Source organism: Ovis canadensis, chromosome 9 (assembly GCF_042477335.2).
Source record: "Ovis canadensis isolate MfBH-ARS-UI-01 breed Bighorn chromosome 9, ARS-UI_OviCan_v2, whole genome shotgun sequence".
Classification (NCBI taxonomy): Eukaryota; Metazoa; Chordata; class Mammalia; order Artiodactyla; family Bovidae; genus Ovis; species Ovis canadensis.
Window position 1 is genome coordinate 91,073,330 of NC_091253.1, and position 72,089 is coordinate 91,145,418.

Genomic DNA, 72,089 nt, shown 5'->3' on the forward strand with positions numbered 1-72,089 from the left:
TCCTCCAGGAAACCTTTCCTGAAGCTCTGTCTCCTCTCCACCCCGTGAACTTCCCCTTTGCTCCTGTAGTACCTTGCTTATGACTCTGTCTTTTGGCTTCCTGCAATATATTATAATTATCTGTTTCTGTGTTCATAAGTCCTATTAGATTTTGAACACCTTGAGAGTGGTGACATTTCATCTCTGCTTCCCTAGGGCCTAAGTACTCAACACATATTTGTGGGCTGACTTAATGAAAACTATTTGGTTTTCGGGCCTCAGTTTCCTCCTAAGCAAAGTGGGGTCAACAGTATTTTCCTTGCAGAATGTCTGTGGGGATTGCAAGCATGTGGATAAGGTGCTTTATCTGCAACTACAGGAAGAAGCTTATCAATTAAAATCCAATGGACCCATCATGGGAAGGCCATGTGGTGACTGAGTACTGAGAATCATAGTCAAAGTGGGGAGGATGGGGCTGACTGGGTGATGTATGGTCCTCCTCCCTCTCAAGCCAGACGGGTGGGATCTCAGAGGCTGGGCCCAGCTCATATACTCAGTGACCCTCAAAGACCACTGGTTGCCAGTGATAGGTAATCAAGGTTGGCAGATTCTTGAGGAAACCATCTTCCCTTTGTTCAGCAGACACGTCGGGTGACCCACGAAAGCCATCAAAGCATGGGGTTAGGGTGAGTGGCTTGCTTTTCTGCCTCCTGCAAGACCTGTGCTCCTCCTGAAGGTGCAGCCAAGATCCTGGCAATACTGGTCTCAGGGGTCAGCCTGCCTCACGCTTCATGTGCAAGCTTTTGCTGTTGTTTGCAGCGGTGTTCTGAATCTGTTCAGTTAAACCTCAGTTAAACCAGAACTCCAGCCCCTTTGAACCCTTGAATACTTTCCAAAGTAAAAGGTAAACCTTAAAGGGCACAAACTGCAATGAAACTTTCAGGAAAATAAATAAGCAAGCAAACTGAACAATAAAACCACAATGAGGAAACAAACAAACTCAAAGGGTGCCACTCAGAAATGACCTGCCGAGCTAGGTTACATGTAGCCCAGAGTTCAGCTCATACTTCTCCACCTCTCATATGTAGAGGGTGAGAAACTTGGGGTTTGGAGTTAAGGAGACTTGGGTGTAAGCTCTGGTGCTTCCATTTATTATTTTTGAGATATTGGACAAATTATTTTGCCTGTCTAAGCCTTGGTGTTCTCAGCTGTGAACTGGAGGTAGCAATGATAACTACCTATTTTGAGAACTAAGATAACACAGGGAAGGGCTTAACATCATGTCCCGCCCATGGTAAATTCTGCATTAACTTTAATTGTTATCAAAAATCTCTTGACTGTGAAAAGAAATATTTCAGACAAGCAGATATAAGTATCAAAAGCTAAATTATGTCCAGCATTCTTTATTTATAAAAGCAGACAAATGGATATTTTGGAAAGACTATCAATAATAATTCTTCATACAAAAGTTGACTAAAATATCTCAGGTTGGATTATGTAGTAGAACCAGAGAACTTATAGAAAAATAATGTACTGGTAACAGATCTCTATAGAAATAACCCAGGATCATCAGACATTTTGTATTATGCCTACGCTAGGTAGAACATTTAGAAAATCTTACACAAAAGCACAGTAGTGGTCTGCATTAGTCTGCTGCAACAAATTACCAAAGCTTAGTGGTTTAAAACCATGAAAATGTATGACCTTACAGTTTTCGGTGTCAAAAATCTGAAATGGATCTCACTGGGTAACTCAGGTTATCAGCAGGTCTGGATTTCTTCTGGAAACTCTAGGAGAGAATCTGTCTCCCTGGCTTTTGCAGCTTCTAGAGGAAGCCCATTGTCCTTGATTTGAGGCCCTATCTCTGGTTGCTCAGTGGTAAAGAATCTGCCTACAATGCAGGAGGCCTGGGTTTGATCCCTGGATCAGGAAGATCCCCTGGAGAAGGGAATGGCTACCCACTCCAGTATTCTTGCCTGGAGAATTCCATGGACAGAGAAGCCTGGAGGGCTTCCATGGGTTGCAAAGTCAGATAACGACTGAAAGACTAACACTTCCCTCCATCTTCAAAGCCGGCAATCTTGGGTTAAGTTTTAATCCTGAAGTCCTTTCTCTATTTCTCACTCTTCTGCCTCTTTCTTCCGCTTTTGAAGACTCTTTTGACTAATTGGACCTACCTGGATAATCAAGGGTCATCTTCACACACTAGGCTCAGTTATTTAGGCAGCTTAATTCCACCCATAGCCTTAATTCTCCTCTACAATGTACCTTAACGTATTCACAGGTTCCAGGGGTTAGAATGTGAGCGTCATGGGGCCACGGAGGGGCATTATTCTGCCGACTCCACGGTTCTAGAAGTTTTGTTGTATAGGGGCTAGCAAAGTTGGCATCTAATAAAGTTGTTATTTCCTGCCTTCCTTTGAGACTCTTGGTTGGTATGGGAAAGGTATTTAAATATTTAACATTTTTTTTTTTAAGAACATCCATGAAGTAGAGGGTCGTGTTGAAAGAGGAAAAGATATACATTCCTGCATGCAAGAAGCCTGCCACTATGAACAGAAGCGAGCAGCACGTAGCAAGTCATCTAGAAATCAAGTTTATTTTCCTGACTCACTCTACAATCTTGAGTAATTTTTCAACCTCTCCATGTCTTTCTCTGAACTTCAATGTGCCTTTCTGCACTTTTGCCACACAAACAAAATCAGTTTAATTAGAGAGGTGCCTCCCCAAGTGTAGCTCCAAGGGGACTGTTACATACATCCAGACACTTTTTTGTTGTTGTATGTGACAGAAAACCTAACCCAAACTGGCTTAAGCAACAAAGGGGAACTCTTATCTCAGAAAATGTTCAGAATAGGTCAGGTGTCAAAATTGGATGAATAATCTATGATTTTCATATGAAAAAAATCTATGATTTATCTGTTTCTGCTTTATCATTTATCAGCATAGTTCTCCGGCCGACATACCTCACAGCGGCACAAATGATTGCGGCACTTCCATACTTTGATATCCGCTCTGATTGGTTCAGCCAATATCACTTATGCCACAAGCCCAGCCTTGGATCAATAATAATGTCCAGAGGAATGGAATATACAGATTGTTAAGCCAATCAAAGCTGAAGTTGGTGGGGGCTGGGAAAGAAAGTCAGCTTCTAGGGTGGATACCTGGGTAGGAGAGAGGAGATGATACAGATGAAAATCTTAGGGGTGAATGGATGTAGGATCCACAAATAACCAATATCCACTATGGCCCTGAGAGATGTCATTATGTGAAAGAAGGTGTACACTTTCTTTTTTTTTTAGAAAGTGTGCTTTCTGAAGGCTGGTTGAATTAGATCAATTCAGTATCTTCAATCATATCTCAAAAACTGGAAAATGTCACAAAAAGTTTCAAAAATTCCAAAATAATTGTGAAACATAATTATAAGTTTAATGAAATTATGTCACCTAAATAAAAGTTATTGCTATCTCCCTTTATTGAGGGACTGTATACAATGAAATTGGCTTTCTATACAGGTGTTTTAAAACAACACCTCGTGGTTTTAGAGACGGAAAACTTTTGCATCAAATTCCAGCAGAAGACTAGTGGTTAATGGTCGAGTTATAAAAAAAAAAAAAAAACTTACAAACCCAGGGCTGGTTCATAACGTGCATGGATCTCTAAACCCTGAAGTGTGTGATCTTCTGCCCAGCTCCACCTCAGTCCTCCCTTTCTGTTTTAAAAATAAAGCTACCAGTTTATAAACAACTTTCATACCAAAGGCTTGACCCCCTGGGTGATAAGTGACAAGAACAGTGTACTAATGGACATTTTAAGAGTTCCACATAAGCAGACTTACCCTGCCTCAAACTCGCTTGGGGTTATCAGTGTAATCTTTTAAAAATTACTTTCTAAACAAACTTAACAACTAAGATGATTGGTATAAGGCAAAGAAAGTTAAAGCCAAAAATATTTCAAATGTGGCTTGAAAAAGAATGATGGCACATACATTACCGATCAGTGACTGAGCTCTGGACATTTTCCTGTTTTCTTTGTAGAACAGAAGAATTTTCATCTACTCTTGTGCCTTTGACCTCCTGCCACAAATCACAGTCTTAAAGAAAATGTGAATGGTGTAACAGAATTCAGAATTATTCCTGCACTTCACACTGTGTTAGGTGTGATGGTAAACAAGATAAATAGACGGAGTCTTTTCCATGCGATGCTTTTATTTCAAATCAGAAGCTTTACTAGTCTTTAGTTTAAATGGATGCATTGACTTCAAGTTCTTTCCTCCTCTCCCTCCTAAGACCCACAAAAGGAAGGTAAAAATAAAAAATTTAAGGTAAAAATATAAGATAAAAATAAAAAATTTAAACCAATTCTAGGAAGCCTGAAAAGCAACCAAGGAACAGAACCTGACACAGTAGGATAGAGGCAGTTACAACCTAAATTACCTGGTAAGAGGGAAGCTGATGAGAGACCAAGGAGGATATTAACAGCAGGTAAATCATCTCTCCCTGTAATCCTCCTTCTGAAATACTAAAAAAGATTTAGAGGAGCCAGGAAACCCTGAAGGTGAGCATGAGGTGTGGAACCAAAACCAGAAGACTTATTGTGCTGAAAGTCTATAAAGAGAGCAACTGAACCCAAGAGCCCCTGTTGCTAATAAGGAGTCTATCCCCAAGAATCATATTGAAAGCTTATTCTCTGGACTCATTCAGGGTTACCAGACACTGAAGGGCAGGGAGGGTGTTGAGCTGAAACAGTGGATTAAGTAAAAAGCTCCATCATCAATGTGGGACCCTTCAGGATGCTTTCTCTTCTGGAAACATAAATAATTCTATCAGCCTTTTGTTTATTAGCTGGAATGCTTTTATAAAGAGAAACTTCCCTTCATTTGATACTTACACGTATGGTAAAAAATGATGAACTAGGTTTTGTTTTCCTTCACTGGTTTGTATGAACCCATGGGTTTAAACATATTTAATGTGTTCCAGTTTATTGATCTTATCCTATTGAAGCTTAAATTGTCCCATTTTTTTGGCCAGTGAGTTTAGCTACTGAGTCTTTCTGACATAACATTAGTAATCATCAATAGCATCTTTGCTATCAATAGAATGAAGTGATAGAATGATCCAGGCTCACTTTGACCCTTTTTCCTTTAAATCACAATCATTGGAGAAAAGTGTCTAACAGGAAAAAGTGAGCTGTCAAAAGAGAAGCTCAAGGGAAACAAAGATAATACAGAAAGTCATAGAAACCTTCAAAAATACCTTAGTGACATTGCCAGGATGGAAGGTAAAGCAAAAGAAATTTCCTGGGGTAAAAAGAAGAATACAAAGGAAAACAAATGAAAAAAAAAAAGATCACACATTGGTCCAACATTCAGCTAACTGTAGGACCAGTAGAGAAGAATAGAGGGGGAAAAAAAAGGAAGCAAATTACTTTAAAAGAACTCCTCCCCTCTCCTCACAATTTTCCCCAAGATTAAAACTATGAATCTTAGGACTGAGAGGACCCACTAGGAACCAAGTAGAGTGAATGAACCTAGACCCATGTGAAAGCACAACATCCTGAAACTTCCTGAAGTTCCAACACATAAACAAAGGGAAAGACTCTTTAAAATTAATTACATACAAAGAAACAAAAATGAGGAAGGCTTTGGACTTTTCAACATTAAAATACAATGGAGGGACTTCTGCTCCCAGGTAAAATGGTGTGATAGGAGCTGGGTTTGTCTTCTTGCCCCAAACAACTGAAAAGTCAGGTACCATATACAAAACAAGGTTTTCAAGATGTGAGACACCAGGTAACAAAGTACAGTGAGTCCTGAGTGATGGGAAGCAAACAAGGTTGCCTCAGCTTCCCACCTTGAGAGAGTTTTCAGGCGATGGGAGGGAATTTAAGGAGATTAAGGGAAGGGTTAAGGAGATTAAGCTAAGAGTGCGGTGAGATTAAGACAACCGGAGTTCACAGGACAGAGTCCTGGAGAGACAGCAGAGCTTTACAGAATGAGAACTCCCAGAGACCTGCAGAAGAGTTTCCAAATATTCAGGAAAGTGCTGATCAGTGTCCTCACTGAGGCTGGCGAAGAGCCACCACGTGTGAAAGAATCAGAGGGAACAGTTCCTTGAGCTCACATAGGTCTGCCAATAGTTCCTGTCTCCACCTTCCAGACTGGAAAATCTCATTAGTTAGAATATTCAGAAGGATGTCCTCATTAGTGGAAAATAATTAGTTCTAAATGAAATGCTGCTCTGGCATTGACTGTCAAATATTTAAAGCAACACCCAAAGGGATCAAAGTATTTCTGAGTAACTTCTAGAAAGAAAGAAAGTGAAGTCGCTCAGTCATGTCCGACTCTTTGTGACCTCATGGACTGTAGCCCGCCAGGCTCCTCCAACCATGGGATTTTCCAGGCAAGAGTACTGGAGTGGGTGGCCATTTCCTTCTCCAGGGGATCTTCCTGACCCAGGGATCAAAGCTGGATCTCCCACATTGCAGGCAGACGCTTTACTGTCTGAGCCACAAGGAAAGCCACATGGGACTTCCCTGGTGATCCACTGGCTTAGTCTCTGTGCTCATAATACAGGGAGTGGGGGCTCAATCCCTGGACAGGGAATTAGGTCCAGCATGCCACAATGAAGACTGAAGCTCCCACTTGCTGCAACTAAGACCGAGCATAACAAAGCTCAATAATATCTACAAGCATGCAAAAATATCTAGTTCCCTGCAAGAAGAAGAGTAATATTTTTTAAGAACTGAAGGAAAAAGTTCCAACCTAGACTTCAATACCCAAAGTGCTATGAATTGAATGTGTGTGTCCTCCCAAAATTCATATGCTGAAATTCTAACACAGTGTGATGTGGGGCCTTGGGAAGATGATTAGGTCTTGAGGGCTGAGCCTTCATGGAGGGATTAGTGCCCTTACAAAAAGAAACCCCAGAGAGCTTCCTTGTCCCTTCTGCCATGCGAGGACACAGCAGGAAGACTGCCCAAAAAGACTGCTGGCTATGAACAAGGAAGGGGATTCTCATCAGCCACCAAATCTGCTGATGTCTTCCCAGCCTCCAGAGCTGTTGAGAAATAAGTTTCTGTTGTTTATAAGCCATCCTGTCTGTTGTAGCCTGTTATACCAGCCCAAACAGACTAAGACACAAAAAATATCCAAGACATTACGTATCAAAAAATACCTGAGTGGAAAATGAAGTTGAATTAAAGGACTTTCCAGACATGTAGAAACTGAAAGAAACAATCACGCACAGACTCACATTACAAGAAATATTAAAAGAAGCCCTATAGACAGAAGGAAAATAATGCCATGTGGAAATACAGATTTAAATGAAAAGAAAACTACATTATGAAAGTTTTTGTGGGAAAGATAGGGAGTTTGGGATTGGAATGTATACATTGCCATATTTAAACTGGATAACCAACAAGGACATACTGTATATCTCACGGAAATCTGCTCAATAATCTACAGCGACTTAATTGGGAAAAGAATTTGCAAAAGAATAGATACACGTATTTGTAAAACTGAATCACTTTGTCGTACACCTGAAGCTAACACAATATTGTTAATCAGTTGTTCAGTTCAGTTCAGTTGCTCAGTCGTGTTTGACCCTTTGTGACCCCACGGACTGCAGCACGCCAGGCTCCCCTGTCCATCACCAGCTCCCATGTCCATTGAGTTGGTGAGGCCATCCAACCATCTCATCCTCTGTCATCCCCTTCTCCTCCTGCCTTCAATCTTTCCCAGCATCAGGGTCTTTTCAAATGAGTCAGTTCGTTGCATCAGGTGGCCGCAGGTATTGGAGTTTCAGCTTCAGCATCAGTCCTTCCAATGAATATTCAGGACCAGCTCCCTTTAGGATGAACTGGTTGGATCTCCTTGCAGTCCAAGGGACTCTCAAGAGTCTTCTCTAACACCACAGCTCAAAAGCATCAATTGCACTCCAGTATAAGATAAAAAGTTAAAAACAAAAAGAAAAAAATGATAACCAGAAATGGTAATTGCTTGAATGACTTAAAAATTATTTACATCTCTTTAGAAGAGAATTTACTACTTAAAAATGATAACAATGTAGTGAGGGGTCTATAAGTTATGAGGCAGTAACATGTATGATAACAGTATTATAAAGACTGGGAAGGGAGAAATATAAGTATACTATTGTAAGATTCTTAAACCATATATGAAATGACAAATATTGCTAGAAGGTATACATATTTATAATGTAAATATGTATACTATAAATCATAGAGTAACCACTGAAAAAACAGTTACAGCAATGTCAACAAGCGATAAAATAGAATCATAAAAAACATTCAGTCCAAAAAAAAGGCAGTAAAAAAGTGAAAAAGTAAACAAAGAACAGTTGGTACAAATAGAAAATAATCACATGATAAGTTTAAATTCAGCCATATTAAAAAAATATATAAATATGAATGGTTAAACATCGTAATTAAAAGGCAAGTATAAATAGCTTGAATAAAAAAGCAAGACACCCAGTTATATGTTGCTCACCAGAAACTAGATTAAAGACATAACTAGGTTAAAAGTCAAAGGATGAAAGAAGATATACTATCCTAAAACTAACTCAAGAAATCTGCTCTTACTACATTAATATCAGAAAAAGTAAACTTCACAGCAAAGCCTATGTCCAAAAGAAGGTCATTTCTTAATGATAAAGGAATCCATAAATCAAAGAATCATAGCAATCCTAAGTATTTCTTCACCTAATAATACAGCTTCAAAATACATGAATCAAAAGCTCATACAATTCCAAGAAGATATAGAGAGATTCATAATTTAGTCATAGATTTCAATATTCTCTTTTTTAAAAGATTTTTTTAATGTGGGCCATTTTAAAAGTCTTTCTTGAATTTGTTACAATATTGTTTTTATTTTATGTTTTTGCTGTTTTGGCCCTGAATGAGTCATGTGGGATTTTGGCTCGCTGACCAGGGATTGAATCTGCACTCCTTGCATTGGAAGGTGAAGTCTTAACCAATGGCTTGCCAGGGAAGTCCACTGTTTCTATATATATATATTTTAGGCATAAATTTTATAAATATAAATAAAACTATATGCCTAAAATTACAGATTTAAAATTCAAAATAGTAACATTAGAGGGAGATCAATGAAGTAAAAATATTCTAGAGTCTTTGCATTGATCATGCATGTGAACTCAGTCACTTCAGTCAGGTCCAACTCTTTGTGACCCCATGGACTGTAGCCCACCAGGCTCCCCTGTCCACAGGGTTTTCCTGGCAAGAATACTGGAGTGGGTTGCCATTTCCTCCTCCATTCCTCTTTTAATTTCTAGAACAAAGACATTTTGTTTGATTCAGGAAGAATGAAGACACCTTGAACAATCAACCTACTTGACCTAACTGACACGTATAGAACACCGAACAACAAGAGAACACTGTTTTTTTTTTTTTTTCCAAGTATACAGAAAACAAGTCTGCAAAGTTCCAAGGATGCACTGGACAAGTCAACACATAGCCTACCTAGACAGGCCATGTAGACCATAAAATATTCCTCAATACATTTGAAACAATTTCAAGTCAAACAAACTATGTTTTCTAACCATAATGGAACTAAATTGGAAATCTAGAAAACTCACAACTAAGTAGGAATTAAACAACACATTAAATATTTTACTTTTCATTCATCTTTTCTAAGGAGACAAATGGACCCTAGAAAAATTAAGAAATCAAACAAAGAAGAGAAAAATCTTGAGCTTCAGGATACACAAGATCTTATCAAAAAGGAAGTTCAAGAGGACGGTTGTCAGTGGACTAAGAGCAACCAGAGTGGAATTGGGCAAAAGGTGGGGGAGCTTCATGACGGAGGCCCCCGAGAACAAAATAAAAGTGATTCATCATTTGGTGTATTTAAACATAGGCACATGATTGATGGAGAGGTTTGAAATATCTAAGGATATGTTTACAGATAATTATGAGATAAAAGGGAGGTAATTAGGTAACACAGTAAAAATTAAAAGTTGTATAAGAAGCATAATTACATTATACTAGTTGGCTGTGTTGAGAACAATATTTTAGGGTTTATAGTAATGGAGGCTACAGTTATTGATTTTACAAAAAAATACATGACAGCTGTATTGGGAGGGTAGAAGTATGTTTGTGTAAGACAGTTTAATAGTTATCATAACGTCAGTAAATAATGCATCTATTTCATAAATCAAGAGGTAGAGCAATAGTCCTGAGAAGGGCTGGCCCTGCCTAACCCCTGGGGGATGCTAGAGGTACTGCTGAAATTTAACATGAGTTAGTGTTTCATCATGCATTGGAGAAGGAAATGGCAGCCCACTCCAGTGTTCTTGCCTGGAGAATCCCAGGGACCAGGGAGCCTGGTCGGCTGCCGTCTATGGGTTTGCACAGAGTCAGTCACCACTGAAGCGACTTAGCAGCAGCAGCAGCAGCAGCAGTGTTTCACTGAGGCACTCAGACACCTCATCTTATGGTCTCTGAATCTCTGTTATGGGACCAAAAGCATCTGAAAAAAAAAAAAAAGAAAAAGAGGTAGGGTTACTCCATCTTTTTTTCTTTCTGCTGAGGCGCGCAGACTCTCTAGTTGCGGAACGTGGACTATAGAAACCCTGGGCTCAGTAGTTGTGTCCACGGGCTTAGTTGCTGCTGGGCCTGTGGGATCTTACTCCCCCATCGAACCTGCATCCTTGGTATTACAAAGAGAATTCTTAACCACTGGATCACTAGGGAAGCCCCCTACTTTGCCTTATTTAAAATAAAGGAAATAAATATTAGAAGAAACCATTTTCAAAAGTTTAAAGTGTTGCTGTTGAAAGTTACACTAGGAAAAGGGAACAGGAAAGAGGGGATCAGAGGACTGTTGTCTTCCAGTATAAGCTCTTCTTAGTCTAACTCTACAGAGGAATTTAAAGTGAAGTTTTTCAGAGCATATGCTAAGTTGCTTAGCATGTCCAACTCTTTGTGACCCCATGGACTGTAGCCCACCAGGCTCATCTGTCCATGGGGATTCTCCAGGCAAGAATACTGGAGTGAGTTGCCATTTCCTTCTCCAGGGGATCTTCCCAACCCAGAGATTGAATCTACTGCATTGCAGGTGGACTCTTTACCATCTGAGCCACCAAGGAAGCTCTTTTTGGAGTATAGTTGATTTATAATGTGTTAGCTTCTGCTGTGCAGCAAAGTGGATCAGGTATATTGATGTATATACATATATCCACTCTTTTTTAGATTCTTTTCCTATATAGGTCGTTACAGAGCATTGAGTAGAGTTCCCTATGCTGTTCAGCAGATCCTTGCTGGTTATCTATTTTATATATAGCTGTGTGTATATGTCAGTCCTGATCTCCCAGTTTATCTTTCCCCTCTCTTTCACCCCGGTAAGCATAAGTTTGTTTTCTGCATCTGTGACTCTCTCTCTGTTTTGTAAATAATGAACTTATTTATAAAACAGAAATAGAGGTATTTTTAAAATAAGAAATTAAAGTAACTAAATTGGAAACAGCCATGTCTCCTATCGAGCTCTGTTTTTACTGAGGGCAGAATGAGAGGAAAATTTCTTAAAGTTGCTCACTGGCATCTGAGTTGTAGAAGATAAAGTAGAGTGTGCCCTATGTATAAAATTTAGATATATTTCTAACTGAGTGTTTAATTGAGTTGAATAAGTAGTAATGTTGGTTTGTAAGGGTAATGCCATTTAAAAGAGCAATGGCATTGTGACAGACAATTTATTGACTAGGAGGGTATACCAGAAAGCCTTGGTAATGCAATACTTAATCAAAGTTAATATAAATACCTATGATGAGCAAAACGTAAGAAACTTTAATTAAAAAAATAGGACTGTATCACATGGTTTTTCTTTTGTGTCAGGCTCCAGTATTGCTTGTCTTGGCACAGTTTAACAAATAATAAATGTCTTAGGTACTGGGAGAAAAGTAATCATGTCTGCTTTCTTAATTCTGTGTGAAGATTAACCTTAGTCCCAAGGGAAAACTTTTGGAAAACTTAAACATATTAGAGCCAGACATCCTGGAATGTGAAGTCAAGTGGGCCTTAGAAAGCATCCTACGAACAAAGCTAGTGGAGGTGATGGAATTCCAGTTAAGCTGTTTCAAATCCTGAAAGATGATGCTGTGAAAGTACTGCACTCAATATGCCAGCAAATTTGGAAAACTCAGCAGTGGCCACAAGACTGGACAAGGTCAGTTTTCATTCCAATTCCAAAGAAAGGCAATGCCAAAGAATGCTCAAACTACCGCACAATTGCACTCAACTCACACACAGTAAAGTAATGCTCAAAATTCTCCAAGCCAGTCTTCAGCAATATGTGAACCGTGAACTTCCAGATGTTCAAGCTGGTTTTCAAAAAGGCAGAGGAACCAGAGACCAAATTGCCAACATCCGCTGGATCATGGAAAAAGCAAGAGAGTTCCAGAAAAACATCTATTTCTGCTTTATTGACTATGCCAAAGCCTTTGACTGTGTGGATCACAATAAACTGTGGAAAATTCTGAAAGAGATGGGAATACCAGACCACCTGACCTGCCTCTTGAGAAATCTATATGCAGGTCAGGAAGCAACAGTTAGACCTGGACATGGAACAACAGACTGGTTCCAAATACGAAAAGGAGTACGTCAAGGGTATATATTGTCACCCTGCTTATTTAACTTATGTGCAGAGTACATCATGAGAAATGCTGGGCTGGAAGAAACACAAGCTGGAATCAAGATTGCCGGAAGAAATATCAATAACTTCAGATATGCAGATGACACCACCATTATGGCAGAAAGTGAAGAGGAACTACAAAGCCTCTTGATGAAAGTGAAAGAGGAGAGTGAAAAAGTTGGCTTAAAGCTCAACATTCAGAAAATGAAGATCATGGCATCTGGTCCCATCACTTCATGGGAAATAGATGGGGAAACAGTGGAAACAGTGTCAGACTTTATTTTTGGGGGGCTCCAAAATCATGGCAGATGGTGACTGCAGTAAGAAAAGATTCTTACTCCTTGAAAGAGAAGTTATGACCAACCTAGATAGTATGTTGAAAAGCAGAGACATTACTTTGCCAACAAAGGTCCATCTATGGTTTTTCCATATGGTTTTTATGGATGTGAGAGTTGGATTGTGAAGAAAGCTGAGCACCAAAGAATTGATGCTTTTGAATTGTGATGTTGGAGAAGACTCTTGAGAGTCCCTTGGACTGCAAGGAGATCCAACCAGTCCATTCTGAAGGAGATCAGCCCTGGGATTTCTTTGGAAGGAATGATGCTGAAGCTGAAACTTCAGTACTTTGGCCACCTCATGAGAAGAGTTGACTCATTGGAAAAGACTATGATGCTGAGTGGGATTGGGGGCAGGAGGAGAAGGGGACAACTGAGGATGAGATGGCTGGATGACATCACTGACTTGATGGCCGTGAGTCTGAGTGAACTCTGGGAGTTGGTGATGGACAAGAAGGCCTGGTGTGCTGTGATTCATGAGGTCGCAAAGAGTCGGACATGACTGAGCGACTGAAATGAACTGAACTGAACTGAAGTTACTTCAAATAATATCCATAGTGTTTCATTACCTGTTAAATCATTAATTCTGATTATATTTGTGTCCAGTACCTTCTGTAATACTTTGGCCACCTGATGCAAATAGCTGACTCATTGGAATAGACCTTGATGCTGAGAAAGATTGAGGGCAAGAGGAGAAGTGGGCAACAGAGGATGGGATGGTTGGATGACATAGCTGACTTAAGGGACATGAGTTTGAGCAAACTCTGGGAGATACTGCCAGTCAGTGAGGCCTGGCATGCTGTAGCACATGGGGTTGCAAAGAGTCAGACATGACTTAGTGACTGAAGAATAACAATCATCTATAAAAGTCAATAGTCCTGTTTTCTATAATGTTCTTGGCAATATGAATAATTCTTTCAGATATCATTTGCTTTGCAGATGACTAGCATGTAATGTTATTAACTGTTGGTCCCATTTACCTTACTCCTCACAAAAAAGGGGCAATTTGTCCCAATTCTGCTGTTGGTTTTTCCTGTGCTTACAGCTTGGACTGCACAATGGGGCAGGACCAAACACATTTGTTGTCTAGGAGAAAGTCTAGAGGGCATGAGCGATAGAGCTCCAACATTGTGAAAGTGGTTGGGAACTTGGTAGCAAAAACGGAGTCACACCCCTGGGCAGGCACCTTCTTCAAAGACCTGTTTCTCTCAAGGTCTATCTTTCTAACTGCTGACTTTGCACAGACTCTGAAACAACCTGCATACCATAATCTGAAAGGAAAGGTCAACCTAAAGGTCACAAGTTTTAAGGGTGATACTTCAAAGACATTTATCTCCTTTACAACACCATTAGTCTTGGGTAATGGTCTATTGTCTTTCATCATCCCAACCTCTTCACCTGCCTGTTTACTTTGAGTCCAACATCAGAATCCTAGCCCCAGCATAAAGGGGTGCTTTTTGGCTACTTAACACTGGCCCAGCAGCAGGTTGTACATAGTCTGATTTCCAGTTGTCAGTTGTTTAAAGGAAATGCAGTTAATAAGGGAGTGTATGGTTTAATCTTCCATCTCAAATATGGAAGGGACCTTATTGGGGAATGATTAACAATTAAGAGAGCTCTATGCATTAAGATATTTATTGCAGTTTCAAGTGTAAGTCTTAAAAAAAATCAGGGGCATAAGTATCCAGCAATAAAAGTAGCAACATTTGTATAGTACTTATTTAAATATCATCTAATCTTCTTTGTGACCTTGTGAAACAGATACTATTGCTAGTGTCAATTTATAGATGGATGATATAGAGATGAATAATTTTTCGAGGTCCTAATAAGTAAGGAAACTGGTGTTTGAACCCAGGCACTACGGTTACAAAGTACAGGTATTTAACCACTATGCCATGCTTCCTTGCATAAAAACGAATAGTATATCAACTTAGTGAATTATTATGTAGCCTTTAAAATTCTTATAAACCCAGTTCAGTTCAGTTCAATCACTCAGAATTATTATGTAGCCTTTAAAATTCTTATAAAGCCAGTACAGTGACATAAAAATGGAATATAAATTTCATGACCCTGTGTTTTAAACTGTATAAAATATACACAGTGAAAGTAAAGACCTAAAAGGAATAAGGAAAAATTGTCTGAGGCCAAGGACCCTAGAGGGTCAAAAGAAAAAACAATCACAAAACTAAAATATGATGAGAGAGGCCCTTAATAGAATTTGTGCATTGTTGCTAAGAACTCTGTCACTGATTCAACTCCACTTCTCAAACTCAGGTTTGTCTCTGAATTTTGACTTTTTGGAAACTTCTGGAGAAAGATTTTTAGGGAACGCTCTTACTGGTGCACATTACCTAACACTCTGGTGCTCAGGCCACAGACTCATTCATTCCATTGTGGCTGGTATTCACCACGTGTTGCCCAGTCTTCTGCCTGTGTAAGCCCTCCTCATATCACAAACAACACAGTGGGAATAGTTATTGAAGTATGGTAGTGAAATTATGTTGGTCATTTTTCTCTTAAGAGAAATAAGCAAGAAAGTCCTAAAACTTTTTCAAGAAGAATGTCTTGAACTCTGTTGTAAGAATGATTGTGGTATATAGATTTATTTCTTAAAAATAAATGTGTTTTATTAATACCTATTAGCATAAGAAAGGTAAAATTGGATCCAATCCTGGCAGTTAAAAAAAAAATTCATGATTATAAATGGAATGGTATTGGGAGGAAAATTGTATTGGGTGGAAAAGAAAATGTTGAATTCCAGACAGAATCAGTGGTCATTCGATATCAATCCATTCATCTTTTTAACAAGTATTCAGTGAGCACACATCATATGCCAGGATGTGTGGGAAGTGCTGGGTATTCAGTGGTGATCACAGCGGACGAGGAAGGTTCCAGCACTTGAAGACTTTACCATGTAATTAGTAGTGGAAACAAATTTTAGTCAAAGAAGTTAAGTGGGTAATCACTAACTATTGAGTGCTGTGAAGGAAAGAGCAGAGTGGCATGACAGAATAATCTGGGGACCTACTTTAGACTGAGCATCAGAAGGAGGTCTTCCTGGAAAGGGGAGGCTTAATATGAGACCTGAAGCCTAAGGAAGGACCAGACGAACTAGAAGCCACTGCACACACACTTCAGGTGGAGGGAACAGCAGAGGCTGTAAGGACCCTCAGATGGCAAAGAGAAGGTGAAAGAGGCGCTGCTGCTGCTAAGTCACTTCAGTCGTGTTCGACTCTGTGTGACCCCATAGATGGCAGCCCACCAGGCTCCCCTGTCCCTGGGATTCTCCAGGCAAGAACACTGGAGTGGGTTGCCATTTCCTTCTCCAATGCATGAAAGTGAAACATGAAAGTCAAGTCACTCAGCTGTGTCCGATTCTTAGCAACCCCATGGACTGCAGCCTTCCAGGCTCCTCTGTCCATGGGATTTTCCAGGCAAGAGGACTGGAGTGGGGTGCCATTGCCTTCTCCGTGAAAGAGGCGGGAGTGTAGTAATTGAAGATGGGGATGACATAGGTGAAGGGTGAGGTCATAAGAAAGGAGTGGGCTTAATTATTATAGGTGCGGTGGACACTACCGAAGATCTTTGTTTGGACAGTAAACTTGAGAGGGACAAGAATGAAAATAAGGGGTCTACAGTAGATGTCCAAGTAAGGAGTGGTAGACCTCTGGATTAGGGTATTGATAATGGAGATGGGGAGAAGAGGAAGAATTGAAGATACATTATAATGAAAGAACTCTCAGGATTTGGATAAGGGATTGGCTATGGTAAGGAAAGGACATTAACAAAATTATGTATTAGGATGATAACTGCTGTAACAAACAGCTCCTTCCATGTCTCAGGGACTTAATCCACTAACATCTATTTTCTTGTTCACATCACCATCCAGTGTGGATCCGCAGCAGAGTGAGGGGGTGTCTGCTCCCCACATTCACGTTCTTACACCTTGTAGAGCCTCCATTTTCAAAGGTGGCCTGGCAGATTGCCAGGAGCAGAAAGAGAAAGCATGGGGGACCACGTGGAACATTTAAGGGCCTACTGGGAAAGGAGGGCATCATCTCTGTCCACGTGCTGGTTAGCCAGGGATCAATAACATAACCGTGCTTAGCTGAGGCCCTTGGGAGTGCTGGGTGATGCACCCTGGTTGCCTGGTCGGAAAGCAAATGAAAGCAGTTTGTGAGCACATAGCATTATCTCTGCCACAAATGACCACCTGGTTTTAGCTTAAGTAAGTGGCTGGGGGGCACCAGGACTGTCTGTCTGTACACTGAGCTGGGGAAGACTCTAGTGGGAACAAGTCTGTGGGAGGAGATCAAGTGAGTGGTTTTAGACTTACTCGGTTTGAAATGCCTAACTGCCTTCCAGGTGGAGATGTTAGCGTGATGTTAGATGTTACTCAAGGGCCGAGTTCAGTGTCTGGTCAGCTATGTAAACTACTAGGAAATAGCTAGATGACTTGGGCAAGGCCAGGTGCACTGCTTGGGTCTTTGCCTGCCTGCGTGTGCTTGCACTCAGGCACTAGCTGTGTCTGACTCTTGTGACCCCATGACTGTAGCCTGCCAGGTTCCTCTGTCTGTAGGATTTTTCAGGCAAGAATACTGGAGTGGGTTGCTATTTCCTCTTCCAGGGGATGTTCCCAACCCAGGGATAGAACCTGCTTTACCACTGAGCTATGTGGGAAGACTTTGATCGCCTATTTATTTATTATTGAATAAGTGTTTGCTGAACACCTACTACATTCCAGGTATGGTCTAGGCATGGGGCAAGGAGCACTATATGGGACAAAGAGCATAATATGTTTAGAGCTTATGCCCCACTAGAGACAGATAAACACTAAGCAAGATAAGGAAGTAAAATACATGGTATGTTGCATGGTGATAAGGTCTAGAGAAGATAAGATGGAGAAGGGGACTAGGGATTAGAGTTGGGGAGAGGTTAATGCTCCTCTTGTAAATAGGATGCTCAGGGAAGATCTCACTAAGGGGGCGACTTATGAGCAAAGACCTAAAATGAAATGAAGACAAAGGCAGGGCGTTTGTGGAGACTCAGGCCAAGGAAGCACTGAATGTGAATACCTTGAGACAGGAGTGTGACTGCGCCTCTGGCTAGACTGGAGCAGGGGTGGAGGAAAGAGTAATAGGAGATGAGGTCATGGGGGGAGGGGTGGCCAAGCCAGACCATGCAGGCCTTACAGACCTTTGTCAAGATTTTATCTTTTACTTGTACCATGTAATTTATGTTTATTTAAAGTTCCCTTCTAAAAGTTGAACAGTCACTCACTAAATTTTCCCTAGTCCCTCTTTCCTAGTTTAGGACACAATATAAAATAGGTAGGATCACCTGGCTCTATAGAAACACATTGGTTAGAGTTCTTGTTCCTGAACATGGCTAGGTGCCATATTCACCAATGCGTTAACCAAGTCACCGAATATATAGTCTAGGCAGTGCAGAAACAAAGATGAAAGCGATATGGTTCCTACACTTAAATAGTTCCTTCTAATGCATTGTGCTAGGTGCCATGATAGATATATGCAGACAAAGGAAACCTTAATTGGAAAGGATGAATGGAATAGGTGCCTGAAGGAGGTAATGCTTGAGGCAGGACTTACCAAATGAATGGGTGTTGACCAGGCAAAAATGGTGGGGGCAGGCACTGGGGAAATGGAAAATAATGGTCCAGAAAGAATTTAGGCAGAGTAGACAGTGTCAAATAGATGAATACTACCTCTGATGGAAAGTAAGAGAATTAAAATCAGGGAATATTGTGGGAAAGGATTTGTACAATTTGACAAGATCCTCATTCCACACATTCTTATTCAAAAACACTTATGAGAGTTGGCTAATACTCCATTTAATGATCTGCAAGTTTCTTTATCCTGCCACCAATTGAAAGAAATCTTGGTTGCGCTCAGTTTTTGATGATCATAAATAAAGTCCTTCTAAATGATAAAAACAAAAACCCAAAATTACTTATGAGAACTCCTGATCTGAAATATGCATATAAGATCCTAGAACAGGAAACAACGAAAATATCTAGATCTCATGTAACAGATGAGGGAACTGAGATCTGAAGAATCAAGTGGCTTTTTGTTGTTGTTCAGTTGCTAAGGCGTCTCCAACTCTTGGTGATCCCATGGGCTGTAGTACGCCAGACTCCTCTGTCTCCTGGAGTTTGCTCAAATTCATGGCCACTGAGTTGGTGATGCTATAAGTGCCATATTCAACAGTAAAGAGCAAGTGAGTGGCTATGTGAAGACCCAGTGCTGTGGAATGCTCAAGCTAATGCTGCCTCAAGCCCTTCAGGAACAACCACTCTTCTGTCCTGTTTTTCTTTTTTGTTTTGTTTTCACTTTGAATACATATGTGCCTCTTTGAGCTCACCATATTTTGGTGAGATTTTAGCATGGGTCCCCAACTCCTGATGAATTCATTCTCGAACACCTGTTCTAATGGGTCTTACTCATAGGCTTCTGCTTGCAGGATTGCTCCCAGCCCAAACTCTTCTACAGAAACTTTCTCTGGGAAACACAGCATTTGTCAGTTAGTTCTCCTTAATTTTAGGTTATGTCCTGTTACTCTTTCTCCCTTGGTCTTGGAGAACACAGAGAACTTATGAGGCTAATTTAGGGCAGATATGCTAAAAGTCCAAAGCAATGTTTTCTCTTTGTAGAAAACACCCCAGGGGCAGAGAATGTAGGAAATTGTGCGTCACTCTGATGGAAAACAAATGAAAGCCTTTACAGCAGAAATGTTGGTCTCTAATCATCTAACACGTCCATCACCACATGCCAATGAAGATGTGTTGTGTAGGCAACAGCCAATTGGGCATCCAGGAAACAAATACCCCCATTCCCTTCTTCACCATGTCCTCCACAGTGGTTTGCAGAGATCACAGGAAGCAGTGGGTAAGCTTAGAAAAAGAATGTAAATGCATGTGTGACTTTCATAATTAGATTAGGATGTGATGCATAAACCTGCATGAGGAAAAAACTCTCTTGAAAGGATGTGGTGTTTCTCTCATTGAATGAATACCATGGTTATTTTATTCTTTTCAGGTATGTTTATCTTGAGGAGCTCATTCCTGTGTCACGTACCTGGAGGAAGAAGAATATCGTCAGACAAGTCACAGGAATTGAGACGGAATACCCCAGGAATGCAGGCTGGAGCAAGAATGCTTGCTAGCATTCCATGTGTCCGGGAAGATTTTCCTTTGATGAAGGTTGAAATCACCTTGATGTTGCATCAAGAGGAAACAAGCAGGAGGTGGGAAGAAACCTCAGAGTTGTGCTTCCCTCTGGTCTGGTCAGCTGCAGTCTGTAGACCAGCTTCTTTAGTTGCATGCTCCTCTCTGAACGTCTTTTCTCTTTGTTACACCCCAGAAGCAAGGTAATTGGGGCACCCTTGGGCAGTTTTAAAGGAGTGAACAGTTTTCTCCTGAGGCCAGAGATAATCAAAGAGAGACCCTAGAGTAGAGTTTCTATCTGGAGGCAATTTTGCCTCCCAAGTGACATTTGGCGGTGTCTGGCGACTTGATTGTCACACTGGTGGTGGTTGGGAGGGGGGTGATGCTATAGGCATTTAATGGTTAGACCAGGGATCCTGCTAAAACATCTTGCAAAGCACAGAACAATCCCTACTACAAAGAATTAATTATACAGCTGAAAATGTGCACGGTGTTAAGACTGAGCAACTCTGCCCCAAAGTGAAGATGAATCTCAGTAGATCAGAGTAATTCGCATATGTTGCAGCTCTTCCCAGTTTCCAGATTTTTCTTCCAATGTTACCTTTGGAGGTTATGGGTTTTTATTGCCATTGACACAGGAAACATTTCCTTGCTCCAGTCTTAGGTAACAGGCACCCTTAGTCCCAAATCAGAGAAACCTATTTCCTGGACTATACGGCAGCGGCACTCCCCCAGCCCCTCCACAATTCTCCAAGTCATTAATACCAAATATTTATTGAGCTTATACTAGTCCTATCAACTAAATTGTACACTGAGGAGACAAAGAAATTTGAGATGCCCTTGCTTCTCAGAAAAGGTTAAAGCCTCAGCTGGGATCTCTGAGTTGTCACTGTCTTCACAAAAGTCCTTTTATGAGGGAACTTGATGATTTGGGAAAACAAGCCTTACCTCCCACAGAGACCAGGTAGATTCCAGCCTCTTCTGGTTCTTCCCAGACTCAGGAAGTCATTCTTGGGGTTTATAATAAACACCTGTGGCATTAAGACATTTTTAATTCTCTTAATCTAACCAGTCATGGGATCTAGAAATTGCTTGGTATTAATTGTGCCTGATGCTCAGATTGTGCTCTGCTTTGATTTCTTAGTAGGTTCCCTTTTATCTCTTACCTACAGTTTGCTCATTGTATTCTCCCTTGAGAGGCTGAAGATTGACTTGCAAAGACCACCTGCTTTAAGAGTGATGCTTTTTGAATCTTCTTTTCTTTAACGGAGAAAAGCATACTTGGAAGTGGCCAAACATTCCTGGGGACCATTGTTTGTCAATTGTGAACAGATCTAGAGTTTTCAATATTTATTGATATTATACACCTCCCCTCCGCATACATGTAGAAAAAGAACAGAAACTGCTAGGCATTCTCACCTTGGGGTGGGTGGGGAAGAAGGGGAAAGACAAATCCCAAATCCAACAATTTGTATAAATTATAAAGTAAATAAGAAGAAAATTGTAACTTGGCATAAACATTAATATAATACTAAATGACATATTAGTGTTTTAAAACCGTAGTAGTGTTTCTTACAAATATAACTCTCACACTTCTGATTTCTACCTATGTGTTACTTAGTTTATTGTTTATTTAATTGAAGTTTATACCATGGGCTTCTCCCCTTTGTGCTATCAGCCATGTGTAAAGTCTGAAGTTTAAGTTTTGAGTGTGACTAATTTATTCATAAGATGAGAATGATAATTTCTACAAGGTCAGCTGGAGTATATTAAAGATCTTATTCAGCCAAGATTGAGTAAAGAAGTAAATCAGGCTAAAGCTCTACTCCTCTTAGAAAAGGATTTTAGAAGATAGATAATATATCAATATGCAGTATGGAGTGAAATATCTTTTTGGAGATGAAGGAGTTTGAAAACCTGATCACATAAGAGAATTCAGTCAGCTTGACATCCTTGAATATTTATTGAATGCCTATTACATACACTAGAATTAAAATAAAATATGTTTTTTTAACCAAGAAATCAGTGCAATGGTTTGGCTCAATTTAAAAATAACTTCATTTTATTAGGTCTTCCCCGGTGGCTCAGATGGTAAAGAATCTCCTGCAATGCAGGAGACCCAGGTTCAGTCCCTGGGTTGGGAAGATTTCCTGGAGAAGGGAATGGCAACCCACTCAAGTGTTCCTGCTTGGAGAATTCCTTGGGGCCACAAAGAGTCAGACATGACCGAGCAACTAACACTGTCTTTCATTCATTTTATTAATTCTGTTGTGAGGGTGCCTGGTAACATTTTGTAGAATTAATATATCAACAAATTAAAATCAAGCTAGCCAACTTTTAATTAACAAGTTAAAGTCAACAAATATTTATCGGGTAGCTACTATGTATAAACACAAATGGGTGTCTAACTACAAATTGGCACTGGCCATCCACCTCCACAAGGATTAAATCATGGGCTGCTGCAGCTGCTCACCTTCAATCCCCCTGAAAAGAGCTCAGGATGGAAAGCAGAAATGAGGCACCCTGTGCTCTCTATAGATAGTTAGATATTTTCAGGTGATGATTTTATGAGGCCAGTTCTTGTATTTTCTCATATCTAGGAAAAGCACTAACTGTTCCTTGCGGCCAGCAGAAAGCTTCACCATATTAGTAGACACTTTCTGGAAAAATACGTGCTTGATTGCATGAAATCCCTCTTCACCAAAGTCAGATGATATACACTGAGCTTCCCCCCTGCCTCTTTGGAGCAGTTTCTCAGGTCTGTCTGAGCAGCTGTCTCCCAGGCTGCAGTCCTCATTTTGCCCCAATAAAACTTAACTTGCAACTCTCATGTTGTGCTTTTCTTTAAGTCGACAAGGGGTAGAGTAGGATTAGGAGAAAATGTAAACATGGGTTTACAGGCTCCTAACCTCAAGAATCTTACAGGTTGTAAACAAATGTATGTGTATGGGGTGGGGGTGGGGGGGTTGTGCATGTGTGTGTGTGGTGGTGTGTGTGGTGGGGTGTGCATGTGTGCTCAGACACTTGTCCACCTCTGTGTGACCCTATGCACTGTAGCTCTCCAGACTCCTCTGTCCATGGGATTCTCCAGGCAAGATTACTGGAGTGGGTTGCCATGCCTTTCTTCAGGGGATCTTCCTGACCCAGGGACCTTGGCAGGCAGGTTCTTTACCACTAGCGCCACCTGGGAAGCCAGAGGTGTCTATAGGGTGTGCATTTTTTACAATGCCCTTGTCATACTAACCGGTGAAACATGTTCAACTGGGAAAGCGGTGGACAAGGGAGGAATATCAACGTTTCTTCTTAAATTACTTCTTTACTGATAAGAGTTACAGAGAAAGTTAAAAATCTCTTGTAAAAAACTGAGATTTGTTTAGAAACCGTAAACAATTACAGATTTATGAAGAGCTGTTGAAACAAAAGCCAAAGCAAGAAATAAATTATTATATTTCAAGTGCTACTAAATTGTAAACTGTAGAGGAGGATTACTTCTTTTCTCACCACCCCCCTCCACTCGCTGCCCCCACCCCCCAAGTACAAATACAAAGAGAGAGAAGGAAGGTATCTGGCTATTTACATGAAAAATGACTCTCCCCTACAATCACCTTCTGTCAATAAAATGCTTATTTTCTGACATGTCAATTAGGTGATTCATAATCCAGATGACCATCGCCTTCCATTTAGTACTGTTGGACTGGGTTAAATGTCTTAAGTGTTTACCCTTTATGACCAGTGGCTTGGATCTGTTCTCAGTCAAACTGGGCCACTCATGACATGTTTGCCTGTAGGATTTCTCTTGAGGTAAAGTAACCATTATTATCAGATTTTAAACGGAACGGCAGATTAGGACAGTGGCTTTACCATCAGCAGTGAAGAATGCTCGTTTTACAGTACTGTGCATCCAAAAATACAGCGTTTTGGGGAAGAGTTCAATACAAAATAAATAGCCTGTAATTTATAGAACTACAGTGAGGAGGACTTCTGTGATGGAGCTTGGTACTTCAAAGGAATCGTTTGTTGTTTAAAAGCCAGTTATTAGGGAGGATGATTTGTTTTAGCATCTTAAGCTAATTTTAAAAGATCTGACTGATAATGAAGTAATCAGGTTTATTTGAGATTGGGATGAAATTCACATAAAATCCACCATTTTAAGGTGTATATTTCAGTGATCTCTAGTACAGAAAGTAACCTTAAAAGATTAGTGAATAGGATTCTAAGGGCAGGGGAATAATAAAAATAATCATCTTGAATTTTTCATTCATGAACATATCCAGTTATATAAAAAATGATTAAGTAATTATAGTATTAACATACTGCTTCTACAACAAAGCAATTGATACATAAATAATATGCTTCTATTCTACTGAAGACACATGTTCTTAAACTGTTTTGCAATTCAAGTTACTAAGGCATTCTTAATTCTGAAGAAAGGCAGACGGAGTTCAAACTATCCACTTTTGTAATTTATTTACAAAGATGCATTTGGAAAATGTTTCAATAGGAACTTTAAAAATTATTCTGGAAAGTAGAAAAGATACCTTTTGATAGATAAAAATAAGATTGGTAAAACTTCTTTTGCAAATAGTTTGAATTTCAGGTAAGATTGCTTTTTACTATTTTGGAGTAAAATGTCAGAATGCTTTGTAAGAAAAACAGACTGGACAAATACACTGATAAGCGACTTCTTTGCAAATTAATAGAAATTAGAAGCTAAAAATTTGTCTTGGTCCAAAGTACATTGTTTTAACTTGTGATTCTCAGGTAGAGGCGAAGGCATATTCCCAAAGATATAAAAACAATTTCATTGAGGCTTTCAAATTACAAGTCTCCGTGGCATCCTCCCACCTGCTCCCTGCCAAAATTTTCATTTGTCTTCTTGATATATGGAGAATAAAATCCTGCTTCCCATTTCAGACAAAATAAAGGAAGCTAACCACAGCTTTAAAAAAAAAAAAAAAAAAAGAGAGAGAGCTTTAAATTTAAATCACACTGTCAGAATTTATAATTTAGTAAAGAGTAATCTTTACTAAAGAGTTTATCTTTACTAGAGTTATCTGTATTATCTGTGAAAATACTAAATAATTACAGTAAAAATATTAGAGTATTTTTTAATTGAAATATACTTGATTCACAATGTTGTGTTAGTTTCCAGTGTATAGCAAAGTGATTCAAACACACACACACATATATAGTTTTTATATATTCTTTTTCACATTCTTTTCCACTATGGTTTATTACAGGATATTGAATATAGTTCCCTGTACTATACAGTAACACCTTATTGTTATCCATTCTATATATCATAGTTTGCATCGGCTAACCCCCAACTCATGAGTCCCCCATCCTCCAACCACAAGTTTTCTATGTCTATGAGTCTATTTCTGTCTCATAGATAAGTTCATTGTGTCATATTTTAGATTTCATATATATGATATCATATGGTATTTGTCTTACTCTTTGTGACTTACTTCCCTTAGTGTGATAATCTCTAGGACCATCCATGTAGCTGCAAATGACATTTTTGTTCACGTTTGTAAATATGCCCTCATCTTCTTTGTCCATTCGTCTGTTGGTGGACATTTAGGCTTTTTCCATGTGCTGACGACTGTGAGTAGTGCTGCTATGAACGTAGGAGTGCCTGTATCTTTACAAATTTCCTCAGGATATATGCCCGGGAGTGGGGTTGCTGGATCATATTGGCAAATCTATGTTCAGTTTTTTGAGGAACCTCCATACTGTTCTCTGTAGTGGCTGCACTAGTTTACATTTCCACCAACAGCGTACTCTTTAGAGAAAGTATTTTATTTAACCCATTTAAGAGCCTCAATCATTTATAAGCACACTGGTTTCGATACTATCATTTAAGTAAGTAGAAAGAATCCTATTTCATTAAAATAGAACTGCTATGAACCTCTGCGTGGCCATCTTTTTTATTTATTTATTTTTTTATTGCTATAGCTAAAGCAGTTAGGTTGGGGGGAACTTGATAAACAAATTTGTGACACATTGTGTTAAACAAATTGAAGTTAGTTTATACAACACAGTACTTCTCAGATATTTTAATTTGCTGTTGACACTCTAAGAGGGGCTTGCCTGATTAGCAAATTTTGCTGTTTCATTGGTGTCTTATTTGTAGTTTCCTTTTAATGAGTAAAATTGTAGAACATCTCTTCATCTCTTAATTTTTTCCTGAACATTAAATATTCATATCCTTTACTTAATTCTCTATTTGATTGTTGGTCCTTTTCTCACTTTTTTTTTTTTAAAGCAGTTTATTCTTTTCCTTACATGTATTGCAAATATTTTCATTCTATCCATTATTTGTCCTTGAATTTTATGGTGCCTTTCTTGAAACAGAAATAAAGCTGCCATTTTATTTTTTGAAAATGGCAGTCTTCCTTCTTATGACGTCTGGGGTTTGTGTTTTAGAAAAATCTGCTTCACCTCAAAATAATAAAGACATTTTTCTCTATCTCTGTAACAATTATATAATATTTGAAATATTTCAGTGCCAATAGAGGCTTCTGCAATGAGAGAAATATAAGGTGGTACTAGCACCAAGTGATAATTGAACACTGGAAATGTTGTTAGGGGGACTGAAGAACTGAAATTTTAATCAATAAAAAGTTAAATAGCTACATATGGGTAGAGGGTACACATTGAACAACACAGATATTTATCTGAAATTTGTTTTCATATGTACTGTGGGGTAGATAATTTTTCCTATATGAATATTCAATTATTCTAATGCTATTTATTGAATCACTGTTATTTTTACCCATTAATTTGAAAAATCACTTATATCATGCATCAAATCCCCATGTATATACAGATCTGTTTCTGCACTTTAATTTGTTTCAGTGATCCATTTGTCCTTCCTTGAACCAATACATCATGTTTTAAAGTACTCTTCATCCAGTTAAGGCAGTTCCTTCATGATTTTTCTTTCTTTCATTCTTTCATTCTTCCCTTCTTTCTTTCTTTCTTTTTTTCCTTTTTTGGCTGCATTGCAAGGCTTAAGGGATCTCACTTCCCTGACCAGGGATTGAACCCAGCCATGGCAGTCAAAGCTGGGGATCTTAACCATTAGGCCCTGCCTAATGTTCATTTGGAGGGGGGACCATGGCACGGCATGTGGGATCTTAGTTCCATTCCACCAGGTATGGAATTTGTGCTTCATGCATTGGAACCATGGAGTCCTAACCACTGGGCCGCAAAGGAAGTCCCATTGGGCATCATTCTTGTCTCTCGTCCACCTCTCAGATTTTACACTCAATCCATAGAAAATCCTGCCTGCTCTACCTTCAAAGTATACGCCAAATTATTTCCTACCTCCATCACTTCTACCACGTACACGCTGATTTGAACCATCGTTATCTCTTGCCTGGATTATTGCATTAGCCTCGTGTTTGCCTTCCTTCTGCCCCTGTCTTAACACAAAGCCCAGAAAACTTCTTTAAATTTATAACTCAAGTCATGGCTCTGCTCAAATCCCTCAGAACAAAACCCCAAATCCTCAGTGTCCCTCATGGCCCTGGACAATTAGCCTTCCTTGCTGTCTCTGACTCATATTCTCTTCCACTTTCTTGATCCCTCATCTCTTTTAGGTTTTTGCTTAAGTATCAGTTTTTCAATAAACCTTTCTCTGACTACCTCGTTAAACTTTCACAACACCCCATTCTTCCCCATCCTACTTTTCCGTTTCTCTTACAGCTCATATCATCATCTGACAGTCTATATTTTATCTGTTTGTTTGTTGTCTATCTTCTCCCAGGAGAATGTAAGATCCATGAAGAGAAATCTTCTGTTTTATTCATTACCATAGCCTCATTGTCTGGAAGAGTGCTTGGTGCATAGTAAATGTTCAACGCATATATGATTTTTTTCTTCTTAATCTATTAATATTTCTTTAAATGTTTTCTTGGATCCTTTCTCTCTCTTCTTCTTCTGGTGTCCCTATAATGTGAATATTGGTGTGCTTAATATTGTCTCTGGAGAAGGAAATGGCAACCCACTCCAGAATTCTTGCCTGGAGAACCCCACGGACAGAGGAGCCTGGTGTGCTGCCGTCCACGGGGTTGCCGTGAGTCTGACACGACTTGGCGACTGAATGACGACCTCAGCAATGTTGTTCCGGAGGTCTCTCAGGCTGTCTTCATTTTAAAAAAATTCTTTTTTCTGTGTTCTGTTCTATGGCAGTGACTTCCACCGTCCTGTCCTCCAGGTCACTTATCTGTTCTGCATCAGTTGTTCTGCTGTTGATTCCTTCTAGAGTTATTGTTCATCTCTGTTTGTTTGCTCTTTAATTCTATCACCATGAGCCAGTGTAGTCGTGTCTGACATTTTGTGACCCCACGGTCTTAGTTCTTCTAAGTCTTAGGTAAACATTCCTTGCATCTTCTCAATCTTTGCTTCCATTCTTTATCCAAGATCCTGGATCAGCTTCACTATTATTTAGTCTGAATTCTTTTTCTGGAAGGTTCCCTATCTCCACTTCATTATTTTTCTGGGGTTTTATCTTGTCCCTTCATATGGGACAAACCCTCTGCTTTTTCATCGTGGTTAACTCTCTGGGATGTGGTTTGGATTCTAGCCGCTGGCAGATTGTGGTTCTTCTTGCTTCTGTCTGCCCTCTGATGGATGAGGCTAAGAGACTTATATAAGGTTTCTGTTGGGTGGGAATGGTGGTGGGAAAAACTGGATCTTGCTCTGGTGGGCAGGGTTGTTCTTAGTAAAACTTTAATCCAATTATCCGCTGATGAGTGGGGTTGTATTCCCTCCCTGTTAGTTGTTTGGCATGAGGTGACCCAGCCCTGGGGTTTATGGGTTCTAGGGTTAATGGCGACCTTTAAGAGGACTTATAGCCAAGGGGCCCTTTCCAGGGCTGCTGCTGCCAGTGCCCCTCTCCCCATGGTGAGCCACTGCCAGCCCTTGCCTCCACAGGAGACCCTCCAACGCCAGCAGGTGGGTCTGGTTCAGTCTCCCGTGGGGTCACCGCTCCTTTCCTCTGGGCCTCGGCATGAGAAAGATTTTGTTTGTGCCCTCCAAGAGCAAGGTCTTTGTTTTCCTCAGCCCTGTGGAAGTTCTGTAATCAAACCCCATTGACCGTCAAGGTCAGATTCCCTGGGGATTCCCAGTCCCTTTGCTGGATCTCAAGGGTGGAAAGCCTGACATGAGGCTTAGCACTTTCACAACATTGGGAGGACTTCTTTGGTATTATTGTTCTCCAGGTTGTGGGTCACCCACTCAGCAGGCACGGGGTTTGATTTTATTGTGTTTGTGCCCCTCATACCATCTCGTTGGGGTTTCTTCTTTGTCTTTGAGTGTGGGGTGTCTTTTTTTTGGTGCGTTTCAGTGTCTTCTGTCAATGGCTGTTCACCAGCCAGCTGAGATTTTGATGCTCTCACAGGAGATGAGGGCATGTCCTTCTGCTCTGTGTTAATCTATTCATATTAATTCATATTTAAATGAATAGTAGTCATATTTGTATTCCTGGAATAAACTCTCACTGGTCTTGATAAATAGTATTTTTTTATATTTTGCTGATTTTGAGTTAATACTACTTCATTTAAGATTTTAATTTTTTTGTTCTTAAGGGAGAGTAGTTGGCAGTTTTTTGTATAGTTTTATAACTGTTCAGTTTTTCTATCAGGATTATACTTGTATCCAATGAGCTGGAGAGGTGTTTTCTATCTTTTTTCTGGTCCTATAACCATATATATTATAGTCTTTACAGTGCTTTCATTAGATGTTTGTAAAATTTGTGTTTAAATACCACCTGGGCTTAGTATGAAGTTCAGAGTCTGTTGACTCAACTTTCCATCTATGGAGATCAAGTTATTCAAATTTTCTAACTCAATTTAATTGTGATAGAACTAAATTTTGTTTTGATAAAATCTTCCAGTTAATTTGGATTTGAAAATTTATATTTGTATAACTGCTGACTTTTTATTTCTAGTGACGTTTATTTGGGTTTTTTCTTTTTTAAAAAATCTTACTTTTTAAAAATTTATTTATATTTTAATTGAAGGATAACTGCTTTACAGAATTTTGTTGTTTTCTATACTTCAGTCTTTTCTATTTTTTGCCTACAAAAGTTTGTTTCTTACACTGGCCTTTTAAAGGAAGTTTTGGTTTTATTTATTACTTTTTCTTTTTGTTAAGTTTTTTCTACCTTAGTTTGTCTATACTATAGTATTGAACACTTAGGTTTTATTTTTTACTTTTTGCTTCCTTATTTTTTATTTTCTTTTTTCTTTTTTTTTCTTATTTTTTAATAAGCATGTATAAGTGTATAAAAAGACTTGAGCTGCACTGATAGACTGTTCTCTTTGTCATACATTTCTAAATAATCTGTAGTCTCCATTTTAACTTATTTTTTATTCAATAATTATTCAGAAGAGTATCTTAAAATTTACAGTTGACATGGTCAGACATTATTTCATTTGTCTTTTTGTTGCAATGAGCAACTTCTATTTTAAGATCCTCAGAATCAGGTCCCTCCTCCCAAATTTTCTTATTTATAAAATGAGGTTTAGCCTTGATGATACATTTATGGCTTGATGATACATTTTTAAAAATAAATGTATCATGGATATTTGAGAATATACATTTTCTTCGTTTATTATACACAGTATTGTGTTTTATGGTTATCCCTTAAAACCTGCATGATAGTAGCTAGTTATCCAGAACCTCTACTACTTTGTTGATCTCAGAGCCAAAGGTTTTGAGATCTCCTTACAGGAATGTGATGATTTGCATTTCCCATACTTTCTATTCTCTGTATTTAAAAACTATGCTGCTAATTTGTTGGCCATTAACATGATAAAGATGCACTGTTCTTGATCTTTACATTTTCTTTGTGGATTGTTACTTTTATTAAAAGTCAAATAAATTCTTTGTCTGTTTTTTGTTTTGAATTTTATTTTGAATGAATTTTATTTTGTCAGACTTACTTTGTTACTGTCAGCACTTTCTTGGTTTACATTTCCATCTTTGTGCTTTAGCCTTTCCCTATTGCTTGCTTTAAGTATGTCTCTTCTAAATGATATTACTGTTAGTCATTCAGTCATGTCCAGCTGTTTGTGAATCTGTGGATTGTAGCCCTCCAGGCTCCTCTATCCATGGACTTCTCCAGGCAAGAATACTGGAGTGGGTAGCCATTCTCTTCTCTAGGGGATCTTCCCAACAAAAGGATCAAACCCAGGTCTCCTGCACTGCAGGCAGATTCTTTACTGTCTGAGCCACCAGGAAAAATGTGGACATTAAAAGTAAAATAGAAGCATTCAACATTTTAAGAATTTACCTCAGCAAAAATGGATTCCAATCAGGCAGTGCCAAACTGGAAGTGGATAGCAATACTCTGCTAACAGTAACTGGGGGAGAGAAAAGGTAGAAGCAAAGTAATTATTGATTGGCTGTAGCTTAAAACCTATTAACAGTTGGCTGTTTGTGATTGGTTGGCTTTAGTGTTCTGATTTCATAACCTTGAGGCCTGGCCTTTGGTTTGCTTATATAGGTCACTATGATGTTAGAGCTACCTCAGTCTAATGGTCTCCTTGTTTAGTTAATTTAACAATATACAGCTAGATACTAACTATAACGGTCTCATTTTTAAATTGTAGAAACTGCATCAAACTCATAAAAATGAATATTCATAAACTCTAAAGAGCTTAAAAATTCAATAGAGCTTAAAAATTCAATAAGACCAACATCCCTGTATAAAATGCACAAGGGATATGAGCAAAGCATTCACAGAAAATCAAATGGCCAACAAACTTGGGAAATGAAACTCAACCTTACTAACGTTCAGAAAATGCAAGTTAAAATGAGAAAAATAATCTGTGAAAAAAGTAGAAAGCTTGAATGTAAAAAATAAAAAGATTGATAATTTTTGTGGTGGCAAGAACATGAAACCCTCAAGTGTGCTGACTATATAGATAAATTTTACACATTTTTATCTCTTTGTGAGAGAGGAATGACTATCTCTCTCAGTAGTTTTCAAATAATACTAAAGAATGCCTGTGCTGTGCTGGGCTTAGTCGCTCAGTTGTGTCTGACTCTGTGACCCCCCTGGACTGTAGCCCACCAGGCTCCTCTGTCCATGGGGATTCTCCAGGCAAGAATACTGGAGTGGGTTGCCATGCCCTCCTCCAGAGGAATCTTCCAGGGATCGAACCCAGGTCTCCTGCATTGTAGGAGGATTGTTTACCATCTGAGCTACCAGGGAAGCCCAAGAATACTGTGGTGGGTAGCATATCTCTTCTCCATGGAATCTTCCTGACCCAAGAATTGAACTGGGGTCCCCTGCATTGCAGGTGGATTCTTTACCACCTGAGCTACCAGGGAACCACAAAGAATGCCTACCCCAAACAAGTTAGTTTTGGTGAGGTTGATGGACATTAACTCAGTTTGGGTAGATGCTCCCTCTGGACCCATTGGTTATGGCGAGGGAGTAGGGTTACGTAAGGCTCTGTAACTCCGCAAGTAGCCAGCCATTGGTGCTCGGGTTATGAGAGAGGGGTGCAAGGGATTGGATCTTAGGAGAATAGAGAAGAGGTTGCTGTATAAGCAATGTCACAGATGGTGCCTAAATTTTGCTTTACCATATGTAAAATGGGGGCAATAATAGAAGACACCAGATATGCAAGTGCATACATGAATTTCACTGTTCACCTTCCTCAAATAAACATACTCATTTGGAAACCTTTCTTGATTCCAAAGGAAATGAAACCAGGGAATCGAGCCAATGTATGTGATTTGTCTTGCAATCCTTGGATGATTGGGCAAATACAAAATCTGAGGTGTTAATTACTTCTGAAACCGTTAGGGAAAATAGAAGCTCATGCAACTCTCAGAAGGGAGCTGATTTGGTCTGCAGAACAGAATTTGAAATTCTTAAAAAGAGAAGCTCATAAAAATGTGGCCTTGTAAGCTGAGGCATTTCAGCAGTACTAAAGTGAAGGAGAATTTCAGACTGTTCATTCATCAGGCTTCCCACTCAAACCTGTGTGGTGTATTTTGCAATTTAGCTGAAATGGTCATACTTTCCTAATAAGTACTCCTGCGAAGCAAACCTTTACTCATGGGGAAGAAAAGGCAAAGGGGAATCACAGAACCATGTAATTTAAAGCTAGAAGAAAGGGAAGAAAGAGGACAGTTCTTTTTTAGTTAACAACTTGACTTCTGGAAGATATTTAAATACATGTAATTTTATAAATGTTAAGTACACGTTGTGAACTAAGATACAAGTAAAACTCAGTAAGAAAAGTGAGGCAAGGGAGAATGACAATTTACATGAAATAAGATGCCATAGTGTAATGAGAGATGCCAGCAGCTTCAGGAATTTTAACTAGCCATATATCCCCTCTTGGGAAATATGTGCTTCTGGCATTTGAATATATTGCATTAACAATTACCTGGTTTCAGGTATCTCCCCATTGTTACACAGACTCTTTGAAGGGAAGCATGTCTCATTCAGTTTGGTAACTGCCCTCCCCAGAGCTCCTATTAGTTCCCAAATTATAATTGGTGTTCAACCAAAGCTTGCTGAAAGACTGAATGAATAATTGGATAGAGAGGATTTGCACAGAACAGTCGAAATTCATCGTGTTTCTGATCCCAAATATTCCAAACCGGTGGTTGATAAAGGAATCAAATTAGATATGAAAATCAACCGAAGTTTCTGTATTTAGCATAAACTCAGAGTTAGTAAGGTCCAACTTAGAACTTTCTACGTTTACTCATCAACATGGGACTGTGTGAGGACAGAGTTGTGGACATACCCTTAGTTCCCTGAGCCTTTCTCCCCAGCGTGGATAACCTCAAGGCTGGGTGTGCTTGGGACAGTCCCTGTTTACACGCTTGTCTCAGTGTCATTTTTGTGTCCCATTTCACAAGTGTCTCATTTGGAAAATAAATTACATGGTCACCCTATTTATAGCATCTTTTACAACCCTATGTTTCTGAACCTACACACCCTTCTAGATATTGGAGATTTTGTTGCATTAGAATAGTACTTTGTTCAATGAGGGCAGGGGGAACTCTTTTCCCAGGCAGTTCTGTAGAAACATCTTGGAGCTGTGTGAGAGTCAACTTTGATAGCTTTTGGAGATGACATCTCTGGTTATCTTCACATGCTAGAACATTTTTGACTTGAGTGAGACTCCAAGGGGCCAAAATATCTTGATGCAGGTTTTACAAATCAACCACTTTATGTTCACTGCTTGACATTTGACCCATTGTAAAGGAAGAAGTATCAGGTTTCTCTGAGGCTTTGAACATGAAATTCTCCCACACTCTGACAAAACCCATTCCCAAGAGATTTGACATAAAAGTGACAAAGGCAGTGGTGACAGTTTGGAGCTTCATGTGGTTTCAACTCCAGGGATCAGGTATGTGGCAAAGGCAGTTTAGACACCTACACTGATGACTGCTTTATACCCCGACCCTTTGCACCTGCTTATTCTCCTCCCTGCTCCCATCCATTCACCAAGGCTGTCTTTTCTGTCTGCTATTACTCTGTTCCTATTAACCTGAGGCATAAAGGTCGATATTCAGTCAGATCTGTGTTCAATACACATTTATCAAATATTTGTCATGTGCTAAGACTAAGAACATAGAGATTTATTAAAAGGCCTCTGAATTCTGGGAACTCATGTTCTAGACAATGAGACTGAAATGCAGGTAGATCTTTAAATTGTAGTCTGGTGAGGAGATCCAACCAGTCCATCCTGAAGGAGATCAGCCCTGGGTGTTCTTTGGAAGGAATGAAGCTAAAGCTGAAACTCCAGTACTTTGGCCACCTCATGCGAAGAGTTGACTCATTGGAAAAGACTCTGATGCCGGGAGGGATTGGGGGCAGGAGGAGAAGGGGACAACCGAGGATGAGATGGCTGGATGGCATCACGGACTCGATGGACGTGAGTCTGAGTGAACTCTGGGAGTTGGTGATGGACAGGGAGGCCTGGTGTGCTGCGATTCATGGGGTCACAAAGAGTTGGACACGACTGAGCGACTGAACTGAACTGAACTGAAGGACCATAATGGAAGTCTATCCAAAGGCTTATGGAAACATTGAGGCAGGCATGATTGACTAGTAGTTACATTTTTTTGAGGTTTTCTGTTAGGTACAAATGCCTTATAGGCAGTGAGGAATATGGACCTGGGACTCAAGAGAGAGACTGATGCTGGAGCTAGAGAATTCTGTCATTGTCAAAGAGGGCAGAATTGGAGTCTGCCAGAATGGCACATGGCACAGCACAGAGTTACACAATCCAGCCTCTGGACTCAGACTACTTGGAGTAAAGTGCTGCTCTGGTAGGATACTAAAAAGAGTCTTTTGCTTCCCTTTTTGAACTGTCTTCATTATGGTTTAGGTAAAATCATTTTTGTTGGCGGTACATAGACTTCACATCATATGTCAACAAATGTATACAAAACTCAGAAATTTTTCTTTCATTGTGCAAATTGTTTGATTTCTATTAAGAGTGAAAATGAGCTTATTATATATTCATTAATGCTTCATTAATGAGATTCTATCTACCTACCTACCTATCTGGGCTTCCCTGTGGCTCAGCGTTAAAGAATCTGCCTTCGATCAAGAGCTGCATGGGACTTGGGCTTGATCCCTGGACCAGAAAGACCCCTTGGAGAAGGGCATGGCAACCCACTCCAGTATTCTTGCCTGGAGAATCCCATGGACAGAGGAGCCTGGTGGGCTACAGCCCATGGGGTTACAAAGAGTCAGACATGACTGAAGTGACTTAGCACATTAACATCTGTCTACCTGTTTATCTGGAATAACTGAAAGTGTAATTTTCCTAAATGGATATCAAGGAGAGACAGTTTCTGGTGATGAGGAAAAAATCTATCATATAAATGAATATATCCTGGAATTAACTCCAAAATGTCTGTTGTTCTTTAAATGTTCCCTCTTATCTCAAGGTGTGTGAGATAAGGCAATGTAGATTTTATCTTGGAAGTGACTCAGGGAGGCTGACCCTGATTGGAGAGGCTGGTCAGAGAACGCTTATCTCTCACCCCTTCTTACCCTTTAGGGCACAGAAGAGGAATGATACTAAGTCTTATACCAGCATCTCTCAAAGATCTAAGTCATTTGATAACTCTCAGTCCTGTAATCACTATCAACTTCTCCTTCTGTTATGGATCATGAAATACTGTTAGGGATCATGAAATTTTCAGCAGCAGAGAATTAGAGCCATCACTTGATCAAAATGACATAGGAAAGGCACCGTGTAACCAGCAATAGTATGCCAGACTCTCTCCAAGATCCCTCTGCAATGTTTTTCTTTAGGCTATGAATGATTGAGGATATAAAAATGATTTGCTTTAAAGAGCCTTAAAGGAGAAAACATTTGTATGGAGTATATATTTATATGTCCTGAGTGGATCTTACATGCAGAAAATAAATTTAAAAATTTTCAGATATATATACTATTATAGGGAAGCAAAAACATGAATAATAATAATATTAATTGCATGCTCTTATACAGGAAATCTAGACAAATATATTAAAAAACAAAGACATCACTTCGCCATAAAAGGTCTAAATAGTCAAAGCTATGGTTTTTCTGGTAGTCATCTATGGGTGTGAGAATTGGACCATAAAGAAGGCTGACTGCCAAAGAACTGATGCTTTCAAACAGTGATGTTGGAGAAGACCCTTGAGAATCCAGCTAGAAATCAATGCTGAATATTCACTGGAAGGACTGAAACTGAAGCGTCACTATTTTGGTCACCTGATGTGAAGAGCTGACTCATTGGAAAAGACTGATGGTGGGAAAGATGGAAGGCAGAAGGAGAAGAGGGTGACAGAGGAAGAGATAGTTGGATAGAATCACTGAGTCAATGCGCGTGAACTTGGGAAAACTTTGGGAGATGGTAAGGGACAAGGAGGCCTGGCGTGCTACAGTCCATGGGGTCGACATGACTCGGCGACAAAACAGCAACAACAATATAGCAATTACTGTGTGCCAAGTATTAACCACTTAAATTCTCACAATAACAATAAGGTAGGAATTTTATTATCCTCATTTTACACATGATAAATTGGGGGCCACATATTCAAGAATGTTTTTGAAGCAAATCTGGGATTCTAATTTGTTTAAAATAATTCTATATCAAGACCAAGTTTTTCTTATAAGTGCATAAGAAATAATAATGGGAATTATCCGGAAAATGTAATACCAAAACATTTGAAAGAAAAATAATTTTTAATGCAAATTTGAAATCTTTTTCATCTCTTGACATAAGGTTGTATTTGACTGAAGAATGGAACAAAAAAAAAGTCTTCTGATTTAGCAGTGAATCCTTTTCTGGATCACTTAGTGTTGCGTTTGGCCAAACATAAAGTCTTCCTGTACCAAATTGGGATTAACTTGGGCAGGAGAGAGGAGGACTTTTAAGTAATTTCTTTAGTGGTAAATCACTGCAGATACTCAAAACTTGCTGTATTTCAAATAATATCTATGAAAGTATTGATGAAAATATCCATTTTTAGAAGTCCCCAGAGAGTTTGAAACTTAGTAATATACTTAAAATTGAGTCCTGGGGACTTTTAAAGCATGTTTTCACTTCTTTTTATAGTTTTGGAAGGCTTTGAAAGGAAAACCATGTAATACATTTTCCTTACCCTTTCAGAGAGGGATGAACAATTCTGTGCTCCTACTTTAGGCATTTTTCTGCACAGTGTTGATAACTGGGTCACGTAGGTTGGATAAGTCAAGTCACAGGTTGGATGAGTGAGAAGTAGCTGCCTCAGGAGGCCAACATGCTGGCTGCCTTGGGCAGAAAGGTGAACATCAGAATGACAGAGCTCACACTCCAGGGGTGACAAATGAGAGGTCAGTGTGTGTAGGGAAAAGACAGGCTTGGAGACAGAAGCCGAGGATGGAGCACCAACTCTGTAATGTAGTGGGCAGTGTGACTGTGAACAAATCATCTGAAGTCTTGGAGCCTCAGACTTTTCATCATGAAATGGAAAAAATACCTAGTTTATTGTTAATCACAGAAGTAATTGAGAAAATACAGGTTTTTTAAACTATTCAGTGATAAACTAATGTTTTATTAATGGTAAGAATAGTAGTAGAAACCTGCTGAATGACTGCTTGTGTGCAGGCAAAATTTTTAGGCAGTGATATAACAATGAGTGAATGTTAGACTTTCTAGTGGGGAAGACAGATAGTGAATTGGTAGTGATATTCATTATCTGTCTTCCCCACTGGAAAGTCATATATATATATATATATATATATATATATATATATACACACACACACACACATATATATCATGATGGTGTGATCACTCACCTAGAGCCAGACATCCTGGAATGCGAAGTCAAGTGGGCCTTAGGAAGCATCACTATGAACAAAGCCAGTGGAGGTGATGAAATTCCAGTTGAGCTATTTCAAATCCTAAAAGATGATGCTGTGAAAGTGCTGTACTCAATATGCCAGCAAATTTGGAAAACTCAGCAGTGGCCACAGGACTGGAAAAGGTCAGTTTTCATTTCAATCCTAAAGAAAGGCAACACCAAAGAATGTTCAAACTACTGCATAATTGCACTCATCTCACACACTAGTAAGATGATGCTCAAAATTCTCCAAGCTGGGCTTCAACAGTACATGAACTGTGAACTTTTAGATGTTCAAGCTGGATTTAGAAAAGGCAGAGGAACCAGAGATAAATTGACAACATCCATTGGATCATTGAAAAAGCAAGAGAGTTCCAGAAAAACACCTAGTTCTGCTTTATTGACTATGCCAAAACTGTGTGGATCACAACAAACTGTGGAAAATTCTGAAAGAGATAGGAAAACCAGACCACCTGACCTGCCTCTTGAGAAATCTGTATGCAGGTCAAGAAGCAACATTTAGAACTGGACATGGAACAACAGACTGGTTCCAAATACGAAAAGGAGTACGTCAAGGCTGTATATTGTCACCCTGCTTATTTAACTTCTATGCAGAGTACGTCATGAGAAATGCTGGGCTGGATGAAGCACAAGCTGGAATCAAGATTGCTGGGAGACATATCAATAACCTCAGATATGCAGATAACACCACCCTTATGGCAGAAAGCAACGAAGAACTAAAGAGCCTCTTGATGAAAGTGAAAGAGGAGAGTGAAAAAGTTGGCTTAAAGCTCAACATTCAGAAAACTAAGATTATGGCATCTGGTCCCGTCGCTTCATTGCAAAAAGATGGGGAAACAATGGAAACAGTGACAGACTTTATTTTTGGGGGGCTCCAAAATCACTGCAGATGGTGACTGCAGCCATGAAATTAAAAGATGCTTACTCCTTGGAAGAAAAGTTATGACCAACCTAGACAGCATATTAAAAAGTAGAGACATTACTTTGTTGACAAAATTCCATCTAGTCAAAACTATGGTTTTTCCAGTTGTCATGTATGGATGTGAGAATTGGACTATAAAGAAAGCTGAGCGCCAAAGAACTGATGCTTTTGAACTGTGGTGTTGGAGAAGACTCTTGAGTCCCTTGGACTGCAAGGAGATCCAACCAATCAATCCTAAAGGAAATCAGCCTTGAATATTCATTGGAAGGACTGGTGCTGAAGCTGAAACTCCAGTACTTTGGCCATCTGATACAAAGAACAGACTCATTTGAAAAGACCCTGATGCTGGGAAAGATTGAAGGTGAGAGCAGAAGGGGGTGACAGAGGATGAGATGGTTGGATGGCATCACCGATGGTTGTATGGACATGAGTTTGAGTAAACTCTGGGAGTTGGTGATGGACAGGGAAGCCTGGCATTCTGCAGTCCATGGGGTCGCAAAGAGTTGGATGTCAATGAGCGACTGAACTGAACTGAACTAGCTCAGAGTTTTGCATGAAGTTGAAGTCAAGCTATCAGCTCTGTGAACATCATCATAAGGCTTCACTGGCCTGAGAATCAACTTCCAAGCTCCCTTGTATGGTGGTTGACCACAGGCTTTGAAACTCAGCACGTGGAACCTTCCATAGAACTGCTTACAGCGAGGCACCTGGTTTCCTCCAGAGCAAGTTATCTAAGAAGGGAGAGAGAGCAAAAGAGAATAAGATGGGAGCTGCAGTGTCTTTTATAATGTAGTCTCAGAAATGGCACATCATCACTCCGATATTCTACTGGTATGCACCTCAACCTTGGTCTAGTGTGGGAAGAACTACAGAAGCATGTGCATAGCAGGAGCTGGGACTCACTGGGGGCCTTTCTTACAGACTGGCTATCACAATAGCATGACCTGTGCAGTAATAAGTGCTGCAAAGTAAAGCGCTTGATCACGAGTGGCGGGGCTTGGGGCCTAACTTAGACAGCCTTTCTAAAAAGTTGCCTCCTCCTAAACTAGGTTCTTAGAGAGAAAAGGACCAGACATAGGAAGGTCCAGGGAAGGGCACTAAGTAGAGGCCCCTGGGGCAGGAGGTACAAAGGCTCTGAGTGAAAGAGGTTAGACTTTCCGAGGAATTGTTAGGGGGATGGTGTGAATGAGTGATGGTGAAGGGGAGAGAGTATGGCTTTAGATGGCCCTGGAGGGTCAGGCAGAGTCCAGATCATGTAGGCCATGAAGCCCTGGTGATAGATGGCATTTATTTTTCAGAGAGGAGAGGAAGTTATTCAAAGGCTTTAAGTGGGGCTTCCCTGGTGGCTGAGAGGTTAAAGCCTCTGCCGCATTGCAGTCTGCCTGCAATGCGGGAGACTCGGGTTCAATCCCTGGATTGGGAAGATCCCCTGGAGAAGGAAATGGCAACCCACTCCAGTATTCTTGCCTGGAGAATCCCATGGATGGAGGAGGCTGGTAGGCTACAGTCTACGGGGTTGTAAAGAGTTGGACACGACTGAGCGACTTCACTAAGTGGGACATAGGCATAGCTTGCATTTTAAAAAGAACTTTCTGGTCCTTTCTGGGGATTGGAGAAAGAGAAAGAGCAGGACTGAAAGTAGAGAGAATAGTTTTCAAGTTATTTTAATAGGTCATGGTCCAGCTAAGGGGATGGTGACAGGTACAAGTTGGTGACAGTGGAGGGGAAGTGTGGTGAGCTGTATTTTGAAGGAGAAGCTTTCAAGATATGCTGATAGCTTTACATTATTCTGTGTCTTTGTGGGTGTGCATGTGTGCATGTAGGGGTATGGACACAATCAAGAATGATTCCCAAGTTTCTGTTGGTGCCATTTACTCAAACAGAGAACAGTGAGTGGGAGGGTATGGTTGGAGTGGGGATCAGTGGATGAGGATCTGAGAGAGTCAGGAGTAACTTTTCGGTTGTGGTATCTTCGAAAGAGCTACAGAATACAGCTAACAAAGAGGCAGTGGTACATATGAGAATGAAGCTTTGAAGACAGCTCTATAAATTTGGGAATCATCAACAGACATGCTTTAAAAGCTATGGAATGAATGAGATCCTCTAAAGAGGGGGTAGATGGAGAGGGGAAGGAGCCCAGAGAATTCTAACTTTATTCTGGGGATAAAGAGATGACTCCAGCCATCAGCACTTGGTACTCCAGTCTTTCCCATGAGTGCCAAGAACATGTATCAAAGAAAGAAGCAACAGAAGAATGAAAGACCAAAAGGAAAGGAAAGGTAAAGAAAAGGAAGGAAAGGAAGAGAAGATCGATCAGAGGAGGAGGAGGCAACTTTATGGAAAAGATCCATGGCAGGAGGAGTGTCTGTGGACTGAGCAGAAAAGACGATGAGAGTGGCCACAGGGTAAAGGAGAAAGAGATCGTGGTCCATGGTGCCAAAGGCTGTTGAGACAGACAAGTGTTCCCTGGCTGTGTTTACAAGGTCAGTGATCTCACTGGCAACTTTGACAAAGGAGGTTTTGGGAGATGATGGAGGAAAACTTAATAGAGGAAGGAGTAGATGGGTAATGGAGAAGAGGAGACAGGAGACGTAGACCACTCTTCCAGAATGTTTGCTGCGTAGGGAAACAACATGGTGATAGATACTGAAAATGCCTGACATTCTGGGTGATGGTTGTTCTTTATCTGCCTATGAATTTTCTGTCTCACGGCTTCTCCCCTTAAACTCTTTTGTTTTTCATAGGGTATGTGTGTGTATGTGTGCCATGTAAAGAAAGAATAATGATTAGTCATAAGTCTGTTACTAAGGATACACAATAGGGAAGCGATCACAAGTGGTACCTCCAGGGTTCAAGAGAAATCCCTGATTTAGGGTGGGGAGATGGTTTCCTGTAACTCTGGTTATTTTGTCTTTGTAATAGAAATCGATTGTGCTTTATTCAGCCTGCAGTTACATTGAATTTTAGGTATTTTGTATGCTGCTAAAATATGCTTGGGTTTTCCAGGCTAATGGTAAAGAACCTGCCTGCCAATGCAGGAGACATAAAAGACTAGAGTTTGATCCCTGGATCAGGAAGATTCCCTGCAGGAGGGCATGGCAACCCACTCCAATATTCTTGTCTGGAGAATCCCATGGACAGAGGAGCCTGGCGGGCTACAGTCCATAGGGTCATAAAGAGTTCACTACTGAAGCAACTCAGTACGTACTAAGGGGAATAGGGGAAGGATGGAGGAGTGTGTGTGTGTGTGTGTGTGTGTGGTTTAATGTTAGAAATTAAAGAGAAAGACTTTTGATGCATGAAAGAGGAAAAGCCAGAGCAACCAAGAGAGAAAGAACGAGACATCTAGATAATAAAAGAGAGGCAAAATAGACGCAGACAAAATGAAACTTTAAACCCCTTTGTCCCCTTTATCAATACCTCTCCCCACCCTCCCCAACCAAACAAGATTTTAGAAGTTGATTTTTTGCTAGATTTATCTAAGGTGTGGTGGTACTTTCTTCTTTCAGTTTGTAAGTAATTTTTTGCCTAGCAGGCTGAGTTACTCATTTTCAGTCTGACTCATGCCTGGATGGGGGATCTTGAAAAATGACCCAGCTGGGTGTGGAATAATATCGTCTACACAACATAAAGGGCTTGTGATACTCCGTGTGGTAAAGTGAAGGGGCCATCCAAACCAGAAAGCAGATAAGCTTTTCTTGGTCTAGTGCCAGCCTGAAACTTGTGGGCAAAATGCAGCAGCAAGGAGGGTGGGAGAACCTGTTTAATATACTGGAGACCCTCCGTATTCCTGGGGTTATACTGGGGTCCTTGCTCCTCGGTGTGGTGTTACATGAATGCCAGTCAAGTTATGAGGAGCATTAGTTTGTGTAGTAGCTTGTCCAGCAGATCAGTTTTGTTCTCCCTCCTCCTCCTCTTTCCTTCCCTTTTCCTTTTTTCTTTGATACATGTTCCTGGCATGCACGGGAGTGACAGTGCTGACGGCTGAAGTCATCTATTTATCCCCAGAATAAGCACAGAATAGGCGAGAGATTACGCAAATTAACACGGATTGTGCATCCAAAAATACTTTGGCCTTAATCGAGAAGGAGGGCGGTTGTCCCAAGCCCTGACCTTTCCTTGGATTGCTTGGACCTCCTCAGGTCAACGGGAATGGGCTAACTTCTACCGAGGGTTGGGCATCGTGCTGAGCGGGCCTTGCTTCATTCAGTCCTCCCCAGAGTGCTGAGAGGTGAGTAGTCGTCTGCCCGTGTTACTGTTGAGAAGAGTTGTCACTGAGGCATGTTAAATAACTTGGCTGAGTCTGAATTGTACTGATTTAATATCATTTATGTACATATTTACATACCTAGTCTCTTTCTTGAAACATGGAAGATGGTGTTAAATGATGGCGAATTGAAAAAGAAAAAGCTTTGAAAGGGAGGATGGCCACTGGTGATTCATCTACTGAAAACTCAAACCTGTTGGCTGTCAGTGGGTTTGGGCTATGTGAGTCCTTGTCTTCTCTTATCCATTCTACTTCTCCATTCCCACCTGAATAGGCTAGCGTCACAGAGAGTTGTTTCCCTGGTGGGCTCAGATGGTAAAGAATCTGCCTACAGTGCAGGAGACCTGGGTTCGATCCCTTGGTTGAGTTTGATCCTTGGGTTGGGTATGACCCCTGGGTTGGGAAGATCCCCTGGAGAAGGAAATAGCAAACCCCTCCAGTATTCTTGCCTGGAGAACTCCATGGACAGAGGAGCCTGATGAGCTACAGTCCATTGGCTCGCAAACAGTCAGACACGACTGAGCAACTAATACTTAATACAGAGAGTTGTTTAGCCTCAGGCAAAAAAAGTGATTTAGGCAGTTTTTATTTCCCTGTGCCCCTGGCTTCTAATTTCTTCCTCTGGTGCTATCCTTATGCCCTCCCCATTTGTCAGTATCTCCCAAACCTTCCCCTCTTATTAAACCCTACTCTCGAGAAAAGAACAAACTCATTCTCAGTGAGGTGCAAATTGCTCATCAGTCTTGGTATACAGCCTCTCCTAGGGGAATTTTCTTTTATGAAGAGGGGAAGGAAAGACTTAAGCAAAATAAATGAAAAGCTGTCCTGGCAGAACATTTGTAATCAGTGGGCAGTTGGGTGACTGAGAAACATTTTCACCTGGGAAACTTTCTCAGGGCCCCAGTGTGTATCCCACCCCCAAGGTAGCTGCTCTGGGAAAGTCCAGCCTGGCCCTGGCAGGACACACCCATGGAAGATTTTCCCTTCATTCTCCTTTGGCTTACTCACCCTCTGAGATTTTCAGATTTATCAGTATGCCCTTAGCTTTGGATGTGTTTTATTTACATACATGTCATTGATAACCTAGAAGAAGAAAACTGCAGTGTCCTCTAAACTGTAATTTAAGAGAACCGAACTATTTTTTTGAAGATAAAGTAAGACAATGAAAGGTAAAACATTTTCCAGTTTCTGACACATAAAAAATGTTCTGGGACTAAATACCTTTATACAAGGGGCTTTGGGTACATGGTTAGTGTTCTTTTAAACCTCTTCCCACCATTTTTGTTAGTTTTTTTTTTAATTTTAAATCACTAAAATAATTAACATATGCTCATTGAAGGAAATCATCAAATACAGTGGCTTACAAGGAAAATGTAAGCCTACTTCTTCCTCCCCTTGAATGCCAGTTTCCTGAAGATATCAATTTGTGTGTACCCTTTTTACAACTTTCCCTGTATTCTTACAAAGATATCTATTTTATATATAAGATGTATTTTCTATTTATAAAAAAAAATGTTCAAATACATTTATATATAATAATTGTAGCTAATAAATATATATTTGCATATACATATTTAGGCTTTATGTATACATATATAGAAATGCACATAATAGTTTATTTTCTAATTTCTGTAAACAAAAATGGTATCATGCTAAATAAACTAAAACTGGAATCTTTTTACTTGCAGTAGGTCCCAGACCCACCAGACCTAACCCATTCTTTTTAAACACAATATTCCAGAGCACGGAAGTGTCATAGTTTACTTGAGCAATGCTCTGTTGATGTACACTTAGTTACTTCTATCTCCCCTTCCTCGAACTTGAGCAGGGGTGATGATCAGCTCTAAGTATTAGTATTAAAAAATCCTCAAATTGGTCCAAAAAATAAAATCCAGTAGCAAATGGTTAACAGTTTACAAACAGACTCACCAAGTAGGAACTGAAAATATCCAATTATAGCTGAGAAGACGTTCATCTCTCTAATGTCATAGATCTGCAAATAAGAATAATTCATGACAATTTTTAGTCTTTAGATTAACAAAAATGAAAAAGCATGTCAATACTGATTGGTGGCAAAGATAAAGCAAACGGATACCCTTGTGTACTGTTGGTGGGAATGTGTATTGCGCCCAGTGGTGTCTTTCAGAAGCAGGACTGTGCACGTTTCCCAACACTGAAGTCCCATGTTTGGAATCCCAGCTGACGTGATAAGAGCACCAGGATGTACATGTATATACTTAAAGATGTTTACTGCCTGGTGGTTCTTCAAATTCAATCATTTTCTTTTCCTCTGATGCTCACAAGACAGAAGTCCACAAATGATTTCAGAAACCTTAGAAGGGTGCCAAGTGCATGGCAAGTGCTCCAAAAATATTTACCGTTATTCGGAAACTAGAGATGAAACAAAAAGTAGGAAACAAAAGCCAACAGTAACAAAACTGGGAAAAAGAAACCGGAAGAGCTAACCAACCATGAGGAGACGTCATTGACTGCTTGTGGGATATTTGCGAGCATGAATTCCATGCGGATGCCCTGCTCTCTGGAGAAATGCAAGCCCCAGGAAGGTGGGGGAGTCGTGTGTACGCTCTGCCTGCCAGGCAGCAGCTGCGGTTGTGCAGTGAATGTTGAACAAAGAGAAAGCTCCCCTAAAGGACGGTCTAATTCTTTTCCAAACTGTGTATACTCATACTTAACTCTGATTCTGTCCATGGAAAGAAATGCAAGGTTTTAATCTCTTTCTTCCTTTTTAAAAATCACTCACCCACTGCTCAGGTTGGAATTTCAGAGCACTAATATTCCAACATCTTCCTTTGAAGCTCTGGATGAATCACATAAATCCCACAGCGTCATTCAGCAAGTGTGGACTGTGAGCCCACTACATCACTGATAGGGCTGGAATGATGTACAAGATCGGTGTCCGCTTTAGAGGGTTTACCAGCCCCATCTCAGATGTGAAGGACACAGGGCAGGAAGGTGTACAAAGGAGGGGCTTGCAAATTATTAGAAGGTAACATGATCACGTGCTAAACGAAAGAAATGAAGAGGAGGTGACATTTGTGTCTTGAAGTGGACTGATTTCATCAGAGAAGGGCATTTCACGGTCGGTAAGGACGTATGTAAGGGCACAGCAGCCAGAAAATGGTGCCTGGCAAAGCAATGGCTTTGGACTGATGGGAGTAGTGCATGATGGGAAAGGTGATCTGGATCTTATTTTGCTTGTAGATCACAAAGAGCCACCATGGCTTTAACCAGAGGAAATCAGTGGGGGAGACAGTGGTGGAAAGGATTGAAGTTACACTTTTGTGAAGCGAATTCTGGAGAATTTGTTGAGACTGGGCAGAGAACTGCTGAAGGGAGGGAACCACCTAGGACACCACTGTAATTCTATTTGTAGGGACATCATGGCATGAAGCCTGGCTCCAGATTGCTTGGGCTCAGATCCCAGCCTCAGCATTTATTAGCCATGTGATTTTAGGCAGGTTACTTAGTGGCTCTGTGCTTCAGTTTCCCAGTCTACAAATTGTGGATAATAAGAATCCACCTCATGGGATTGCTGGGAGAATTAAGTGAGTTAATACTACTTTAAGTGCTTAAAATAATACTTGGTATATAGTATTGTATTACTGGGTAATTGTTAAGTAAAAATAAGTAAATCATAGTAAGAGCTACTGAAGGTCAAGACCAAATAGAAAGGGCTGGATGGAACTGATAAATATTTATCTTTGAGGTACAGTGTAGATGGATTTGGTGACCAGTTGGCAGTGGGAGATGTGGTGACAGGGAGCATGAGGCTGTGTTAACTAGTGGTGAGCAGACAACTTCAAAAAGACCGTAGTGCTGGGAACCATGAGCAAGTGATTTAACAGTGCTCTAAACCTCATTTTCCCTGTCTATGAAAGCAAGCTGCTAATGCATTGAAACCTTATATGGCTGTTTGAATGCTTAAATCAGAAAATGTGTCTAAAATGCTTAGCATAGTGCCTGACAGCTAGTAAGTTCTAATAAATATTACTTACATTATTACGTGTCAACGTTAAAAATGCAGAGAGAGGGAGAGAGAGAGAGAAAGACTGAGAGAGAGAAAGAGAGAGGGAGAGAGAATGGTGGTGTCATTTGCTAAGATAGTAGGCATGGTGTTGAAGAAATGGAGGAAAGACAGTGAGTTCCCTTTTGACCTAAGTTTGCGATACCTGAGGATATTATGTGAGATAGCCAGCTGGGGAATGGCTCTGGATCTTCTGTGAGAGGTTTTGAAATTGTCTGTACTTAAATCTTGGGACCTGATACGATCACCCATAGAAAGTAGAAGGAGAAAAGAACAAAATAATCTTTCTGCAGACCCGCCATTCAAGGGTCAGCTTGCTGGAAGAGATATTAACAAGGGAAACCAAACATATAATTGTGTTCCAGAAGCAGATACAGCGAGTTGTGTTCTGTAATACTGTGGAAATCGGATATCTATCTATGAGAATGGTCTCCTGCTTGAAGTGTTATCAACAACACTGATTCCCTGGTGGCTCAGACAGTAAAGCATCTGCCCATAATGCAGGAGACCCGGGGTTGATCCCTGGGTTGGGAAGATCCCCTGGAGAAGGAAATGGCAACCCACTCCAGTACTCTTGCCTGGAAAATTCTGTAGATGGAGGAGCCTGGTAGGCTTCAGTCCATGGGGTTGCAAAGAGTTGGACACGACTGAGCGACTTCACTTTCAACATCCGTTACCTACTTCAATGGTCCTCGCAACCCTTCCTCAGCCATTAAACTGAAGCTCAAGTTTTCAAATGGCAGAACTAAGACTTCAGAGCAGATCTTTAAACCCAGTGCTCTTTCAACCGTCCTCAGCTTATACAAAAATAAAAACAAACAAAACCCCACAAAACAGCCCCCCGCAAACAAAAAGAAAACAAGCCAAGTGAAATGTAGATTTATCTTGTCCTTATAATTCTTAAGGACTCGTTGACCTTTTGAGAGTCTTTGATTCTCTACTTATCAATCCCACCAATGACTGGAAATCTCTGTTGGTACCTGGCCCCAGAGACTTGGAAGAGCAGCCCTGAGGAGTCAGAGAGCTGAGAAATAGGCCCCTTCCCCAGGGTAGGAAATGAGGAAAGACAGAGGTTCTCGAAGGAAACCAGAAGATGGCTGGAATTTTTTTCTTTTTGCATTCATCTTGCCCCAGGCGAGGGGCAAAGGCCAGTTTCTTTAGCATTTCTGTCCTTTCATCCTTCACTGGATGAGAAGGCCACGGCTTTAAAATCGGGCCAGTCTAGTTTTAAATTCTAGTTCTGCCACTTGTTAGCCATGTGACTCTGAGACGGTAATATAATTCTTAAAAGACCCAGTTTCATTCCCCAGGACGTAGTAATATCTTCCTAGGGGAAGAATTATTTGTGTTTGACAAATAATTGAAGCTCAATAAAATTGTGTGACCCTTGACAGATTGATGTCCTTCATTGGCGGCCTGATTGGGAGAAGCACTGCTGTATCTTAACTAGGCTAGAGAGCCCTATGAGGTCAGTCTCTACCCTCCACTCCAGCCCCCTCTTGCAGCAGGGACCTCCTATGCCCTCTGCCCATACCTTCTCATTTTGCTTGTAGATCACAAAAGGCCAAGTGGCTTTAACCAGAGCAAATCAGTCTTACAATAGGGCCTTTGCACATGCTGTTCCTTCTGTCTAGAATATTCCCCCTCCCCTTCTTGTCAAGTTAACTCCTACCCACCTTTTAGAGCTCAGTTTCACGTGTCTCTCCTCCAGGGAAGCCTTCTCTGACTCCCAGACAAAGTTATCTCCTACAGACTTTTCCCTGATTGTGATTGATGCTGCTGAGTCGCTTCAGTCGTGCCCGACTCTGTGCAACCCCACAGACGGCAGCCCACCAGGCTCCTCCGTCCCTGCGATTCTCCAGGCAAGAACACTGGAGTGGGCTGCCATTGTGCTTATCTGGGTACAATTTTCCCATTGATTTGTGTGGTTTTCAGTTCCGGTGTGAGAAAGTTGAAATTTAATCTGTTTTTGTTATCTTTGAATTCTTTGTGGTCTGTCACATACTGGAGTCTCAATATTTGTTGATTGAATGCATGGTGTATAGTACAAGCAATGCTAGACAACTGCAAGTGTTCAATCAATTTTCAGTTGGTTTCACAGCTCCCAGAAGCATGTCAGAGACCTCTTGTGACTGTGAAGCTCTGGATCCTTCTGGAAGATAATACTGTGTTGTGAAATTATTATGGCATTTAGAATTGCACTGAAACTGAATTTTAATCCTAGCTTTGTTTACTAACTGAATGAATTTTGTAATCTCTCTGACCTTCACTTTCCTTATCTACAGAATGGGATAGTAATCCCTCGCAGGGCTGTTGTTGATAGTCATTTACATATTTATGGAGTATCTTCTCTGTGCCAGGCACTGTTCTGGCCACTGGAAATACAGCAGTGAACAATGCTGGTAAAAGTGGCCATCCATAGTTTAGCAGGGAAGACAGAAAATAAGCAAGGAAAATAATTCAAATAGCTATGTGTTAAATGGTGATAAGTGTTAAGAAGAAAAATGCAGCAGGAGGGAAGTGTGTAATTTGAGAAAGGGATCTAAGTAAAGAAATGAAGAAAGTGAGAGAGCATTTTAGGCGGAGTAAAGATAAGTGCAAAGGCCCTGAAGCAGGGGGTATGGGAGTAGTAATCAAAAAGGTCTGAAAGGTAACGGGCCAGATCAGGTCAGTTTTAAGGGTCACTGTGAAGTTGATTGAGGAGGGTTCTAGATAGAAGACTGACATGAATTTTAACGGATCACTTTGGGTGCTGTATTCAGAATGGGTTTTAGGAATGCAGAGGAAGAATCAGTGAGACCAGTCAGATGAGAGATGCTGGTGGCTTGAATCAGAGAGGTTGCGGTGGAAGTAGTAAGCAGTGGTTGGATTCTGCACATATTTTTAAGGTAGAGCTGATTTGCTAATGGCTTACATGTGGGGAAATGGCAACCCACTCCAGTACTCTTGCCTGGAAAATCCCATGGACGGAGGAGTCTGGTAGGCTACAGTCCATGGCGTCACAAAGAGTCGGACACGACTGAGCGACTTCCTTTCCTTCCTTACATGTGGGGAGTAAAGCATGAGGGGACCCAAAGGTCAATTTGGAAGAACAAGGAGAGTGGACATGCCACCTACTGAGATGAGAAGATTTATAGAGAAGCCAGTTTTGTCCATGGAATGGGATTTGGGACTTCATTTTTGAGCATTTTAAATTTAAGATGCCAATTAGAGGTATCCAAAGACAGTTGGGGATATATGTCTGGAGTTTGTGAGACAGGTCTGGAATATGGAGATATAAGTTAGAGAATCATCTGCAGAGAGATGGTGATCAGGTCATGGGATTGGATGAGAAAATATCCAGTTTAAGGTTGACAAGTGCAGATATAAAAATAGCGAGATTAGATCCAAGGACGGACATTTAGAGGTTGGGACGGTAGGGCATACCAGCAGAAGACTCTGGTAGGCAGGCAGGGAGGAAAACCTGGTAGGTGATTGTGATATCCTATAAGTAAAAAGTGAGGGAAAGTGGAGGAGCGCTGGGCAGAGGGTTTGGGATCAGCGTATGCAAGCTATTATGCATAGAATGGATAGACAACAATTGTACAGCACAGAGAACTCTATGCAATATCCTGCAATAAACCATAATGGAAAAGAATATGAAAAAGAATATATATGTATATGGTGCTTCCCAGGTGGCGTTAGTGGTAAAGAACTCGCCTGCCGATGCAGGAGACACAAAAGACACACGATCTATGCCTGGAATCACTTTGCTGTACAATAAAAATTAATACAGCATTGTAACTCAACTACACTTCAATAAAATGCATTTTAAAAAATGAAGGAAGTGTTCAAGGGGGAGAGTGTGATCCGTTGGTGCCAAACGCTGTTAAGAAATGGAGTAGGATGAGATCTGTGAGAATTAGCAGTGTGAAGGCTAATGGTTTTGTTGTTATGTGCATTTATGCGTATAATAGAGGAAGAACAAAATTGAGCCATAGCCACCTTGTAAGAAGTCTGTCTTTCACTGAAGGGAAATCCCTTTGGGTGAGCTGAGTCTGGATTGGTACAAGCAAGCATGTTCCTGGAGCCTTAGGTAATAGGATCTGAAGTAAACTGGACCTTTTTCACTACAGAGTGAAAGAGATTCGTATTGGGAATTTGGCTGGGGTGACCTGGAAGGAAAGAGATGAGGAGGAGGGAAGAAAGAGTGCAGGAGGTTATCGAGGTGATCTGAGGCTGGGATTGTGTAAGCAGTTCTTGTTCAGTTGCTAAGTCATGTCTGGCTCTCTGTGACCCCATGGACTGCAGCATGCCAGGCTCCTCTGTCCTTCACTATCTCTGGGAGTTTGCTCAAATTCATGTTTGTTGAGTCGGTGACGCTATCTAACCATTGTATCCTCTACTGCCTCCTTCTCCTTTGGCCTTCAATCTTTCCCATCATCAGGGTCTTTTCCAATGAGTTGGTTCTTGGCAGCAGGTGGCCAAAGTATTGGAGCTTCAGCTTCAGTCTTTCCAAAAAATATTCAGGGTTGATTTCCTTTAGGAGTGACTGGTTTGATCTCCTTGCAGTCGAAGGGACTCTCAAGAGTCTTGTCCAGTACCACAATTTGAAGGCCCACTAAAAAATTCCTGATGTTTAGGAGCCCTGGGTAACTGAATGACAATATTTAAATTAGGTATGAACTAACTAGGATGAAACCATCTCACCTCTGATTGAATCTATCATATACATCAATACAATTTAAGAGTGATTTTTTTTTTTTCTTTTTGGGTAGAAACTGAGGGAGGGGTTGAATTTCAAGCTTGAATTAATGTGAGGTAGACCACGTGCTATGGTTTTTCCAGTAGTCACGTATGGATGTGAGAGTTGGACTATAAAGAAAGCTGAGCACTGAAGAATTGATGGTTTTGAACTGTGATGTTGGAGAAGACTCTTGAGAGTCCCTTGGACTGCAAGGAGATCCAACCAGTCCATTCTAAAGGAGATCAGTCTTGAATATTCATTGGAAGGACTGATGGTGAAGCTGAAACTCCAACACTTAGGCCACCTGATGCGAAGAACTGACTCATTTGAAAAGACTCTGATGCTGGGAAAGATTGAGGGTGGGAGGAGAAGGGGACAACAGAGGATGAGATGGTTGGATGGCATCACCGACTCGATGGACATGAGTTTGAGTAAACTCTGGGAGTTGGTGATGGACAGGGAAGCCTGGCATGCTGCAATCTATGGGGTCGCAAAGAGTCTGACACAACTGAGCAATTGAACTGAACTGAACAGAGATCATATGCTGGATGGATGAGATAGAAAGATAATCCATGAACTGATTGAATAGACCAGGAGCAGGAATTCAGAACTGCAGGTGACTATGGGAGTGCCGTCCCCATCCCTGGAAATTTTCAGGAAAACGTTGCAGGCAGGGATTTTGGACTTCTCCTGGGTATGGAATGGGAGGCTGGAGGCAATCTCACCTACAGCACAATATCCAGGGACATCTGTGTTTCAACTTACAAGGCCCCAGGCCTACAATAGTGTCTATGTAAATGTTACTTTCTCTCTTCTATCTCAGCTCCTTTTTAACCAAATTTCAGCTGATTCTCCAGACATTTTATTTACTAACCACTATGGTTAATTACTCAAAATGGTGCTAGTTGCAATAGGCACTGTAGAGTGGAAGATAAGACAAGCACTTTGTTTTCCAGATGCTTGAAGTTGAGATGTGGAGGCAAAGCTGATGCAAGGCAGGATGGATGCAAGGGCTATGGAGCAAGCCTCAGAATGTCAGAGCTGTGAAATTGTTTGCTTAGTTGATGCCCTGTCTAGTTTTGGCTTTCCAAATTTTCAAGTGCTCCCACCATAGGGCAGTGAATTCCACTGGACTGTATTCAAGTTGGGTAATGTCTAACTGCTGTCTCCATAGGGCAATAATTAGTCAATGGAAGCAGTACTATAACAAGCAGCTGCCAGTTTCAGTGGCTAATCTAACAAAGATTCATTCCTGCCTGAAGTCCCAGTTCCGTGTAGATCCACTGGAGTTGGAGGAGTCAGATCCTCCACTCCACTCTGTCATTCAGGGACCCAGGCCCTTTCTTCCTAGTGGCTCCTCTGTCCTTCCAGCACTCAGGCTCTTGGGCATCTGGTTGGCCAACAAATGAAGAAAGAGCGTGTGAAGGACCCTCTGGTCTCACTTGCCCCCCTCCAGCATCGCACATCACTTCCACTCATCTGTCAATGGTGAGTACTGCTCATGTGGCATCACCTTTATACAAGAGAAGTGGAAAATGCGGTTTTGCTGAGCAGACATGAAGGGAAAGTAGGTCTAGTGAGCATCCAAATCTTGGATAGTCCCTGCCATAAACCAGAAAGGGGAAAGTAGCATAATTATATGGGGGGGGGGGGTGCGGTTTAAACAAAGAGACTGTCAAATGCCAAGTTCAGGAATATTGTTATTTTCCATACATTTTACTTCATAGGAGACAAATAACGAACACAAATGAGATGGTAAGGCATTAAATCTATTTTAGAGCTTAGTGCCTGATGTTAAAGGATCCCATCTAGCCACTTTCATTAACATTTTAGCATTTATTTATAGACATATTGTGTGTCCGACTAGGTGGTAAAAGCAGCCTCTTCTAAATAAGCTTCTAGAACAAACACTTTTATCATTGGATGAACACCAGGGCAGCTGCAATTCCTTAAGCCAAATTTGAGAGCTTTGAGGGCATTTCCAGTATAAACTTTCTATAGAAAAATGGAACTTGGCATGGGAAAGGATGGAGTAAGGGTTAAGGTGTGTGGATTTTTCTCTCCTTTTGGGGGGATAGAGCAGGTATTTAATTCAACCCATGGGATAATTCTCAAGCATGAACCCAGTGCTACTGTGGATATAAAAATGAATAATTCCTTATTTCTAACTCTGACAAGGGAAAGATCATTTTGAATAACATACAAATAAGGAGGCTTTAGAGTTGGCTAAAATAGCATGGTTAGCCAAACTTGATCATGCTCAAGCAAAATGTAAGGCATCTTTCTCCTTTCTGTGGCTGAGCCAGACTATTTGAGAAGCAAAAGCAGGCACTGTAATAAGATAAGTGAGCAGGAGAAGAATTTCACAGATGGTTTATAAACCATACATACTGTTTTCAAAAGAATACTGACATCTTGGGGTAAAACCTTATATTTCTGTTGTATATTGTTCCTATGCCCTTGCTCGCAAGTGTATCACCCATACAGCCTTGAAATTTGAGATTTCTTTTAATTAACATCCTCATGAACCTTATCACCAGGTTCAATGTGATTTTTTTTCTTGATATACTCCCTCTTTAGCCTGAGGCTGCCCACAGGAGGCCGTGTCCCAACTTTCCCATAAAAATGACTTCCACATTCCACATCCCAATTACTCTGAAGGACCTGCCCAAGATGCCTATAAAATCTTGCTACAGTCTACACCACCTTCTAACTAATATTCTACATGTGTTTTTGATCATTGAATCAGATTTTCAAAAGTCAGAATGGTTTTCCATGTGGACTTTGAGTAAACATATAAACCTTTGTTATTTATATACACGGTTCAAAAAATAATATATGAGGCCAAAGTTGGAGAAAGAGCATTGGATTAAGAATTGGTAGGGCTCAATTCTCGGTGCAGCCACTTATTCTCAGAGTGACGTTGGAAAGGTTAGCTAATCTTTTTGTCTCGGTTTCCTGACTCGTAGTTACCTCCAGGGTTACTGTGAGACTTAAGTGAGCTAATGCATGCTTCGGGGTCACAGAAGGAGGTGCTTAAAGTAGATGGTCACATGGGGAGGTGCTTGTAAGTGGATGCTCAGGAGATAAATTTGCCCTTTAAGGTACCAAGGAAGAAACACATTCAGGTCAAACCACTGTTGGGATTACTTTTAGTTACAAGTGACAGGAAGCTTAACTCAAACTGATTTAAATAATATAAGAAAAGTATTGGCTCATTTAGCTGAAAATTCCAGAGGTGGGACAGCAGGCATGGTTTGATCCAGAGATTCAGGATGTTGTCAGAGTTGAAGGTCTGTTTTTCAGTGGCCCTCCTTCATGTTTTGGCTTTATCCTTCTGTTGGCTTCTCTCTTGTCACATAGCTGCCTGCTGCCCCAGGGCTATATTTTCTTCATTCACATCCAGGGGGAAAGAAGCTTCTCTTGCCCCAGACATCAAAGAGAGCTATAAACTTCTCTCTGGTTGGGCCGGTTTAGGTCATGGGCCCATTACTGAATCTATCTATCACTGTGACTAGGCAAATATGACTCCTTGATTGGTTTAATCAGGGCTAATGTCGGGAGCTAGGAGATGGAGTTACAGCTTCTCAAACCACGAAACTGAGGAATTGCTAGTCTTATTAGGAAGGAGGGAAAGAAATGGATACTAAAGAGACGATTCTTTGGCAAATCTCCTCCTTGAGTTCTTCCTTTCTTCCCATACATACACCTTTGGAAGTCTGTGCCTGCTTGAGCCACACATGTCTTTTCATCAAAGGGAGACCTCTCAAGGGGCTTCCCTGGTGGCTCAGTGGTAAAGAATCCGTCTGCCAGCGTAGGGGACATGGGTTCTATCCCTGATCTGGGAAGATCCCTCGTGCCGCCGAGCAGCTAAGGCTGTTTGTCTCAACTTTTGAGCCTGTGCTCTAGAGCCTGGGAGCTGCAACTCCTGGGTCCACGTGCTGCAATGACTGAAGTCCTAGAGCCTCTGCTCCACAACTGGGCAGGTCACTGCAACAAGAAGCCCATGCACTTCGTGATAGAGAAAACCCACGCATCAGTGATAACCCAGCACAGCTGAAAATAAAGAAATAATTAATTTTTTTTTCCAATAGGGAGACTCCTCAAGCCTCATCTTAAGCTTGAAATCTAGGATGTATGGCTGACATGCCTTCTTTGAGGTTAGTTTTGTATCCATACCAAACTCACAGCTAAATAAAATTATCCACTTCTGTAGAAGAACCTGCAAGTAGTCCTTATTATCCATCTCCCAATCCTCTCTTTAGTTATAAAATCCCTGAATTTTAACTGGGCACTTGGCTACCCAGTTAGATGCTACGTTTCTCAGCCTTCTTTGCTTTAAGAAGTGGCCATAAATTCAAATTCTCAGCAGTGGAAATTGAGCAAATGTCACATGGGCAACTTCTCCATCACATCCTCAAAATATATCACTTGTCCTCTGTTTCCTCTCCATCTTCCTGACAGCAAGAATGTCAAGTGGTTGTGAGCCAGCCAGGCAGAGGAGCACAGCAACCAGGGGAGGGGTTCTCAAAGAGCAACAGCAGCAGCCTGGCCAGAGAGACCAACAGGAACGCATATTTGGGTCCCACCCAGACCCACTGATTCAGAAACTATGGGACCAGAAATCTCTTCCTTAACAAGCTCTTCAGGTCACTCTGATACATAAATAAGTTTGAGAACCACGGCCAGTGGTGATTTGCTCCCCCATGCCCTAACATTTGCTGTCACAATATGGGGGGAGGGGGTCGTGCTCCTGGCATATAGTGGGTAGGGGACAGGCACACAACGGCTGTGTGTAAGGACACATCTTACGGTGCACGAGATGGTCTTCTACAGCAAAGATTGACGGCCTCAAATGGCAACAGTGCTGAGGCTGAGAAGCTCTGTTCTAGAGCAGAATTACTCTGTAGCACAATGGAAAAAAGAGTTACGGGGCCCTGTCAAACTTGTAGGAGCAGAACTGTCCACTTGCTCAACTGCCCTCTGTCATCTACCTCTGGGCTGTCCAACATGGAAGTCCCTTGCTCCGTGTGGCTGTTGAGCACTTGAAATTAACTAGTACTAACTGAGATGGATGATAAATAAGTATCCCACAAAAAAATGGAAGATACCTTAATGCTTTATATTGACTACATGTTGAAGTGATAATATTTTGGCTATATATTAAGTTCAATAAAAGGTATTTTAAAAATTAATTTCACATTTTTTCCCCTCAATGTTGCTGCTGGCTAACTGTAAATTACAAATGTGACTTATTGGGACTTCCCTGGCAGTCCAGTAGTTAAGACTTTGCCTTCCAATTCAGGGGGTGTGAGTTCGATCCCTGGTCAGGAAGCTAAGATCCCACATACTTCGTGGCCAAAAAAACCACAGCTTGAAACAGAAGCCATACTGTAACAAATTCAATAAAGGCTTTAAAAATGGTCCACATTAAAAAAAAATCTTAAAAAAGAAATGTGACTTGTATGCTATTTCTATTAGACAGTGCTGCTCTAGGCTGGTATATGAAAGAGAAAGAAACTTCTGGGTGGTTTTTTTTTTTCTTGTATTTTGGACCCACTGTATAATTAGTTCTTTTTTTTTTAACTACTAAGTCTAGGACTCTTAGTACAGCATATTAAACATAAAATGGTGGAGGAGAATTGCAAGGAAACTTTTATTTGAATAAGTAGACAATAAGAAAATAATCCCTGGAGACTGCTGCTTCAATGCATATAGCACAACCTACTTGACAGGGACAATTCCCTGCCTTGGAGATCAGTGAGTTCCTTAGGCAGACTATCCAGCAAGCCCTTGCTGTGCTCTCTGAGGATCTCCCTTGTTCATTGCCTTTCTTGGCTTATCTGAGATGGATATTGATGCAAATGCTTTTTTTTCCTGAGAACTGTACTTCTTTGGAGCTCATTACCTTTTGGAGCAAATTTTGGGGGGGCAATGAGTTGAGTAGTTACAGGTTGTTGTCAGCCAAGCTTGGGTTTCTTGGGTTGAACCAAATTCCTTAAAAACTTAGAAGGTTTCCTGTCTATTTGCTTCCCATCAGTTCTATGAGCTGGTAATCAAAGCCAGAATTCTTATCTAGCCATCTCTGGGTCTGGGAATTCCTGTCTCTTAGCAACAAGCTTCTATGCAGTGCCCTACCAAGATGACCAGGGATGAGCACTCGGCCAAAATCCAGCCATTCACGGCTGGGCAGGAACCTGTGAGGCAGCCAGCCCAAGGGCGCTGCCTGCAAAGATTCCTGGTACTGCTTGGGGAACTGGCAACTTATAAGGATCCTCCTGTGAGTTTCTGTTCAAGGCGTGCAGGGAGTCAGCTAGTCAGCAGCAGCAGAAGCAGGGATCACAGAATCTGAGAGACAGTGGGGTCAGTGCCGTGACCGAGCAGTCGAATAGGAAACAGTAGCCCCCTGCTGCTACTGGGGCAACGAGGTCAATAGGCACGAGAGTTTTTTATATCTGAATAAGGCTCCCATTTCTGAATACCATCCTGGGCTCCATAAAGCCTGGTGGTATGGCGAGGGTGGTGGGTTTCACGACTGAGCAGAGGGACCTCTCTCTGTAAGAAAGCCCTGATAAGACCCTTTGTTGGCCTGCAATCACCTAAAGTGAGCCTCCTAACGGTGGATCACTGCTGTGTGTCTGAAGGGCACCTCATCCCTTGTGGGTCTGTGTCAGACATTCTCGGTCCCCTTTCCTTGAAACAGACAGAATAAAAACTCCCCTCTCAGATTTGTAAGCAGATTTTTCTGGCAGAATAATGAGCCCCTCTTGCCATTAATCTTAATAAGCTTTGGGGCTAACAAAATCCATTTTCCCAAGGTCGGAATGATTCTTAAGTGGACTTTGGGAAACATTTGAACCTTTTTGTCACTCAGACTAAAGAATTAAAACACATTTCTGGAATTTTTTTCTAGGGTTACTAGAAAGCCAGAGTGAGGCGTGGTTACCTTTGTGTATTTTTCTTTACAAAAACCTTGACGTCAGGAGACAGGGGCCTTTCTTAGCTCTGCTTTGTATTTCCACATATAGTACACATTTTCCGAAGAAGACTTCTAGGAAAAACATGGACCAAGGCATAATGGTGGACCAAGGAAAGTAAAAATATTTTTATGAAGCAAATAGTTTAAGAACTGAAGAAACAAGAATGATGCTGATATGCCACCCTAGTTCTAACTCAGGCAGCTGGTTCCTGACTTTGTGTTAGGTTCTCAGACTAAATTCTTCTAATGCGAAACAGTGCCTAGCAACAACCCCTCCCCCCACCTCCTGCCGGTTTCTCCCAGGTAGAGTGACATAGCAGGAGATGTCACTTTGAATACTCCCCGATGAGGAAGAAAGATGGCAGATTCAACTGAAGCATGGTTCAAAGATGCAGGAAATGGATACGATACATGGTGTCGTTTAGGTTTAAAATAGGGGCACTTGAGTGTTCAGTGTTACTTGCAATAAATATATTAGATTTAAGCCTCAGTTTGAACCTAACCATAACTGGACCCTTAACTATCTGGCTTAAATGACTGGTAACATGAGGCATTTCATAACTTCTGGTCCATTAGTTGTGATCAGGTCCCAGTTAACATTCCAGGACTTGGCTTTAGCCAACCTACATGAAAAATTTGAAGAAGGAGCACATATTTGGACAGTCCGTGCCTTTGGTATGATATTTGCCATGTTGTAGATGTTGTAGTTTGTATTTTTTTTTTTAAGTTTTGAAAGTTTTTGTTTGTCTTCAGAGTTGGACTGGTGGAGGTAATCTCTATTTTTCTTCTTTAGTAATAACTTTGCTGTATGTATTTCCTGGTCCATAATTGTTCTTTGTGTGTATTGCCAAGAGAAAACTCTTTCCTAGGGTAATAAGTTTCCTATCTATTGATCAGTCAAGGCTAAAAGCTAAACTCTGTTTTCCTACTTCACTTCTGTACCTGCTGCTGCTGCTGCTGCTGCTAAGTCGCTTCAGTCGTGTCCGACTCTGTGCGACCCCAGAGACCTGAGTGAGAAGTAAAACTTTCTGCTGCCATGTTTGGAAACCCCATATCACACACTCTTCACTCCTCCAATATGAATCCAGTCTACTCCTTTGGGGCCCAATATCCCCCTCATGGAAAGCTGGTAGATTTTCTTAAAGTTGAAATCATCAAGAAGCTATGTGCTTAAACACTGTTTAAAACAGCCAAGCCATGAAAGCAACCTGTGTCCATCAACAAAGGAATGGATGAGGAAGATGTGATACATACATACAATGGAATACTACTCAGCCATGAAAAAGAATGAAATAACACCATGTGTAGCAACATGGATGGACCTGGGGATTATCACACGAAACAAAGTAAGTCAGTTGTAGAAAGACAAATATTATATGATATCATTTACATGTGGAATCTAAAAAAATAGTACAGATAAACTTATTTACAAATCAGAAACAGATTACAGCTACAGGCAATGCATTTATGATTACCAAAGGAGAAACAAGGTGGGGTTAATTGGGAATATGAGATTAACAGATGTACGCTATTGTATATAAAATAGATAAGGAACTAGGATTTACTGTACGCAGCAGAGTGAACTATATTCAATATCTTATAATAAACTATAATGGAAAAAGAGTAGAAAAAATAATATAAGTATATGCATATATACATATAACTGAATTACTTTGATGTACACCCGAAACTAACACACTACTGTAAATCAACTCTACTTCAGTAAAAAAAAGGGGCTGTGTGTCTAAATGACTCGAAGGAGAAACAACAAAAGGATTCAATGCTCCACCTGGAAGGATCAACAGGATCATCCTAGGTAGGCTTTTCCCAGCAACAGGGATTAGTGGCCAAGGCTGGACTCGAGAAGAGGTAAGTATTGCCAGCTGTTGACTTTGCCTGGGGACTCACAGCCCCACAAGGCTGTATAAAGTGATCCTCATGCATTTTAAAAAATTATATATATTTTTAAGCAGTTTCTTCTCTCAGTCTCAAGGTTCACTGTGAGCCATGTTCTCAGGGTAAATGCACGGCAGACAGCATCCGAGGGCATAGATTTTGGATCTATGTGGGCTTGTCCATCAGTGTCATATTCCTGGATTTCCAGCTTTCACTGGAAATACTTTGATTGTTGCACAAATCAGCCATGAAATCTCCTGAAGTTCTTTGACTTCTAAACTGATGGTAGGCCTGGGCTCATCCATTGGATTATCTGTATGTTAAAAGCTAAAACCTGCAAGTCAAGGATTTTAAGTTTCTAGGGACAAATGCACGTGGGAGGAGTTGGTATATCTGGCCATGGAATGTTATATTAAACAGAATTAAAGTATAAGATTACAGATTGGAGATTTAAATGAAAGGTCCAATAGTACTTGTGTTTCTTTGGGTCTAAGATGGGATGGGAGTGGGCTGGTGGTCGCTAGGACGCACCCCCTCTCTGATGTGGTTTGACCGCCACCCTCAGCAGGCGGCTGCGTTCTCACGCCTGCCCTGCATGTTTGTATGGCTTCTGCATTTGTCTCTAGCAAGCTTCTCTGTAGGTTAATATGTGTCCCTGGCTCTACTCCCATGCTATTTTGGAAAAAAAAATAGAGGTGAAAAGCCTTGTTTAGCTGCATGAGACTTCTTTCCTAATGCCTGACCAGCTATTTACTAGCTCCAGTGGGAACAAGAGGTGGAGGAGGCAGGTGCAGGGCTGCAAGCAGATATTCACATGCCCACACAGAACTTTCTGAATGCAACTCATGAGATAAACAGATCTCCAACTTCTGTGCTGCAGAGTCTAGGTGGATGGTATGGGAAAAGAAAAGGATCCCCCTCACCTCATTTTTCCCAGCATCAGCTAGGGTCAGATGCATAGCTCACTTTCATCAGAGTAGGTAACTTATACCCCTGCATTTAGACAAAGCATCTAGAGAGAGAAGAACTTCCACCCACTTTTAACATAATATTAGTAATGACCATATATAATTGTCTCTATCTTTTAAATAATGGTCAAAACATCATGTTGTGTTTTGTACACATATCCCAGAAACAGATACAACTCCTTTAATTTGATCCTTTGGAGAAGGAAATGGCAACCCACTCCAGTATTCTTGCCTGGAGGATCCCAGGGACAGAGGAACCTGGGGGGCTACAGTCTATGGAGTCACAAAGAGTCGGACATGACTTAGCAACTGAACAACAATTTGGTCCTCAAAGGATATGTAATAACCTGTTAGCAGCTACCTTCTCTTCTTGCCTACAGGGATGCATGGGAGAAGAGGCAGCTGAACTATAGGTAGGTAGAAAAAAGAAAAGCATTTGTTTCCTTTGCTTTTTCTAGCCTCTGATGAATTCATGCACAAGTATGAGTGAACATGGCTTCCCTGGTGACTCAGTGGTACAGAATCCACCTTCCGATGCGGGAGACACAAGAGACACAGGTTCAATTCCTGGGTCGGGAAGATCCCCTGGAGTAAGAAATGGCAACCACTCCAGTATTCTTGCCTTAAAAACTCCATGGATAGAGGAACTTGGTGGGCTATAGTCCACGGGTAGCAAAGAGTCAGATGTGACTGATCGACTGAGCATGAGTGCTCACACACACACACAACAGGAACACAAACCAGAGACTACTTGTTGCCTACTTCAATATCGATTCTCCTTTCTTTCTTAGTAAAAGAACCTGACATTTAGCCAGGCACATTGTTTCCAAGTTAAAGGGCGATATTTCAAGTCTCTCTTATAGCTGCTGCTGCTGCTGCTGCATCGCTTCAGTTGTGTCTGACTTTGTGTGACCCCATAGACAGCAGCCCACCAGGCTCTCCCGTCCCTGATATTCTCCAGGCAAGAACACTGGAGTGGGTTGCCATTTCCTTCTCCAATGCATGAAAGTGAAAAGTGAAAGGGAAGTCGCTCAGTTGTGTCCAATTCTCAGCAATCCCATGGACTGCAGCCCACCAGCCTCCTCCATCCATGGGATTCTCCAGGCAAGAGTTCTGGAGTGCTTACAGCTAGTTATGGTCATATGATTGGTTTCTAGTCAATGACATATAAATAAAATAAAAAGTGGGACTTCTAGGAATTCTCTTTAAAAGTGACACAATGTACCTCTTTTTTTCCATCCTGTTGACTGGAACTCACATGTTATGGCTGGAGCTTCAGCAGACATTCTGGACCATGAGAATAGTGAAAAGGGGAACTTGAAGATGCATTGGTCCTTGTTTTAAGTCAGTTCTGGCTGGTATATTTCCAGTCTTCTTTTACATGAGAGAGAGATAAATTTGTGTAAGCCACGGTTTGTATGTGAAATGTATTCAAATCTAAGGCTAACTGTTACACTATGAACAGGGAAATAGTGAGTGACACTTGTTCTTGGGACTCAAAGTCTGCTTGGAGCAACAACATTTTCCTGGAGCACATTTTTTTCTTGGGCAAAATATAAGTTCTGTATGAGGCAGGCACTCTCTCCTCAGATGGGTCAAAGCAGCAAATGCAAGCTTTTTTGGGTTCTCTGAGGGGCTTATGAGGTCTGGGCACTCTGTCCCAGGCTGGAGGCACAGTCTTGTTTCCACGAGGGAAACATAAAGGGGAAGACAGACTTTGGGCATTTCACAGGATGACTCCAGTATAATAGGTATTTTAAAAGATGCTGCTGTTTTGAAATTTAGTCAGAACTAGCGGTATGCTGGAGCCTGTTTGTGTTAGCAACCAGAGCATCTCTTCCCACCTCTATGCTCAGTGATGTCATTTTGGTAGTTTGAAATTGTCCTTGGTGGGAGTATTTACATCATGAAAATGAGCAAATGCTAAAAATAAGTTGTTTTCTTTTTTCCAGAGATCCTACTTATCAGAAGACCACTAGTTAACACTGGATAATTGTTCTGAAAAAAATCTTCCTTTTTTTGGTTGAACTATCAGAGAATAGTCTAGGCCATCATAGATACTTACACAGTTCAGAGCTTTATGAGTTACAAAATAATTTCCTAGGCATTATATAATTTGCACATTATAACAACCTGTGAAATAGGCTGGGCAAATCTCATCATCCATCTTGTGTGTGATTTAGCAATGCACACACAGTGAATGAGAAGTGAAATTGGATTAGAACTCTGTGCTTCTCTTACTCCTGCTAATTCTGTAGGAATTAACCAGATTTCCCCAGGAACCTAGAATAGGGAAGATGAGGGAAATCCAGTTATGAAGGGAAAGATGAATCAAAGAAGATAGTCATTTTTTTTTTCATTTTCGATGTTAGTAATTTACTTTTCATTTTGAATGTAATTTTTTTTTATAAAACAGGCCTACTTGAGAGATAATACACAAGTAATTAATGTGAGAGCTTGGAAAGCAATCCCTTTCTTTGAGTATGTGTGCGTGTGAGTGTGCTCAGTCATGTCTGACTCTGCAACCCTATGGGCTATAGTCTACCAGGTTCCTCTGTCCATGGGATTTCTCAGGCAAGGATACTGGATAAGTTGTATTAACCTTGTCATTTCCTCCTCCGGGGGATCTTCCTGACCCAGAGATCAAATGTGCATCTCCTGCGGTGGCAGGCAGATTCTTTACCACTTGAGCCACCTGTGAAGCCCTTTCTCTGAGTACTAGTACTAAATGTAGTACTTTATGAAGCTGTGGTGGGAATCCGTGTGCTATTAAGGAAAGAACATGAATTTTGGAATCAAATGCCTAGTGCCAGGTCTGGTCTTCTCATTTTACTGCTGTGTTAACTTAGGCAAATCGCTTAACTTCATCATGCTATAGTTTTCTCATCTGCAAAATGGGTATTAAAATGGCTTTGCGAGGATTAAATGAGATAGCTAAAGCTGAAGCAAGCAGCACACACAGCCTGGCACCTAGGGGACACTCATGACAAGTAACATCCCTCTTTCCTTTTAAATTTTGAGATAGTCATTATCAAAAGTAAATTACGAGCTGTGATTCATACCTACAGTTTTCTTGGAACAGATAAACATGTCTCTAATCTAAAACCTTATAGATTATAAATGTCCCAGAAGGACTTCTGGGCATCTAAAACCAGAACCAGCATTACAGGTTAGTGGGAAACTGAGAGTTCAGACAAGAATTTTGTGAGAGAAAACCAGCAGTTTTTAATTTCGCTCTCGGTCTGTACTACATTCCACGCTGACTTTTGAGACCAAAACCAAATCTGGCAGCAGCAGGCAATCATAGAGTTTTCATGTAATTCAATAATTTATCACAAAGAATATTCATTTATAAACAATGACTTGTTTTGGAATGATAGCAGCTGTCAGTTTGGAGGCCTTGTTTCTTCCCCCGGGGACAGAAGTCTGGCTTCCCCTTTGCTAACCCATGCAGGGTTGCCGGGTTTGGAATCTGAGGCTGAATGTACTTTACAATGTGTTTATGTTTTGGTATGTGCATTATTTCATTTTTACTTTGTGGTCATGAAATCCATGTTGCCAGATGCTGAAAGTGCCTCTGTAGAGCCCACCCCTGCTCGAGGAGAGGAAATAGTCAAGTTCAGAGTTGCAACCGCACCTGAAGACACTTGGACCAGAAGAGGCAGCAATGTGCCCTTTGGCCACGACAGACACACAACATTCTGGTGCTCCTCCGTGTCATCACTTAAATTTGCTTCAGCAAAAAGGAATCCTGGATCCTTTGCTTCTTTGAAAATCAATTGCCAGAATGACTTGTACATCTAAAAGTTGTGATTATGTCTCTCCAGTGTCTTGGGAAATTCAATGTTTTGAGTTCAAGAGATCAGACTGCCTGCTGGGAATCAAGCATTCAGCATCCCATGAAAGCACTTGATACTTTGAACCGCTTTTTCACAACTTTACATCCGTTTCACAGACAGCCAAAGGTCCCTGACTTCTCTTAGAGCTCCCAGGGTCTCTTGAGAGCTTGGAAAGCCATTGAGTAACTAACGAGGGGATCTTGCCCATGGGCTGGAGGTCTTCCACTTCCAGCATCCATTTTCATTGCCTGCGGTGGCATTTTCATTCTCAAGTTAGCCTTTCAAAGTTCAATCAAGTTCACTCTCAGTGGCCGCTTACTAACTGTAGCCAACTAGAAAACTTATGACATAGTCTACTGGGAGATTGACTGAGAATTGAATTGTGTCCCTCCCACTACCACCAGCAACAAAAAATTGAAGTCCTAAACCCCTGCACCTGTGAATGTGACCTTATTTGGAATTAGAGTCTTTGAAGATGTAATTGAGTTAAGATGAGGTCATTAGGGAGGGCTCTCATCCAATATGACTGGTGTCCTCATAGGAAGAGGGAAATTTGGGCACAGGCGCTCAGGGTGAATGCCATGTGACAGTACAGGCGGGGCTTAGAGCGATGCAGCTGTAAGAACTGTCAAGGGCTGATGGCCACCATGAAAAGCTAGGAAGAGGCGAGGAAAATGTATCCCTTCTGCTGACACCTCGATTTCAGATGCTTAGTCTCCAGAAATGCAAAACAATCAAATTCTGTCATTTTAAGCCACTCTACTTTGGGTATCAAAATCTGTGTTCATTTCCTAGGATGTTGTAAGAGTGTATCACAAACTGGGTGGCTTGATTTTCCCTATGTGTCTCAAGGAGCAGAGAAAGCCAGGGGAATTCTGCAAATCACCTTCTGCCATCCCTTTAACACGAATCCCCATCCCTGTTTTCCACCCCGCGCCGCCTCCCACTCCCCCCCACTCCCACCCCTCCTGCCGCTGCACATCTTACAGTGCTCCTCTGGACACTCTGCTGCTGACATCTCATGTCACCACCACTCCAGGTAGAGATGCTCAGGCTCCTGATTTCTTGTCGCCATCTATTGGCCCTCTGCCAAGGAGTAGCACTCATTTAACAGGAAAAATAACTTCCCAGTGGGATGACTTCTCCATGAAATTCCTTCCAAGGGAAGGAAATTCCCTGGTTAAGTTATGCTGACTTAACAAGACATCTGCAGAATTTTCTTAAGAAGCTCCAAGGAAGCCTCTCAAACATCATGATGAGGTAGAAGTGGTGCTGAACTTTCATTTCCATTTCCGAAAGGAAAAGGTAAGTCAGGGAAGAGTCTCCTACTCATATTCTCTCCCTGAGGAGTAACACTTTAGCCAGGGCTGGTTTTGCCCAGATTTTGTCTCAGGAGGAGGGATTTCTTTTCCCTTGCAGTCAAAAGACATGTGGTTTCTAGTCCGCAGATTGTTTTAATGGTTTATTTTTGTTGTTGTTGTTGTTGTTAAACAAATGATAGATCTTCTATACCGACGAACATACACCTTTCCTTCAAATAAGTTGTAAATCTGTGATAATATTAAGCCATTTCTTCCCTATAAGCTGGGCTGTACCGAGACCCCTTCCTGCGGTCTGCCTGTTTGCCATGAATGGTCTGTGAGAGCCGCGTGGCACAATGAGGCATGCGGTAATTTTCCACTCCTCTTTCTCCTTAAATAGAAACTTCCAGCTGGTTTTCCCCTCCTGAAGTTTTATTCCACTTAGTTTCAAATTGTTAGGTTGCAGTAAGCAATCTGGGGCCCTTTAGAATACGAGTAGGGATGGAGTGGGGCTGAGAGAGAGAAAGAAAAGAGCATCTGGAAATCTGGAAGAATGTGGTACACTGGAAACCTGATAAGCTGCCACTGGTGTTACCAGGCCTCATGGTTTATAACAACCATGCAACATTTATGGCTAGAGACATGTGCACCCCTTACTCTGGTGCACCATTCACACTCCGGGGCAGACCAGGGACACAGCCCTGGAGGTTTGAACCTGGGACGGGTGAGCCTTGAGTCTTCTGACTGTCTCCCGACTGTCTCCCATTGGGAGCAGGCCCAGGCACCCTGGCCTGCAGCAAGCACTCTGTGTGCGAACACGGTTGGATTGATATCAACAACAGACCCACTTTAAGTGCTGCCCGATATATAGCTGGAGGATATCCTGGAAGGGTGACAAGTTGGAATGAATGCAGAAGAAACAGGAATTCCCGAATCATAGGGAGTTGCAGATGGACCGGTTGCTTTCTCACTAATGATCATAGTTACACTCGTCACCATTTGTGAATGTTTCCTATGCCTCTGGCATATATTATCTCATCTAACCCTTATGATAACCCTTTGAGATGCATTTTATTATTTATGCTCTTTAAAAAAAAATAGATGCAGCAACTGTCTTAGAGCTTAGCACAGTGCCTGTCGTGTGGCTGACCCGTAATAAATACCCACTGACTGTGTGATGAGAGGTGTAAAAATGTGCTTAAGTTCAAGTAGTAATTGATGGAGGCCACAGTTATACCCGCTCTGTGTGGTATCTTCAATGGTAGAAACCAATGTACTTTGAACGGAATTTCAGATTGAAATAGTAGAGCTGGAATGAGGACTCACGCGAATGTCAGAAATCCAAGAATTAGCACTGAAACACTTTTTGGGGGCAAAGGAAAGGAAAGAGGGTTGGAGTTGGCTGAGGTGGCAGATTAGGGCAGTCAGGATAAAGCTGTGAACAAGGCAGGAAGGTTTCAGAGTACAGACTTGAAGCTGTAGAGGGACATGTGGCTGAGGTGATGGAGAGGAGGTTCTGGAATCTTCCAGGATATGAACGTAAGGAATGGATCAGCTGAATCAGGGCAACTCTGGAGCAGCCAATGGCAAAGGAGCAGTGATAACGATCTAGGTTCCTTTCTTCTTTTGCTTGGAAGAAACTGCTATGTCTGCATGTTAATGAATGGTTCTTCAACCCGAGGTCCTATTTTAGCATCACAAGGGCAGACGGCAACAGAAGTCTGATTCCAAAGAGACTATATCACTCTGGCCAATCTGAAGATGACCACTTCAGAGTTTGGAAACAGTCTGTGTCATCGTAAGCATACATGGCCCTCCAAAAAGCAGCTGCTACTTGAGTCAATGGAAAAATGATCATGAGGAGGAAAATGTGAGCCGTTGTGCCTGCTCCCTGCCCAGCTGCCTTCCCCCATGGAGGAATGGCCAGCACTTTGAAATACTAGGAGTGAGGAGTTTGCATGCAGAAGTCTGAGTGCTTTGCGACATGGGAATGTAGAGCTGGCCACTTCTCTAGGAAGGGAACTTAAGTTTCGGCAAGCTTCAGGCTTGGTTGTTACTTGATTATGTAACTGCTACCCAAGTGGAGGATCCCAAAGCACCACAGTGCCCTTCAGATGTAGTGCCCACAGGTCAAAAAAAGCTCTCTGGATCCTCCGTGATCCAAACAGGCAACAGAACAGAGCTTCACAGTTAATTCTTGTTTATCAGTTATATCAATGCATTGTCTAAACAGGTGAAGGGAATGCCTGCAGAACTTGATGTGGAAAATACCAAATATTACAGATTTTGTTGATTACCTCTAGCCAGCATCCATTCTGTCTTCTATTCACAATGTTATCTGTTTTGTTCATATGATGCTGGGGGAAGTTATCCCATTTCTAGCTTCAGAGGTGAGACCCGATTCAGTACAGTTCAGTTCAGTTGCTCAGTCATGTCTGACTCTTTGTGACCCCATGGACTGCAGCATGCCAGGCTTCCCTGTCCATCACCAACTCCCGGAGCCTACTCAAACTCATGTCCATGAGACCCGATTAATCCTGGCCAATTAAAGGAAGCTAATCTACTTGTCAACAAATGCAGTGTGAATGGGCAAATGACCTAGTTCTTGTACATGAGCGGGTTGTTGGAGGCTTCAGGGAAAGTTTTCCCTTGTCCTTAAGAGAATGGGACAAAAGCCAGCTTCTTCTTTCAAGGGAGACAAATAAGGGAAGATGTCAACCTCCTGCTGCTGGCTGATGTTTGATGGCTGGAGGTGAGGTGAGATTCAGGATAAGGCTAACAGGTGGTAGAGGGCAGAGGTAAGATGAAGTCGCTCAGTCGTGCCCGACTCTTTGCAACCCCGTGGACTGTAACCTACTAGGTTTCTCCGTCCATGGGATTCTCCAGGCAAGAATACTGGAGTGGATTGCCATTTCCTTCTCCAGGGGATCTTCCTGACCCAGGGATCGAACCCAGGTCTTCCTCATTGGAGGCAGATGCTTTAACCTCTGAGCCACCAGGGAAGATACAGAGGGCAGAGACTCATAGAAAATGGAGCCCTGAATGTATCATGAATAGAACCTCTCTACCTCTGGATTTTGAGCCAACATAACTGATGTTTCAGTCAGTTGGATTTCTGCTACTAGCACTTGAAAGCCTTTGAGCTGATAATCCATGAAATTGGTAATAGCATGGGAAAGAGAGAGAAGGAAGTGGCAGTTGATGGTTAAGTTGGTGGAAGGGTAGAAGAAAGACTGGGGAGCATGCAAGACAAAGTGAAATGCACCTAAAACAGCCAACTGATATATCTAGGACTCCAAGTCAACCTTAACTTAACCTGTATTTTTCTTTACTAATGGTTGTAGGTGAAAAGAGGAATGGGAGATTTCAGAGTTTCTACTTCCCACTGTTTATCGCCCAAAGAATTGACCAAATCTAAAAGTACAGCCTCTGTATTAAGGTCAGACAGTAGTAAAGAACACTGGAGATGAGTGTTGCTGCACAGAGAAATATGAACTAGCCAGCCAACTGGCCTGCAAAAACTATGAACCCTTTCCTCATCGGGGTGCATAGTATACCCTGGGACTGCAACATGGATTTACACAGCTATCTAGAGCTTGGGAATTATTAACATGTCACTGCAGAAAGATTTCCTTTATCTTGTTGGTAGTAGGCACTTTTTTAAAAGGCATTTTTTGATCTTAAGAGTTTGAGTAGCATTGAGTTCTCAGTGACCCACATCAAATTTCAGGTTTGATCTTTTGATTGTGAACATAGTATGTATTGGGGAGATACCGACTAAAGGCTGGGGGAGCGGTGGGGTTTAAGAGCCCCCCCAGGCTATGGCATATTATAAAGTGGAATAATCTCAGTACCCAGACTGAACACACACATACATAGGCAGGGAGGGAGAAAGAGGCAGAGAAAAATGGAATTAATGTCGGTGCTCTTCACTAAGCTCGTTTCACTATAAGATCATGCTGTACAGAAACACTGCTTTGGTCATTGAAACTCTTGAACATCTCTTTCTGAGTATAAGTTTGCTTTACATAATGTTCAGGGCTAAACAGGAATAGTGGAATGGAATCCCTACACGTTAACAAATGACAAAGAGCCACACAATTCCCACCATGACATGTACTGACACTGTGAAGAGAGTGAGTTCCCACTGTTTTCTGCCACAACATATGTGATAGATGATGTTTACATCCAGGACACATTCCCCAGCATGTGCCTCTTGTGTCTGTCTATTCAATTCCAGGGGTCCTCGAGGTAACACGAACTCTTTCTCTCCAACTCAATAAAACGTATCTTGGAATCTGGTGATTTAAAGTGACATGGTCTTAGGGATAACCTTGAGGCTACTTCTAAGTTTTATTTAAAAGTGAATCATTCACAAACGTCAGTACTTTAAGTATTTTTAGCAACAGATCACTTGTAACGCATCTCACAACTGATTGTGAGGCACTAGCATGACATTACACCACAGTTGAGAACTGTTTCCAGAATGAAGTCCTTTTCCTTATTTAACCCCAGTGTCTGTTTATTAAGTTAGCAGACAGTGTTGCACTTGATTTTCACAAGCATTTCCTTAGGAACTCTAACATGCAAG